At 49.6% G+C, this 72,089-nt stretch overlaps 1 protein-coding gene across 1 annotated transcript; it reads right to left on the bottom strand.

Moving 5' to 3' along the window:
• Positions 216-22,800, bottom strand: LOC106503571. Its single transcript, XM_018039862.1, has 11 exons — positions 22,761-22,800; positions 22,057-22,281; positions 21,026-21,181; positions 20,277-20,410; positions 18,917-19,075; positions 9,973-10,153; positions 4,399-4,610; positions 2,355-2,543; positions 1,791-1,930; positions 538-700; positions 216-290 (listed from the first exon to the last, which is right to left on the bottom strand). Exons 1-11 carry the CDS (start codon positions 22,798-22,800, stop codon positions 216-218), a joined length of 1,674 nt encoding a protein of 557 aa, XP_017895351.1.

Raw genomic sequence — 72,089 nt, forward strand, 5'->3', positions numbered from 1 at the left:
AGGCCAACAGCTATTCATTAAGCACTGACTGTGTGCCGGGCCTTGCGGCTCTCAGGATTACAAAGCAGACACGTCCCAATCACGGTCTCGGACTAGCACAGGGTCCAGGCTGGGGTCTTTCTCCCAAGAGAAGAGGTGAGGGTTTTTAAGTAAGGGGGTGACAATGACTATGCTGGCGTGTTGAAAAACTCCCTCGGGCTCTCAAGTAGATTGAATTAGGCAGACAGCAGAACAGAAAACTCGGGCCGGAATTCTCCGTTTGCTTCGTCCAGTTGAGAGAAGGTGGCAACCTGAACCGGGGACCACTGGGGTGAAAAGAGCTCTGGGATCTTCACTTACCACATGCCGATTCCACAAAACCACGCACCCATCCAAGCTCCTGGGGATGGTCCTGCCATCATATGGGTGGGTCAGGCCCGCACAGACCTGGGAGGGACAACCACACACATGCACACGTGTGCGCACACACACACACACACACAGATGGGTCAGAGGCAGATGGAAGCCCCTCCCCGTTGAACCCTGGAGCCTACTCACATAGGGGTGCCCGGCCTGGTAGCCGAGAACCACGGTCTGCAGGGTCTCCTCCTGGGCACCCAGGACCACCCTGCTCTCCAGGGAGTAACGCTGGTGCCGCCTGTCGGCCGTGAAGGTCTCCTGCAGGAGGATGCGCTGCGGGAGGGGCACAGTCCAGGGGTGCCTGGCATGTAGAGCGGGGAACAGGCTGAAGTCATTAAAGCAGCTGGCGGGGTCAGAGGACACCTGTGCCCCAGGGGCCTGTCACTGTCTTGCAGAGTTGAGACTTTGTTACAGGGGACTAGCCTGGTGGTCCAGTGGTTAGGAATCCACCTTCCAATGCATGGGATGTGGGTTTGATCCCTGGTCAGGGAACTAAGATCCCACACGCTGCGTAGCAACTAAGCCCTCACATTCCAACTACTGAGCCCGCGTGCCACAGCTAGAGAGGAGCTTGAGCAACGCAACTAGAGAAGCCTGAGCACCGCAACAAAGATCCTGTGTGCCTAGCTAAGACCTGATGCAGCCAAACACGTGTTTTTATAAAAGACTTTGTCTATGTGCGTGCATATGAAGGCCCTTCAGTCGTGTCTGACTCTTTGCAACCCTATGGACCATGGCCCACCAGGCTCCTCTGTCCATGGGATTCTCCAGGCGAGAATACTGGAGTGGGCTGCCATTCCCTTCTCCAGGGGATCTTCCAGACCCAGGGATGGAACCCAAGTCTCCTCCGTCTCCTGCACTGCAGGCAGATTCTTCACCATCTGAGCCACCAGGGAAACCCTGGAACACAGTAGGTGCTCAATAAATATAAATGTGATTAAAAAGTGGATGAGACCTTGGCAAATGCAGGGGCTGTTAGTTTTGGGTTACTGCTGCTGTTCTGACAGTAGATGGCTAAGGGTCCCCAGCTGGTCAGTGCACAGCCTGGACTTCAGGCTGGGTCTTCTGACTCCAACCCTGTGCTGTTCATCCCCCAGCAAAAAACAGGCTTTTCAACCAGCTGGGCCTCCAGGAACTGAAATGGTTCCCCCAGAGCAGCTTTCAGCCTGGGGTGATGAGACTGTGCCCACCTTGGCACACGAATGAAAGGGGGTGAAGGACATGGGGGCTTTCAGGGAGAGGGCTCGTCTCTGAGCTCTGGGTTCTGTCTGGGCCCCTCCAGGCAGCACAGCATACCCCACTCCCTGGTGACCCTCCATGCCGGAGAACAGGAGACCCGGGCAAGCACTACTCCTCGGGGGAAGCAGCCTGGGGGAAGGGGCCACACATACACAAGGAAGAAGGTTCCCTGCTTCCGGTACAAGCTCCTGTCTCGAACCAGCTCCTCCAGGCTGCCCTCCAGCTGCAGGCCCTCAGGATGGCCCCTGGCACCGGTCCCTAGAGCCGTCAGCGATACATGACTCTTCCATGGCTGCAATGAGGACCAGGCTGATGCAGAGGGATGCCCCGAGGGTCCAAGCTGCGAAACATCCTGCCCTGGGGGTCTCCAGGGGCAGTCCCCACTGCCCACTCATCATCCCAGGAATGACCACCAAGAAGGGCTGATCAAATGGGCTGCAGCCTTCATACCATCAGACCTCAAGGTTGCACAGGCACACTGCTATGGCCAGACCTCTCCAGGGGCCCAGCAGGAATGAAGCACTTGGATGTCCAGTACCAGGTGGCTGACCTTTGCTCTGCGGTCAGCGCTAGTATGGCTGGGTTCCATTTTATAGATAAAGAAACTGAGGCTTGGGGAGGCTTATAGGCCAAACTAGTAGCCTTCCCCATCCCAGATATGGGATTCAGGGTCTCTCGATGGCAAAGTCTCCAGCACAGGCCACATGGACCCTTACCTGCTCCGTGTGCCTGTAGGCTGCCGTTAGGTTCAGCTCCCGCTGTGGGCCCTTCAACCAGCAGTGCAGGATCTTACGGTCTCGGCTGTTCTCAGCATGAATCTTGCTCTGCACCGCTTCGCTCCAGGCTGATTCTATTTCACTCTGGCTGCTAAAGAGGCTCTGTGCCAAGGCTGTCACCGTGGAAACCTGCAATGAGGATGAAGAGGCTGACCAAAGCCTTTGCACACCCTATTTCCTCCTCTTGGGATTCCCTTTCTCTCAGTCCCACTTGGTGAACTCCTACTCATCCTTCAAAACCCCTCCAATGAAGGAGGACACACAAGAGAACAGAAGGGTAGCCTTCTCTCCCTGCATCATTGCATGGTTTTCAGAGCCATGGGAGGATCTAGGTGTTACTGGGGCTTGTACTGGAGCTGGGGGAAGTAGAACTCTTTAGCCTTGTGCTGGGCTGTATACCCAGCCCAGTACCCTTGGCACAAGCCCCTCTAGGAACAACAAGGCTCTGCCTTCTGCCCTGCTGGCCTCTGTCCCTTGTTCACACAGCTCCCTCAGGGGACTCATGAGGAGAGGTAATGGGGCCAAGATGGACTTTGGGAATTACCAAACCTCCTGCCAAATACTAGAACTAGCCAAGACCTTACCCCACGCATCACTGAACTCAGGTCACCCCCAGAACCCACGGGCCCCATTTCAGCAAATGGCACCTGCTCCTACATAACCTTGTTGTTGCTGTTTAGTCACTCAGTTGTGTCCGACTCTTTGTGACCCCACAGACTGCAGCACGTCAGGCTTCTCTGTCCTACACTATCTCCTAGAGCTTGCTCAAACTCATGTCCATTGAGTCGGTGATGCCATCCAGCCATCTCATCCTCTGTCATCCCCTTCTCCTCCTGCCTTCAATCCTTCCCAGCATCAGGGTCTTTTCCAATGAGTCAGCTCTTCGAATCAGGTGGCTAAAGGATCGGAGCTTCAGCTCCAGTCCTTCCAGTGAATACGCAGGGTTGATTTCCTTTAGGATGGACTGGTTTGATCTCCTTGCTGTCCAAAAGACTCTCAAAGAGTCTTCTCCAGCAAAAGAGTTTGAGAGCACTCAGAACTCAGCACTCAGCCTTCTTTATGGTTCAACTCTTACATCCGTACACGACTACTCAAAAAACCATAGCTACACAACTGCTTGAGCCAAACACTTGGGGTCATTTGTCTCTCCCTCACTTTCCCAAACCAATCCATAAGCAAGTCAGTCATTGACACCTTTAAGTAAGTTCTGCAATCTGACCACCTGCCTCTGCTGTCTTCTCCCAGGCCAGGTCACCATCACGCCCCTGAGCTGGGTCACCTGCAGGAACAGGCCAGCTGACCCCTCCTTGCATCCTGTCCTGGCTTTACCTGTCACATAGCTGCCCTCTCAAGGTCCCTAACCTTGCTGGGAGTCACTTGCTCCTCCTGAGTCCACCCTGGTGCCACCTGGCCCCTGCCTCAAGGGTACCGTGCTGTCCCCAGACATGCCCACCGAGCTGCCTCCTCCTGAGCCCAAGCCAGGCCTGGACCACCCCTCCCTCATGTCCACTCATCATCCCAACACAGGGGGAGGCTTGGTGTACCGGGTTCCCACACATGACACCAGGGAAGTCCTTCCCTTGTTGATTTCCTTTCAAACTCTGCTATGCTGCTTCACTCGGCAGGCAGTATAAAACTGACCTCCATCCTCAAAATTTCATTCTGCGTTTTGGTAAAAGCCTCCAATCTATTTGTTTCCAAGGTACCAGCTCAACCTACTTTCATATTTTACTCTATCAGCTGCTAAGCAAGAACATGAGACATTGAGGTTTATTTTGAGGTCCACTCTCCCAAATTCCCTCGGCAACTAACTCTGAAGAGTGTCAATACTGAGTGAGCTAGACCTCACGCATCGGGGACCCAGTATGGAAAACCCCTGAACCTCAGTTTTAACCCTTTTCTCAGAAGATTTAAGCCACAAGAAATCAGCCTCCCTGGCCACTGGTGAGGGGGCTGGGCAGGGGGCGTGGCTGAGCATGCGCACCCGAAGGTAGGTGGTAGCTGGGGTGTAGACGTGGATCTTGCCCTGCCTCTGGAGGCCCTGGCCCCTGCAGGCCACGTTCACCACCAAATTCTTCAGGGTCCAGGCCTTGCCCAGCGTCAGCTCCAACACAGCCTGGAACATGGCTCGATTAGGCCAGTACAGCCTGTGAGCCATGGAGACCATCAGCCAGGGACTATTCAGGTTCAAGGCTCCTGAGACAGGCAGAGAACAAGAAACTAGTTATCTCCAGGGCAAGAAGGGGGTTTCTGGCAGGCAGCAAGAGCCCCCTGTAGAGTCATTACGGTCACTGCAGGGCACATCTCATAACTGGGATAGAACATAAGGGAACCTTCTAGAATGACTCAAATGTTCTGAATTTTGACAGGAGCTTGGGTTTCACAGATCTGTGCACCTGTCAAAACTCATCAAATGGTACCTGGGAGATGTTGGCATTTCACCTTAGTGAATGATACCATACTGAAATGTTGAGGGGTGAGATGGACCATGGTTTACAACTTAATCTGACCTGTTACCAACAAATAAGACAGATGGCTAAGTGGACAGATAGGTGACAAGATAGGTGGAGTAAAATGTTCATAGTAGAATCCACACTGAGAATATGTAGGTGTTTCCTGCAGCACTCTTTGCACTTTTCTGTATGTTTGAAATGTTTTCAGGAAGATATGTTAGACAGAAGAAACGCTAGGAAGGTTGGAAAGGGGGCACTCCAGTGAGGTGATCAAGAGCATAGCCTTTACTCTTGCAAGCTATGTGACCTCTTTGAGCCTGTGCTTCCATCATCTGTAAAATGGGTACAATAGTACCAATCACTGTGTCTTGGAACAGAGGAAGCATCCACTCAGAAGAGTAAAGATCAATCATCACCATCATCAAAAAGTTGACATTCTACACAGCACATTGCCCTTCCACAAGGAACTAAAACCAGTCACTGGACCCCTCTCATACTTTGTAATAAATCTCCCACTCGCTCAAGGGCTAATTCAGTAAATACTGCTCCAGACTCTCAGAACTTGGCAGTGAACAGGAGGCATAGTTGCTGCCTTGATGGAACTCGTGGTCTGGGGGCAATGGTGGCGGAGAAATCTTGAATAAACATAATGAGACCTGTGCTGTGCTGTGCTTAGTTGCTCAGTCCTGTCCAGCTCTTTGCAACCCCATGGACTGTAGCCCGCCAGGCTCCTCTGTCCATGGGGATTCTCAGGCAAGAATACTGGAGGGGGTTGCCATGCCCTCCTCCAGGGGATCTTCCCAACCCAGGGGTCGAACCCGGGTCTCTCGCATTGCAGGCATATTGTTTACCGTCTGAGCCATCAGGGAAGACCTACCTAGGAGGAAAATGCTAAGTGCTAGGAAGGAAAAGAAAGAGGGAGCTAGACCAAGGTCAGGAGGATCAGTGAAGACTCCCATGAACAGGACCATTGAGCTCAACCCTGAATGAGAGGCAGTGGAGTCTGCCAAAGGGAGGGAGCACTCCCCCACCTCCTAGTGGAGATAGAAGATTCACTATGTGGGGAATCTGAGGCTGAGAGGCCAGGATTCAGGCGGACCCAGCACAGCAACGGTAGAGGGCGGGCTGCCAAGTTGAGAACAGGGAGATATTGAGTAGAGTGTGGTCAGGTGCCCTGAGGTGCCAGTTCCACAGGAAACAGGGAGTTTGCTCCACAGAAGAACAGAGTGACCGAAAAAAAATGGTCTACAGATATGGGGCCCAGAGTCCTCAGGGAGAGCCAGGACCCCACCCAACAGGGAAGTCCATCAGTCAACAAGAGCACCCCCACTCATACATACATATATATATGCAAGTGAAATACTGCTCAGCCACGAAAAAGAATGAAGTAATTCCATTTGCAGCTACATGACTGCAACTAGAGATTATTATCCTAAATGAAGCAAGTGAGAAAGATAAATACCATGTAATATTACTAGACATGGAATCTAAAACATGACGCAAATAAACTGATCTATGGAAAAGACTCGTAGACATAGAGAACAGACTTATAGTTAGCAAGGCGAGGGATGGATTGGGAGTTTGGGATTAAAAGATGGAAACTATTATATATGGAATGGATAAACAATAAGATACTACTGTATAGCACAAGGAATAATATTCAATATCCTTTGATAAGCCATAATGGAAAAGAATAGAAAAATGTGTGTATATATATATGCTGCTGCTGCTGCTAAATCGCTTCAGTCATGTCCAACTCTGTGCGACCCCAGAGATGGCAGCCCACCAGGCTCTCCCGTCCCTGGGATTCTCCAGGCAGGAACACTGGAGTGGGTTGCCATTTCCTTCTCCAATGCATGAAAGTGAAAAGTGAAAGTGAGTCACTCAGTCGTGTCTGACTCTTCGCAACCCCATGGACTGCAGCTCACCAGTCTCCTCCATCCATGGGATTTTCCAGGCAAGAGTACTGGAGTGGGGTGCCATTGCCTTCTCCAGTGTGTATATATATATAACGGGACCACTTTGCTGTACAGCAGGAATAGAACATTGTAACTCAACTATACTTCAACAAAATAATTTTTTTAAAGAGCACACACACCCTCCCCTTCCCATAGAGCCTCCTTCCAAGCAAGTTCCAAGTTACTGACTCTTAAACAAAAGCACATACCATGCTCTTACCTGGCATGTGGGAAAGCTACTAAAAGTAACTTCAGAAACATAAAGAAGAAAGAAACTCAGGGGGAACAGATCAAAGCACCCCGATTCTATAACTTATGTTCATAGAGAAGAGAAGATAACGGATCATGAAGAACTTGCAGGAACACAAAAGAGCTCTTGGGAATACAAGCTAAACAAAACTAAAAAGGTCAGCAGGAGGGCTGGTGGATGAAGCTGGGGAAATCAGCCCTCAAAACAGAACAAAAGGACAAAGAGACGGAACAAAGGAGAGAAAAGAGAAAATCAGAGGTTTAGTTTCTGAGGACCAACATCTATCTGACCAACAGGAATTCCAGAACACAGAAAGAAATTACCAAAGAAACTGTACAAGAAAACTACCAAGACCCAAATGGTGGGTCTCCACATTTGCAAGGTTATATGCCAAGTCCTTAGTACAGTGAATAAAGATAGATCCAAACCAAAGCTCATCATCATAAGATTTGAAGATATGAGGATTAAGGGCTTCCCTCATAGCTCAGGTGGTAAAGAATCTGCCTGCAATGCAGGAGACCCTGGTTCTATTCCTGGGTCAGGAAGACCCACTGGAGAAGGGAAAGGCTACCAGCTCTAGTATTCTGACCTGGAGAATTCCATGGACTGCATAGTCCATGGGGTGGCCAAGAGTCAGACATGACTGAGCGCCTTTCACTTTCAGGAATAAAGAGAAGCTCCTAAAAGCTTCCAGAGAGAGACAAAAGGGTCACAGACAAAGGATGATGGATCACAAATAGCACCAGACCTCTCAATTGATTCACATAGACAGTGGAGCGATGTCTTCAAAATTACAAAGGGAAATCATTTCCGACCTAGAGTTCTCTATTCAACCAAATCAAATGAAGACAGTTTAAACACTCAGGGTTTCAAAATGTTTACATCCTGTTACAGGTTGAATTGTCTCTCTTGAGAACAGATATGTAGTCTTAACCCCGGGTACCTCAAAATGTGACTTTATTTGGGAATGGGGTCATTGCAGATAGAATTAGTTAAGATGAGATCACACCAGAGTCCCAGGTGACTCAGTGATGGAAGATCCCCTAAAGGAGGAAACGGCACCCCACTGCAGTATCGCCTGAGAAATCCCACGGACAGAGGAGCCTGGTGGACTACAGTCCATAGGGTCACAAAGAGTTGGACACATTGAGCGTTCACGGACACTTAATGGCAAAGGGGAGGCCTGAAGTCTGACATGACTGGTACCTTTATATGAAGGGAGAAGTTTGGACACACACACACACAGAACCATGTGACAACAGAGGCAGGACTGTTGTTGTTGTTTAGTTACTAAGTCATGTCCGATCCTTTGCGACCCCGTGGACTGTAGCCCACCAGGCTCTCTGTCCATGGGGTTTTTCAGGCAAGAATAGTGCAGTGGGTTGCCATTTCCTTCTCCAGGGGATCTTCCCAACCCACAAATCGAACTTGTGTCTCCTGCAGGCAGAGATTAGAGCAATGTAACTCTAATGTAACTCAGTGTACCAACCAAGGAACGTCAAGCATTAATAGCCACCACCAGAAGCTAGGAAGAGGCAGGGAGGATTCTACCCAGGGTCACAGAGAGAACATGGCCCTGCTGATGCCTCACCTTCAGAATTCTAGTCTTGGAGACTGTAAGAGAATAAATTTGCTGTTTTAAGCCACCCAGCTTGTAGTAATTGGTTAACACAGCCCTAGCTAACGAATACACTTTCCATGTATCCTCTCTGAAGAAGCTACTGGAGGATGTGCTCCACTGGAACAAGAGTAAGGCAAGAAAGGACATGAACGCGAGAAGCAGGGACTGTGGCCCAGAGAAGTGGAAGGCACTCCCTGAATGATGGTGACGGGAGGCCCCAGGACACAGCAGGATACCCGGGAGCAGCAGTGGCTCCAGGAAGAGTGTCGACAAGAAAACTAGGGGAACTGATCAAAGCTGACACGTAATCGGAAGTGTGTGACCCTCTGGAGAAGAGTTTGGCACTGTTGCTAAAAATTCTAGGAATAATCATAGGAGGAAAATAGAAAATTAATCAAACAGGGGGGAAAAGCTATTATAGCTCCAGGAAAAACAAAAAGTTAGAATTCTAGTATACCACATGTCTCAGCTGTGAGGGACACAATTTTATCAACAGTGAATACTAACAAACTGTAACTGTTTGGGGGGAAGAGAGGGAAATACATATTTTAAAAGGGATGGTGCAAGTTAAATTCTCATCCTCTATAATAAGAAATACATGGAAAATAAAAATGCCTAAGAGAGAAAAAGCATGAAGTAAGTGTGATTAAAAGATGGAAGGTCTGGTAAGAAATAGTAAAAAGAATTTACAGTGATTGCCATTTCAAGCAAAATTTGGGATAGGAAGACATGAAACAGAAAATTACTGTGTTTGTTATAACTTTAACTTTTAAAACTTTAAAAAATTTTTCAAGTACATACATGAATACAGAGACTATGATGAGATTCCCATGTAACATTCACCCACCTTCAACAATTTCTATGTCATAGTCTAATTCACTTTTCAAACTATGTATTTCTTCACTAAAAATTAATTCAAAGATAAACTATGGTACATCCATCTTTTAAAATGGGAGACAGTGTTCCAAGGAGAAGAAACAGCAAGTGCAAAGGCCCTGAGCTATGTCTGGGGAACAGAAAAGAGGCCAGGAGGGCTGCAGGGTGATGGGCAATGGGGAGAGTAGGGTGAGATAAGGTCGGAGAAATAGGCAAGGCCCTGTAATGTAGAGTTCTGTTGGTGAGGGTAAGAAAGCAGGATGTGTTTGTGTGCTTCCTGCAACACATTTAAGGCCTGAGTCTGGAGATAGCCAGGTAGACCAAAGGGAAGGGTGTTGCAGACGGTGGGCATGACTGGAGTGAAGACCACTAGCCAGGCCACCCCATAGATGCCACTCACCTTCCCACCGCCACAGGGCAGCCCTGGACGTGTCCTTCCACCGCAAGCCCGCCACGAAGGGCAGCCGCCCGTTGTACTGCACCTTCAGGTGTGTGCTGGTCTCCACGTGCGGATGGCAGAGGCTCAGGTGGTGCAGCTGCATTCGGTAATCCAACTGCCTCTCCAGCACCTGCAGCACAAACTGGAGACCCACACCCACGATGCTAATCGGATCTGGTGCTAACTACGAGGCTGCTTCCAACACAGAACATTCCACTGGCTCTCCACTGCAGCCTGAGCCCCGTGGCTACCAGGAACTGCCCCAGTCCACCCCAAAAGAAAGCCTGCACCCATTAGCAGTCACTCCCCATTGCCTCCTTCCCATACACTCCAGAAACCTACCTTCTGTTTCTATTAATTTACCTCTTCTGGACATTTCTTACAAATAGAATCACATAGTATGTGGCCTTTGGTGCCAGGCTTCTTTAACATGGCATGATGCTTTCAAGGTTCATCCACGTTGTAGCATGTGTCAGAATTTCATCTTTTTCTTTTTAAATTCTACTTATTTTAATTGGAGGATAATTACAATGTTGTGTTGGTTTGTCATACATCAACATGAATCAGCCAGAGATATACATATGTCTTCTCTCCCTTGAACCTTCTTCCCACCTCCAAATCCATCCCACCCCAGAACTTCATTCTTATTACGGAATGATATTCTATTGTATGGATAAATATATGTGTCAACTTATTCACTGATGAACATTTGGGTTGTTTCTGCTTTGGGGTCATTATGAATAAAGCTGCTATAAATGTTCATGTACAAGTTTTGTGTGGACATAAGTTTTCAGTTCTCCTGAGTACCTAGGATTAGAATTGTTGGGTCATATGGTAACTCTGTTTAATATTTTAAAGAAACATAAAACTCTTTTTTCTAAACCATCACACCATTTTATGATGCCACCAATATGAGCCCTAATTTCCCTGCATCCTCACGAACCCTTGTTAGTTTCTTTCTTTCTTCATGTCAGCTATTCTAGTGGTGGGCTTCCAAGGTGATGCTAGTGGTCAAAGAATCCAGCTGCCAGTGCAAAAGACGCAGGAGATGTGGGTTCAATGCCTGGGTCGAGAAGATCCCCTGGAGTAGGAGACAGCACCCCACTCAGGTATTCTTCCCCGGAAAATTCCATGGACAGAGGAGCTACACTCCGTGGGGCTAAAGAGAGTCAGACACAACCGAGCAACTGAGTACCGCCTGCTGGTGGTAGCATCTCACTGCAGTTTCGATTTAAATTTCTCTAATGACTAATTAGCTTAAGCAACTTTTCACACATCTATTGGCCGCTTGTGCACCTTCTTTGGAGAAATATCTGTTCAAATCCTTTGTCGTTTTCATGCTGAGTTGTAAGCGTTCTTTATATATTCTGGAGACAAATCCTCTATCAGACATACGATTTGCAGATGTTTCCTTCCATTCTGTGGGTTGTTACTGCACTTTTGTGACGGTGTCCTTTGAAGACAAATTTGGGGTTTTTTTTCTGTTGTTTTTTAAATGTTTATTTACTTATTTTTGACTGCACTGGGTCTTCGCTATAGCCTGTGGGCCTCTCTAGTTGTGGCGTGTGGGCTTAGCTGCCCTGTGGCAAATCGGATCTTATTTCCCTGATCAGGGATTGAACCCCTATCCCCTGCATTGAAAGGTGGATTCTTAACCACTGGACCTTCAAGGAAGGGCCAGGTTTTTAAGTCTGATGAAATCCAGTGTATTTTTGTGGTTATACTGTCAGTGTCCTATCTTAGAAATCCAAGGGAATAAAGATTTCCTCTTATGTTTTTTTCTAAGAGTTTCATATCTCTTGTATTTAGGTCTATAGCCTATTTGAGTTAGTTTTTATATATGATCTGAAGTGTCCAGCTTCATATTCTTAAACATCAATGTTCAGATGCCCCACACCATTTGTTGAAAAGATTGTTCTTGACCCTCTACAGTTACCTTGGCGCCCTTGTCGAAGATCAACTAACTGTAAGTAGAAGGGCTTATTCCTCAGTTCCGGGTTCTATGCTGTTGGTCTGTATGTCTATCCTTATGCCGCTACCATAATACTCTTAATTACCGTAACTTTGTAGTAAGTTTTGAAATTGGGAAGAGTGAATCCTCCAAGTTTGTCCTTTTTCAAGATTGTCTTACCTACCCTGGGTCCCTTGAAATTCCATATGAATTTTAGGATCAGCTCTCAAAAAGACAGTGCAGATTTTGATAGGGAGATAGAGATTGTTGAATCTGCAGATCAATTTAGAAGGTCTTGTAAACTTCACATTAAATATTCCAATTCAAGAACATGAGATACTCTCCCATTTATTTGGGTTTTCTTTAGTTTATTTTTTTAAATTAATTTATTTTAATTAGAGGCTAATTACTTTACAATATTGTCGTGGTTCTTGCCATACATTCACATGAATCAGCCATTGGTGTACGTGTGTTCCCCATGCGGAACCCCCCTCCCACCTTCCTCCCCATTTCTTTAGTTTCTTTCAACAATGTTGTGTAGCTTTTGAGAGTATTCATTTTATATTCTTTTGTTAAATTTATTCCTAAGTATTATTCTTTTTATGCTAGTGTAAATGAAATTATTTTAATTTCTTTCTCAGGTTTTTCATTGCTAGTGTAGAGAAATACAACTAATTTTTGTATATTCATTCCGTATCCTGCAACTTTGATGAACTCATTTATGAGCTTTAATAGACTTTTTTTTTTTTTTTTGGTGAGTTCATTCAGTTCATTCACTCAGTTGTGTCCGACTCTGTGCGACCCCATGGACTGCAGCACACCAGGCGTCCCTGTCCATCACCAACTCCCAGAGCTTACTCAAACTCATGTCCATCAAGTCAGTGACACCATCCAACCATCCCATCCTCTGTTATCCCCTTCTCCTCCTGCCTTCAATCTTTCCCAGCATCAGGGTCTTTTCTAGTGAGTCAGTTCTTTGCATCTGGTGGCCAAAATATTGGAGTTTCAGCTTCAGCATCAGTCCTTCCAATGAATATTCAGGACTGATCTCCTTTAGGATAGACTGGTTTGATCTCCTTGTAAGGGACTCTCAAGAGTCTACTCCAACACCACAGTTCAAAAGCATCAATTCTTCGGTGCTCAGCTTTCTTTGTAGCCCAACTCTCCCATCCATACATGACTACTGGAAAAACCACAGCTTTGACTAGACGGACCTTTGTTGGCAAAGTAATGTCTCCGCTTTTTAATATGCTGTCTAAGTTGATCATAGCTTTCTTTCCAAGGAGCAAGGGTCTTTTAATTTCATGGCTGCAGTCACCATCTGCAGTCATTTTGGAGCCCCCCCCCCCATAACGTCTGTCACTGTTTCCATTGTTTCCCTTCTATTTGCCATGATGTGAGGGGACCGGATGCCATGATCTTAGTTTTCTGAATGTTGAGTTTTAAGCCAACTTTTTCACTCTCCTCTTTCACTTTCATCAAGAGGCTCTTTAGTTCTTCTTTGCTTTCTGCCATAAGGGTGGTGTCATCCGCATATCTGAGGTTATTGATATTTCTCCTGGCAATCGATTCCAGCTTGTGCTTCATCTAGCCCAGCATTTCGCATGATGTACTCTGCATAAAAGTTAAATAAGCAGGGTGACAATATGCAGGCTTGACGTACTCCTTTCCTAATTTGGAACCAGTCTGTTGTTCCATGTGCAGTCCTAACTGTTGCTTCTTGACCTGCATACAGATTTCTCAGGAGGCAGGTCAGGTGGTCTGGTATTCCCATCTCTTTAAGAATTTTACGCAGTTTGTTGTGATCCACACAGTCAAAGGCTTTGGTGTAGTCAATAAAGCAGAAATAGATGTTTCTCTGGAACTCTCTTGCTTTTTCTATGATCCAATGGAATTGGCAATTTGATTTCTGGTTCCTCTGCCTTTTCTAACAGAAGCAGGAGATATTAAGAAGAGGTGGCAAGAATACACAGAAGAACTGTACAAAAAAGATCTTCACAACCCAGATAATCATGATGGTGTGATCACTCACCTAGAGCCAGACATACTGGAATGAGAAGTCAAGTGGTCCTTAGGAAGCATCACTACGAACAAAGCTAGTGTTCTCTGCCAGCTTGAACATCTGGAAGTTCTCGGTTCAGGTACTGTTGAAGCCTGGCTTGGAGAATTTTGAGCATTACTTTACAAGTGTGTGAAATGAGTGCAATTGTGCAGTAGTTTGAACATTCTTTGGCATTGCCTTTCTTTGGGATTGGAATGAAAACTGACCTTTTCCTGTGGCCATCGCTGAGTTTTCCACATTTGCTGGTATATTGAGTGCAGCACTTTCACAGCATCATCTTTCAGGATCTGAAATAGCTCAACTGGAATTCCATCACCTCCACTAGCTTTGTTCATAGTGCTGTTTCCTAAGGACCACTTGACTTTGCATTCTAGGATGTCCGGCTCTAGGTGAATGATCACACCATCATGGTTATCTGGGTCGTGAAGATCTTTTTTGTACAGTTCTTCAGTGTATTCTTGCCACCTCTTCTTAATATCTTCTGATTCTGTTAGGTCCGTATCATTTCTGTTCTTTATTGTGCATGAAATGTTCCCTTGGTATCTCTAATTTTCTTGAAGAAATCGCTGGTGTTTCCCATTCTATTGTTTTCCTCTATTTCTTTGCATTGATTACTGAGGAAGGTGAGTTCATTAGGGTCTTCTATTGATATATACAAGATTGGGCTTCCAGGTGGCGCTAGTGATAAAGAATCCGCCTGCCAATGCAGGGGACACAAGAGACATGGGTTCGATCCCTGGATAGGGAAGATCCCCTGGAGAAGGAAATGGCAACCCACTGTAATATTCTTGCCTGGAAAATTCCATGGACAGAGGAGCCTGGTGGGCTACAGTCCACAGCGTTGCAGAGTCAGGCATTACTGAGCGACTGACTACAACGCATATACAAGATCATGTCATCTGTAAATAGAAGTAATTTTACTTATTCTCCAATCTAAATGGCTTTTCTTTACTCCTTCTTTCTGTTTTATTTCTTTTGGGGCTGAATGTCCTAGCTAGAACCTCCAGTATAATGTTAAATAGAAGTGGTGGAAAGCAGACATCTTGTCTTTTCCCTGATCTTAGGGGGAAAGCATTTAGCCTCTCACCATTGAGTATGACGTTAGCTGTGGGTTTGTCACAAACGGCCTTTATCAGGTTGAGGAAGTGCCCTTCCACTGCTAGACTGCTGTGGTGTTGTGCCAGATACTTTTCTGCATCTTTCGAAATGATGCGGCTTTTGTCCTTCATTCTATTACTATGATATATTACATTGATGGATATTCAAATGTTAAACCGATCTTGCATTCCTCGGATACATCTTACTTGGTCATACTGTGTAATTCTTTTTATAGACTGCTCAGTGGAGTTTTGGTAGTGTTTTCTTGAGGACTTTGCATCTGTATTTATAAGAGATAATGGTCTCTAGTTTTTCTTATGATGTTTTTGTCTTGTTTGGGCATCAGAATAATACTGGTTGCATAGAATGAACTGGGAAGTGTTTTCTCTTGACTGATCATTTAGTCAATTATTTTATAGTAAATTAGTTCTGCCACAATCCCGTCCAGTCAAGAGGCGAAAAGCCTGAGGCAGACTGGACTTTGAATCCCAGTTCTGCCATAAAGTAGCTGAGAGACCTCATACAAGTCTGTTTACACTATTTCTCTTCTATGCAGTGAGAACTGATAATACTTGCCGCACAAGGGTTAAATGAGATAATACAAACAAAGCACCTGACATGTGGTCTGGTGATCTTTATGACTCATCACTGACCGCTCTGCCTTTCCCTCTTCTACTCACTGTCAGCTTCTTAAAGATAAAGATTACCTTATTCATTCTTGCCTCCCCAGAACCTCACATGGCCTCTGCCACACTTTGGAAGGCTTGCAGAAATGCTGCCGTCAATCTCTTAATCACTTCACTAAAACCCTAGGGGCCAGATGTTTTCCAGAAATAAACTTCCCAATTCAGAACATTAATATGATGTATAAACTGCAATCACATGTAGAACTCCCACCAACCAAAAGCCAAGTATACTAATTTTTTCCAAATGTCAAACAATATGAAAAATCAGTTCACAGAAAGGGTAATGCAATAGTAGAATAAATACACAAAACAGTGTCTCCCAGCCTTAAGTCATCAGGAAATGCAAATTCAAACAACGGGATACCGTTTCCACCCACGTCAGCAGTATTTTTCAAGTGCTAAAAGTAGTGGGGAGAATACGGAACTTGCTCCTGTTGGGCATGGCTGGGAGGCAGGTGATGGGTCTAGACATTCTGGAGGGCAAATTGACATAAAGCCAGCAAATGAAAAATGCCCAAATTTCCAGAAATTCTACATTGCGACATCTGCCCCAGAGACCCCTGACACACCCCTTGCACCAGGGAGGCAAGCCCAAAGATGTTCAGGAATGCACTCTTAGAAACCACCAGGAGGGAGACGGCCTATAAAATGCAGGACAGAAGCATATGCAACATGATGCAGGTATTTAAAAAAAAGAGAGTAGACTTCTATAAGACAACAGGGATGTTCTCTAAGGTCCACTGCCAAAGGAAGCACAGCATGACGTCCCAAACAGAACTAAGTGCGCGTGACAGGGCCACAGAGCAAATATATAGAAAAAGGTCTCCTTTCAAGTGATGCAGACCATAATTATGGCTTTCTCCAGGCAGCTAAGGAGGGGACCAGGAATAGGGATGATAACTGTGAAAGGGACTTTGAGCCTTATTTTAAGTGTTTTTTTCCACAAGAATTTATTCATGGAGTATTGGTATCATTTAAAATCAGCTTAATACTTAGGAATGAAATTAAGCAGGAAGGCACTGAAAAGTACAAAACTGCTGAAAGAAGTTAGAAAAGACAAATAAATGGAAAGGCATCCTGTTTGTAGACTGAAGACTTAATATTGCTAAGATTCAATATTACCCAAACAATCTATAGACTTAATGCAAGCCTTATCAAAATCTCAATGGCTTTTTTTTTTTTGGTAGAAATAGAAAAGTCCATCTTAAAATCCATATTGAATCTCAAGGGAACTTCAAATAACCAAAACAATTTTGAAAAACAACACAATATGAGGTCTCATGAAGCTACAGTAATCAAAACAGTATTTTGTGACCTAAAAGACACATACAGCCCAATGGACTACAATAGATTGTCCAGAAATAAGCTCACACATTTATGGTTAGGGAAAGGACAGCTTTTCAACAAATGGTGCTGGAAAAACTGGGTATTCAATGCAGAAAAAAGAAGCTGGACCCTTATCTTATGCCATATACAGAATTTAACTCAAAATGGATCAAAGACCTAACTATAAAACTCTTAGAAGAAAACCTGTGATTGAAAAGCTTCATGAGACTGGATTTGGCAACTGATTTATTGAACATGACACCTAAAACACAGGCAACAAAAGTAACCATGCTGAACTATGTAAACATTAAACCCTTTTGTGCAACAAAGATTGCCATTCATAGAGTGAAAAGGCAACCCGTGGAATGAGAGAAAATATTTGTAAACCATACATCTGATAAGGGTTTATCCAGGATACATAAAGAACTACAGCAACAACAAAACCAAAAAAATGACCTGATTCAAAAGGACTAAAGGATTTAAATAGACCTTTCTCTAAAGATGGTAATTAAACAGCTAATACGCCCATGAAAAGATGCTCAACATCATCAATCACTAGGGAAATGCAAATCTAAACTATGAGATCCTCATACCCATTAAGATGACTACTGTTTAAAAAAAAAACGAAGCCCAGAAAGAAGTGTTGGTGAGGATGTGGAGGAACTGGGGCCCTTGCACACGGATGGTAGGGTGGTAAAATGGTGCAATGCTATGGAGATCAAAATATTAAAAGTAGGGTTATTGCATAATTCTACTTCAGGGTATATACCCCCAAAGACTGGAAAGCAGGGACTCAGACAGGTATTTGAAGCCAAGTGTCCGCTGATGGAATGAATGGATCAGCCAAATGAGGTCCACCCATACAATGGAATCTCATTCGGACTTACAAACCTTGAGGATGTCATGCTTAGTGAAACAGGCCAGTCATGGAAAGGCAGATACTATAGGATCCCACTTACTCGAGGTACCTAGTGTCGTGAAATTCAGAGACAGGAAATAGAATGGTAGTTGCCAGGGGCTGGGAGAGGGGAATGGAAAGATACTATTTAATGGGTCCAGAGTTTCAGTTCTACAAGATGAAAAAGATGGACCATGGTAACGGCCACACAACAATATGAGCTTAATGCTGCTGAACTGTACACCTAAAAATGGTGAAAATGGTCTGTTTCATGGTATGTGTGTGTGTGTTAGTCTCTCAGTTGTTTCCAACTCTTTGTAACCCCATGGACTGCAGCCCGCCAGGCGCCTCTGTCCATGGAATTCTCCAGACAAGAACACTGGAGTGGGTTGCCATTTTCTTGTCCAGGGGATCTTCCTGACCCAGGAATCGAACCAGGGTCTCCTGCACTACAGACAGATTCTTTACCGTTTGAGCCACCAGGGAAGCCTTGATGTGATGTATATTTGACCACAATTAAACATTAAAAAAAAAAATTGAAAAAGAAACTCAGAAAGATAACATGTGCCTTGTAGGAGCATGTTCAGAGGCTAGGCCCTCGAGTTACTCCTGATTTACCAAAAAAAGCGCACCTTCCAGGAAACCCTGCAAGTGAACCGTTTCCAAAATGCATTTTTACAGCTGGAAATCTGCATTTCCCAAGCTCCCTTGCAAACTGCCCCACGGCACACCAGCAAATGTTTAACTTCCTCAGGGACGTGGGGGCAGATGCCAAAAGGAAGATCTCTGGGCCTGAGTTTTAGCTCCTGCGTCCTTGTAACTGAGAACCTGCTGCCCCGTGCATGCTGAGCTCCAGGGACCGGTCGTGTGGGGGCGGGACTTACCTCCAGGAAGTGATTGCTCAGGGCCGGGCCCGAGTCATTCTGGAAGGTGTGGAGGAGGCGGAGGCGCCTCCTGTTGCGGCTGTCATCCCAGTGCTTCCCGTAGCTCGCCTCCAGCGCCCAGTGCAGGTGTCCAGAGCCTTCCTCGTGCCGCAGCTGGACCTGGGGACACACCCCCCCAGGGAGACCCCCGAGGAAGCCTTGTGTACCCAGTCCTGAGTCTCCTCGCTGCCACCCATCCCGAGATGCAAGGTTTGCTTATTTGGGGAGAGAATTCTGTAATAGGTATGGAGTTTTGTGTATTTTTTGCACTGATTTTGATTTTATAAAATTTTGCATTCAAATATGATTTACTTTCATGACTTTATTTCTAGCACCCTCTATCCTGAGGTGAGAAACTAGAAGGCCCCAACCCAAGCCTTATCCGTGCCCTGATAAGGAGTAGAAAGAGCCAGCCCACCATGGGAAGATAACTTCTGATCTTCATATAAGCCCAAGACCTCCCCCTGCTCCACTGTCCCACGGCAGCCTCTGGTTCCCTGGACTGAATCTACAAGGATCAGGGTTCCCCACCTGGGGGCTCCTGGCACCCTTCTGCTTCCTCCTGCCTCCGAACCACAGGTTGAAGCAACACAGCCTCATCCATTCATTCAATTATTGGACACATTTTCCCCCAGGTACCAGGTAAGCGCTTCACTGGGCACTAAATAGCCAGGAAGGAAGGAACCAGAAGCCCCGCCTTGGTGGAAGCAGTAGGTCAGAGGAAGAGGCAAACTGGAAACAAAGTAAATTAGCCGAGAAACAGCCACTTCTCCCTTCGGCTTGGCCCTCGTCACTCTGGTAAACTGCCCGTTCCTTAATCCCTCCATTCGCCCTTCAGTCCCAGCGTCTTTGCACTTACTGTCCCTTCTGGCTATAGCACACTTCCATGGGAACAGAACTATCTCCTTTTTTACTTTTCAGCTTAAAATAGCTTTCCACCGAAGAAGCCTTTCCTGCAGCCCCGTCCAAATGAGACTCCCCTGTGTTTGATCTGTCTCTGCCCTGTTTATCACCCATGGCATTTATAATTCACTCGATTTGGTCCATGTATCTCGCTCTCTGCCCCCCACTCAGCAATGAGACGATAGAGACAGGGGACTGCCCTCAGCACAGCTCTCCCCCAGGGTTGGGCATACAGCAGGTGTTCAATAAACGCCAGCTGAACAGAGGGGAGACGAGACCCAAGTTCCAATCCGTGATCTACCCCCATACCTGACCTTGAGCAACTGACCTCTCTGAGGATGGGTTCTGGGTGCTCACCCACCACTTCCCTGACCCTGGGGGCTCTCTCCAGACCCCCTCAACTGGCTCAGGCACCCACCTTGTGACTGAAAGCTGGGATCTGTGTGCAGTGGAGTTCGTGGTTCAGCTCCAGCTTGTAGGAGGCCTCTGAGCCGCTCTCTGTCCATAGCTTCTGGCTGGTGCTGCACTCCTGAGCCAGCTGCTTGGCCTGACCTGTGCAGGGCAACCCAGAGACCCTTGCCCTTCCTCTGCCAGGCAGCCCTCCATCCTTATTCTGAGCAGAGGAGCATCCGGCACAACCCTGCTTCAGTCAGCCCTCTGGAGCTGCCTCAACTAACGTCACTCATTGGAATCCGCCAACTGGGAGGTTTTAAGAGACTGATTTATGCCCAACCCCAACACATTCAGGGCTTCCCAGTGGCTCAGACGGTAAAGAATCCGCCTGCAATGTGGAGACCTGGGCTCTGTCCCTGGGTTGGGAAGATCCCCTGGAGAAGAGCATGGCAACCCACTCCCATATCCTTGCCTAGGGAATCTCCATGGAAAGAGGAGCCTGGTGGGATACACTTTATGGGGTCACAAAGAGTCGGACACGAATGAGCAACTAAGCAGTGCACCAATACACATACTTGGAGCTTCTCTTGTTTTAACAGGCAGGGACTCAGCTCCATTCAAAGCTAATAGAATGACTCTTTAGCTAAGGAGCTGTGCGGGAAGGCGAAAACACCCAAGGTGACATTGGCACCTAAGCCGTTGGAGCCACCACCCCAGGAAAGGGCACAAGTCCAGCCACTGCCCAGCTCGCCCCTCACCAGCATACGGGCATACCCCGGAGGCCGTACTTGATCCTCAGGTAGCTGGTCCAGAGGTGGCCCTGCCGCTGCAGCTGGCCCAGGACACGCAGCCCCACAAGCCCTGGCACAAAGAGCTCACCACCCAGGGACACCACCTGCAGCCCGTCCTTCACCTTCTTCTCCAGCAGCGCTGTGGGGAGAGCGGGTGGAGATAGGGCAGGTACAGTGCGGTCATGGGCCATGCCGCAGGACTGCCCCCCACCACCCTAGGGTGCCAGGTGAGGAAAGGATGGGGGAGCAGCCCAGGGGGTCCCGGTAGAACCAATGCCTGAGTCTCTACCAAGGGCCACTGACATCAGGGCCACTGACAGCATTTTCACTGTCCAGCTGGCAACCGCAAAAGTCGCTTTTATGGGTCCAGACCAAAAGGTTTTAAATAAAGTAGAATAAGACAAAACGGGATCAGATGGAAAAGAAATGACAGTGTGTCAAGGGTCATCAGGTAAATTTCACCTTCTGAAACTTGTTTCTGCTACACATTCAGCCTGATCACAGGAACAGCCATGATGTTTAAGACTATCACAAAGGCACAGGCCAGCTGGTCACCGGGGCCAGCCACTCACATCACTCCCTCGGAATTTCCCAGAACACCCCACAAGGAGCGCCGCTGGGAGGGCTCCACGCCAGCTCCAGCACCAGGGCCGGCGCCTGCTCAGGTGGGTGGGTATCCAGGCCAGGCTGTGTATTCAAGATCCAAACAGTGCCCTATGCAATTTGGGTCAAAAATGAAAAACTTGTTTCTTATACATCCTGTAACACGTAATGTGTGTCAGAACCCAGAGAGTCCAAAAGGTGCTGGTTTATGGTTCATGGGGCCAGTTGAGCGCACTGGGGACTGAGGCAGAGGCTGTAGGCAATATAAGGTCGGGGTTTTCCTTAAGTGGAATGTGAATATTGGGAGTTGGGGTGATGGGGACTACGAGCGGGGTACTCAGCCCTCCCCTCCTCTCCTGAAGTCTGGTCGCTAAGGAAAGGTGGCAGGAAGTGTCCCCACCCTCCTCCTACCTGACACGCGGGCCTCCTCACCCAACAGGTTGCTCAGTGACACAGAGAAGGCCAACCGGCTGCCCGCCTGCCGGCTGAGGTTTCCGGTGAGGACCACAGGGCTGCCCGATGTCACCAGTTTCACCTCCAGCTGGGCCTCAAACTGCTGGGCCTCACTGCCCACTGCTGGCCACAGGTTGCTCTGGCCCTGGAAAGGTCCTAGATCACTTGAGGGGACAGGTCCCACTAACAGGCCCCACCCTGACCATACACGCTGTCCTTAAAGCCCACAAACTCTCAGTAGACTTTAGCCCAGCCTTCCTGCTTTGTATTCCTGAGTTCCCCTGCCTTAGCTTCCTCATTTCCTGTGGGCTTACCAAGAGGACTAAATGAGAGACCCAGGGTCAAAGCCGTATGTGTCCCCTGCCCATCCTAGAAAAGGCTTTGGAAAGTTCTGAAGCTCCAGCTGTTACCAGGATCGTGATGAGTCTGAGGCAGCTAGAACTGGAGATTCTCTAAAGGCCAGTGCTTCCAGGCTGCAGACAGCCCTCTGGAGAGCCACAGGCAGGCCTGCAGGGAGGGGCAGGCAATTAGCACTAGTGTGCTTAGCAAAGCGGGATTGCTTCAAGGGCTCCTGGGAGCTCTGAAATGACACGTACTCTCAGCCAGCAGGCAGCTGGGGTCCTAAGAGGAATATGCTCTCCCCTGACACTTGGTCTTCGCACCCGGACAGGAAGCAGATTTGGGAGCTGAGAGTGTGTTCATGCTGCAAAAATTCCAACCCTGGCTCTAATTTTCAACTCGGAACTCTCAGAGAATCCACTGGAGACAGATACAGAACAACCAGACTCATGGCCAGAGGGGCCCAGAGGTCCTGCTTGGCAGGAACAAGTCTCCAGCTGCTCTTTTTATCCTTTTTGGAGTCACAGACCTGCTTGAGCATTGGCTGGAAGGTCTAAACCCTCTCCCCAGAAGGAGGACAGACACAAAACTTCTGCACAATTGCAGGGTCTCCAGAGGATCCACTGAGTCCCATTTAGCTCCTCCAGGTTGAAAACCTTAAAAAGTACCTATAGGGCTTCCTTGACGGCTCAGTGGTAAAGAATCCACCCGCCAATGCAAGGGACACAGGTTTGATTTCCAGTCTGGGAAGAACCCACATGTGGTGAAGCAACTCAGTAGCATGCCACAACTACCCAGCCTGTGCTCTAGCGCCTGGGAGCCACAAGAGAAGTCCCCGCACTGCAAATAGAGGGTAGTCCCTGCTCCCTGCAACTAGAGAAAAGATCACACAGCTACAGAGGGCCAGCACAGTCAAAAGTAAATAGATGTTTTTTAAAAATGGAAAGGTTTTTCAAATCTATAATATTATGAGCTGAACTGTGCTTCCCTCCAAAGCTAACCCCCAGGACATGTGAATGTGACCATATTTGTAAACAGGATGTTTGCAAAGGAAAGCAGGATGAGGTCATTTGTCTGGACCTTAATCCAGCCTGACTGGGAAACTTACAAAAACAGAGATTTGGGCATAGATACCTACAGAGGGCAGACAATGAGGAGACAAGGCGGAAGACAGCCACTTAAAAGCCAAGGAATCCCCAAGGCTACCAGAAACCAGGAGAGAAGCATGGATTAGAGCCTGAGCAGGAACCAACTCTGCCAGCACATTGATTTTCAACTTCTAGCCTCCAAACTATGAGAGAATTTCCATTGTTGAAGCCCCCTAAAATTCAGGGTACTTTGATAGAGCAGCCCTGGAAAACTCACACAGATTTCTCACTGTGTGCCTTGACATTTCTTCTGGAAATCTGGAGAAAAGCACTCTTTGACTTACTATTTTATACCTTTGTCTACTCTGAATTTTTTTAAGCATGCTCCTGTGTTATTCTTATTATCAATTTTTGACATCGATGGTGGTAAGATCTGAACCCATTTTTTCATTTTCATACTAGATGGTACTAGCAGGTGGATAGAGAAGAACAGCTAAAGCACCAGAGGAGGGACTTCCCTGGAGGTCCAGTGGTTAAGAATCTGCCTACCAATGCAGGGGATTGCAGTTCAATCCCTGGTCAGGAAACTAGATTCCACTTGCCTCAGGGCAACTGAACCAACACACTGCAACTGAAAGGTCCTACATGCCACAGTGAAGATCCCATGTGATGCAACTAAGCCCCAATAAATCAATAAATACTTTTTAAAAATCCACCTTCCAATGCAGGGGACTTGGGTTTGATCCCTGGTCAGGGAACTAAGATCCCACGTGCCATGGGGCAACTAAGCCCATGCCCCACAACTACTGAGGCCATGCGTCGCAGCAAAAGATCCCATACGCTGCAGCAAAGATCTCTCATGCCACAACTGAGACTCGATGCAATCAAACAAATTAATTAATAAATTTAAATAGAAACGAAAAACACCAAAGGAGGTGGTGATGAGTAAGCAGGGATTGGGACCGGAAGTGTCCTGGGAGGTGGCAGGTGTCAACACCGGGGGTTTGAGGACGGGGTGCAAACCTTGATGTAGTAGACGTCCCTTTCATCCAGGATCAGCTCCAGGTGACCCATGCGGGCCCTCTGGACAGTCTCGATCTTTCCTGGGAGACAAAATGAGAGTTTAGAGACCAGGGCTCAACATCCTGGATCCACCCCTGCCTTCGCTGGGGGATGTCCTCCTGGATTCCTAGTCTCTGAGCCCCAGGGTCCTCGTCCATTAAACGGGGCTCGATGTAGTGCCAACCTCAGACGGTGGCTGAGGAGTCCACAGTGAGCGGGCTGTATCTGGCCCACGGATCCAGCCTGTGACTGGGGGCAGAGTGACAGGGGGACCACTGTCTTTACCATCAAGCTCAATTCTCTTCTTGGGATGCAGAAGCTTGAGACGGAACTTCCCCTGAGGCCAGCTATAGCTGATGTCCACCCCGACGTCCCTGGGCACTTCCGATCCAGGCGTGCCCATGAAGATGTGAGCTGAGGCTTCTTGAGGGAGCCAGCAGTCCTTCTGGAAACACGGCAGAGTCCTCAAGACTGAGAACCCATCCAGGTCCCCCCACCTGAAAAAAGCCTGAGTTCCGGGCTTCCCCTCGTTGCTCAGTGGTAAAGAGTCCGCCTGCCAACATAGAAGACACAGGTTCCACGCCTGGTCCAGGAAGATCCCACGATCTGCGGAGCAACTACGCCCGTGCGCTGCAACTACCGAGCCTGTGCTCTGGGGCCTGGGAACTGCAGCTCCTGAGGCTACCTGCGGAAACCACTGAAGCCCAGACACTCCAGAGCCCATGATCCGAAACAAGAGAAGCCCCTGCAGTGAGAAGCCCAAGCTCTGCAGCTGGAGAACAGCTCTAGAGAAAAGCAGCGAAGGCCCCAAAATAAATAAATGTATGTTTCCAAAGAAACCCAAAGACCTGAGTTCTAACGGTCATTCTTGTCCTCGAAAGACAAGAACCCTAAAACCAGGAGTCTGTGGCTGTACACCCTGGAGGAGAGTCCTACAGGACAACTCAGGACCACAGGAACAGGCTCTCCGTTTGTTTGGCCAACAACCAGGGGAGCAGCCTCAACACACACCTGCCTGGACCCCCCTGGGCCCCTTCACCAGCCCAGCGTGCTCATCTCCCAGCTTTTGTGTGCTTTGCCTTTTTTTTTTAAAGTTTTATTTTGTATTGGGGTGTAACTGACTAACAATATTGTGACAGTATCAGGTGGAGAATGAAGGGGCTCAGCCATGCATCTACATGTATCCATTCTCCCCCAAACTCCTCTCCCATCAAGGCTGACACGTAACACTGAGCAGAGTTCCCTGTGCTATATGGCAGAGCCCTGTTGGGTGTCCATTTTAAATACAGCTGTTTGTACATGTCCATCCCTAACTCCCTAGCTCTCCCTTGCCCCTATCCTTCCCACTGGCAACCATAAGCTTGTTCTCGGTCTGTGAGTCTGTTTCTGTTTTGTAAGCAAGTTCATTTGTATAACGTCTTTTTGGAGTCCACAGATAAGGGATGTCACCTGATATTTCTCCTGCTTTGACTCACTTCACTCAGCATGACACGCTCTAGGTCCACCCACGTTGCTGCTAACGGCGTTACTTCATTCTTTTTAAATGGCTGAGTAACAGTCCATTATATATATGCACCACATCCTTATCCGCTCCTCTGCTGATGGACATTTAGGTTGCTTCCATGTCTCGGCTATCATAAACAGTGATGCCATGAACATTGGGGTCTGTGTACTTTGCTCCTAATGCCAGGCACCTGTGACCTCCAGAACATTCCCTCCAGCAAAGGAGGGAAAAACATCTAGCTTCTTAGTCCCCAGGGGACCAAACTCTGCTACCTAAGTCCTGCTCCAGGGCTGACCAGGGAACAGGCTGATGCTGCCACTTCATCTGCCATCACCCCTGCTCAGCTTCTCCACCCTCTTACTGGGTCCTCCTGGAGTCTTTTCTTCATCCATCACTTTTACCCAAATCCTTGGTTCTGGTGTGCTTCTGTGAAAATGCAGCTTAACACATGAGCCCTCTTTAATATCCTGCACCATCGTACATTCACTCAGAACCAATTAACCTCCACTGCTGTGTGCGAGGCACCGTTGCAGGCACAGGGGGTGCAGCCGAGTGTTATACACAAAGTCCTCCCTCCTGGCAGCCACACTCACAGAACCTCCAGACACAGAAGGAAGTTAGACGGCAGCTAGTGGCTGTGAGTGCTCTGCTGACAAACTCGGAGTCAGGGGTCATTGTTCTGGACCGGGTGGTCAGGGAAGGAAGTTGTTTCTGAGGAAAGGGCATTTGATGAGACCAGAAAGCAGCAAGGCACAAAGTCAAGTGGATGACTAGGAAAGAGTGTTCCAGGCAGAGGGAATCACCAGTGCAAAGGCCCTGGGGCAGCAACGTGCTTGGCATTTAATTAAAAGGAGGTCAGTGTGTCTGGAGAGCGGTGAACCTGGTCAAAAAGCAGGGAGACGGGGACGAGAGGCTGGCACGGCTGGATCATTGAAAGCCTGCCGGTCAGGGCGCTCAGCTCCTACGCAGAGAGAAAGGAGCCACCGCAGAGTCCTGAGCAGAGGACGGACACAATCCTTTAGGGATTTTGGAAGGTCTGTCTGGCTGCTGGTGGAAAACACATGGGAAGGAGACAAGAGTGGGAACTGGGAGGTCAGACACTCAGGAGGCTGCTGAGTGTCTGTTCTGTGCCAGCTGCTGGGGACCCAGGAGTGAGAAAGGCACTGGATCTGTTCCCAGGAACTGAGTGACTAGTGGGGAAGACAGATCCTAATTAACCTGCTTCAGTAATGAACACAAATGTGACTGAAAGGGAAGGAACACAGTCCCCTTAGAGTACACAGCAAATGAATATGGCCACTTCAGGGTAATCAGGGCAGGCTTCCCTGAGGAGGTGACCTCTTGAATGGAGCTATGAAGGTTGATTCAGAGTTAACAAGCCAACAAGCCAGAGACAGCATGTGCAAGGGTCCTCAGGCAGGAGGGGAACTACAAGCCCAGCCCAACAGCTCCAGGGAGGAGGCCCCCATCTTTATGAGTGATGCTCAAGGCTGACCCCTGAGTAGAAGACCTAGGGAACTCCTGAATCCGGTTGAGAAAGAAGTTTCCCTAGGGCCTACCTGGGGGTGGAGGGTGTAGGCAGCTTCCAACAGATACTGTTGGAGCCCCCGGTCCTGCTTCTCCAGCGTCACGGCCGCGGACACAGGCACCAAGAGCAGGAAGGGCTGGTCAGGGGCCGGCCAGTGCACCTCAGTGCAGAGCTGCCAGCCCCAGCTGCGGGATGCTGTGGGAAAGGAAGCAGGTACCACCAGTCAGGAGAGAGCTGAGGGCTCCGGGCGGGGCCACGGATGCTCCCATCAGCAAAGAAAGAGCATCTCCACATTCTTCGGAGAAACAGTGTCATTTAGTCATTAATCACAGCAGGTGGTGCTGTGTAGACCAGTGTTTCTCAGCTTTGGCACTCTCAACCCGTGGCCTGGATAATTCCTTGTTGTGGGGGACCTGGGCTCGACCCACGAGATGCCTTTAGCACCTCCCACACCAGTATGACAACCAATGATGTCAAAAGACATTGCCAACTGTCCCCCGGGCAAGGGTAGGGTCAAAATCACCCCTGGTTCAGGACCCCTCATGTAGACGATCAGAATATCCGGCAGTACAATGTAGGACACAGGCTCTGGAGCAAGAAAGCCTGGATCTGCATTCCCGTTCTGCCATTGCCCAGCTGTGTGACTTTGGGCAAGTGACCTGACATCTCTGTGCTTTGGTGTTTCTCATCTGTCCATGGGGACCAATAATAATCCAGCCCCATGCTGTAGCTGGGAGGATTCACAGCTCAGTGAGTGTTCAGGACACTGCTTAGCCTAAAGAAGTAACTTAAGTAGGCCCCTCCCCCACTTTACCCCCCAAATGATTGCAAGATCTGCAGCTGATCTACCTCCTTCTCTCCCTTCTCAATTTTGTTGCCTTTCACCTGATGTTATCACCAAAGAGTTTTCTTGTGCTACTAAAATATGAAGTTCAGGACTTCCCTGGTAGTCCAGTGGTCAAGAATCCACCTGCCAATGCAGCGGACACCGGTTTGATCCCTGGCTCGGGAGGATCCCACACGCCATGGGGCAACTAAGCCTGAATGCCACAACTACTGACCCCATGCGCTGCAACTACTGAGCCTCTGCTCCGGGGCCCTCACTCTGCAACAAGAGAAGCCGCCACAGTGAGAAGCCCATGCACCACAAGAGACAGTAGTCCCCACTCATCGCGACTGACAAAAGCCTGCGTACAGCAGTGAAGACCCAGCGCAGCCAAAAATACATACATATAAATATACATAAAAGAGGAAATGCGAAAAGAATCTACTAAAAAAATGCCCTTCTTTACAGACTTCAAAAGTTACGGGATATCTCAGTATTTTATGAAACCAGGAGTTGGCAAACATCTTCAGTAAATGGCCAGATGGTAAATACTTGAGGTTTTGCTGGTCACACAACCATGACCGCAGTTTGCTGTTACTCAGCTCTGCTGTTGTTGAAGAAAGGCCACAGACAACGGGAGTGGCTCTGCACCAATAAAACTTCATTTCTGGGCACTGAAATATGAATTTCACTAATTGCTCACATGTTCTGAAATCGTCTTCTTTTGACTATTTTTTCAGCGTTTGGAAATGTAAAAGTTTATTCTTAGCTCAAGGCCATCATAATAAGCCATTCTCCTACTGCTGGATATTTGAGTTGCCATCTTTTTTTTTTCTTGCTCTGTAAATAATGATGCAACAAACATCTCTGTGCATTCAGCCCTTTTAAAGCTATTTTGGCTTATTTTCATAAGGTATAGGGAGGGCTTCCCATGTGGTGCTAGTGGTAAGGAACCCACCTGCCAATGCAGGAGATACAAAAGACATGGGTTCAATCCCTCGGCAGGGAAGATCCCCCAGACAAGGAAATGGCAACCCACTCCAATATTCTTGCTTGGAAAATTCCATGGACAGAGGAGCCTGGCAGGCTACAGTCCGTGGGGCCACAAAGAGTTGGACATGACTGAGTAACTGGACACACAGAGTCTAGACACAGCATCACTGAGTTAAGGGGCATAAGTACTTTCAGGGCAGAAGATAACTCTGGAATTTGGAGCTGTTATCTTACCCCTCAGCCCCCAAGACGCCCATCCTGGGACAATGACACGGAGGGCCTGTTGGCACCCACCTTCCTTGCTGGTACAAGACTGGGCCTCGGAAGGGCTGGGAATGTGATTGAGGCTCCTCACACCATCCCCAGTGACGAGATACAGCTGAGAGCTGGGTGGGAAGCGAGGCAAGTGCCAGGTGAGCCACTGCATTCATCCATAAAACCACCAGGGCGAGGTGCCGGGGCAGGTCCCACCAGGAACCGGACAGGCCCTTGGGGCACCTGCACGCTGGTGGGGGAGTCAGTCCAGGAACACAGAGGGTGACATGCGCTACGAAACTCCTAAAACATGGGATGACGTGGGCATAGCATCCATCTTGGGGATACAGCAAGGCACTGGTTAGTTGTGGGGGGGTTGGAGGGGACGCTGCAGTACAGCAAGGCACTGGTTAGTTGCGGGGGGGTTGGAGGGGACACTGCAGAGGCAGTATTTGGTCAGAGAATCAAAGGATGAGAAGGAGCCGGCATCCCAGAGGGATGGTGCAAAGGCCCTGGGGTGAGAATAGAGGGCGCTCTTTAGGACCACCGACAAAAGGGTGGTGAGGAGGTCAGAATGGCGGGGAGGGAGTGGGGGGAAGTAGTGGCAGGAGACGGGTGAGGGAGTGGGCAAGGCCTCCATCGGGCAGGGCAAGCATGCTGGCTGGGTTATCCTGGATGCAAGCAAGGGATTTTAAATAGGGTAGGGGGAGCATGATAGGATTTAATTGACAAGTAAAAGGAGACCCCACTGGCTGCTGCCCGGAGAGGGTCGGGTGGGCAACAGTGGAGGTGGGGGCAGTCTGGCTTCTCCTGTTTTCTCTGAACTCACTGCTCTCTAAGTATCACCTCTCCAGGAGGCTGGGGCAGAGCAGACCCCAGGACGGACCCCCGGAAAGATCTGAGCACTGTGGGAGTCCCCACCTCCTGGTCTCCCTCAGCCCCTGTCACAGACACACCCGCCCTACCCTGACAGACACACCCCACACACCCCCCACACACCCCCCCACACACACACACCCCACACCCCCCCCTCACTGACATGGGCAAACTGTCTCACAAACACCCCCACAGACATGCAATCACATACACAGACTCACAGGCACACCCGTAGGGACACACTCTCAGACACAGGCATGTACACTCTCACAGACACCCACATGCACACCAGTGCTCACACACAGACATATTCATGGGCTCCCTCCCCAGGTTGGGGAACCCACCTGAAGCGGAACAGCTCCATGACCTCCTCTGGTGTGTTCAGATGCACCCTGAGGTCTTGGCCCTTCCTCGCCTGGATCCCACCATCCAGGCTGGCGGTGCCGTGGATACCAGTCACCCACCTCAGCCCGGCCTGCCCCAGGGCACCCACTGTGCCCATCTGTGCCGAGATCTGGAGCAGCGCGCTAAGGAAGAAGCACACGGCTGCAGCCTAGAGCCCCAGGCAACGGCCAAACCAGTGCCAACCCACGCACCACCCACGAACCCCCTGCCAGCTTCACTCCATGGTCCTGAGTCAGAGCGGCCCCTCCGCGGCGGCCATCACTGACCACACGCTCCATGTGGGCCAAGAACTCTATACCTTGCCATCGAACCCTCACCATCATTAGCCCCATTTAACAGACAGACAAACCGAGGCTCACAGAGGTGACACCACCTGCATGGGTTCCACAGTTGGGACATGGAACAGCCAGTCTGGAGCCCCAGTTGTCAGAGCCCAAGCCCAAGGTCTCTATGCCCAACAAAAGGCAGCACAGGACACCCACATTCCCCACACTGGACCCAGAAGTGAAAGGCAGGTCAGCTTAGTGACTGGGAGAGTCACCCAGCTGACCTGAGACCGGTGAGCATTGTTCTGCTCAAAATCCTTGCTGTGTGGCCCTGGGTCAGCTGTGCACTCATTGTGAGTCTCAATTTCCTTAACCCTTAATGGAAATAAGAAAAGTGTCCACCTTGTGTGTGGCCATGAGGGTTCCTGTGCCTTAAATGCTCCTCCTTCTCCCTCTGTTCCCACCCTCTCCCCCAAGAGGCAGAGGGGGCAGAGGGAAGAGCGGGGCTGAGACACAGGCTGTGAATCCCAGCTGCTGTGCTACCTTGGGCATGGAGGCTGTACCTTGCTGAGCCTCAGTCTCCTCATCTGTAAAGTGGGCACAACTGCCCAGGATCTCTTTAGTCTCTTGGCACAAAAAACACTCCATCTACAGTAGCTGGTATAAAGGTAGTCAGCAGAGCAGGGCTCCCCACTCAGCCCATGCTGATGCCCCAGCTCTCTGCAGGGGGAGGCTCTGATCTACCTATCTCCCCCAGATATGAGGGGCCAGTTACCTGGGCTTGATGTAACCATTCACAGAGAAATCTGAGCGCTGCTGGAAGTCGGCTGTCCCTCGGACCCGGATGCTGACGGCAGCCGAGATGTTGAGGGTCAACCGGGCTGGGAGACCAGACATGGTGGGAAAGGTGAGCTCTTGCATTGCTAGGTTCAGCCTCCGGTTCACCTGCACCTCCTGGCCCTGCAGTCAGAGAACCGCACAGTGCACGTGACCACCTCACTCGCCCCTCACAACCCTCAGACAGAACCTTATCATTGTCCCCAGTTTCCAGAAGAGAAAACAGAACCCCAAAACAGATAAAAATAACCCAGCTGAGCCCATGTAGCTAGAAACCGGCAGAACTGGGGTTTGAACCAAGACGGGTTACTGCAGGTCATAGTCAGAGGTCAGGCATCCAGGCCCATCCAGGGTGTGGGCCCTCCTTGCCCACCTGGTACAGGGCACTATTTTATCACGCCCATTTCACAGATGCAGAAACTGAGGCCACGGTAAATTCAACAATACGCCCAAGGCGGTAAGCAGTGCAGCCAATTTTTGACCTTGGGCAGTCTGATTCCAAATTTCATGCTCTTGAGTCTGAAAGTACTTTAGTATTCCCCCAAAGCATCAAAGGAAACATCATCAGGTCAGATGGCAGGGATGGGCCAAGCCCAGCCTGAGGTACCTTCAGGAGTTTGATGGCAAGCTCAGCCAGGTTCAGGGACTGGTGCGTCACGTGGCTCCCCATCACCCCACAGTTCACAAAGCTCAACTCATGCCCGAACACCTTCATGCTCAGCTGACATTTCAGCGCCTGCCGCTCCCCGCGCCTCCGGGCCACCTGTGACCAGGAACAGGTCTGGCTTAGCCAGGCAAGGCACCTGGACCTTGGGAGGGGGAAGGGGCAGCTGGAGAGTAAGGTCAAGGGCTTGTGGGGTTCAGCACAGGACCTGCAAAACTCATGGTCCACAGGCAGAACCTATGGACATATTTTCTTACACCTGCACAGTCTACCCAACACCCAGTGCAATGCGTGTGTATAAATAATAGAGGCTTTTAAAAATCCAGGCTGAATATGATCCAGCAGTATAGCCAGACAAAACTGCAATTCAAAAACATAGATGCACCCCAGTGTCCATCAGCAGAGTAATGGATAAAGATGTGGTACAATGGAATACTACTCAGCCATTAAAAAGAATGAAATAATGCCCTTTGCAGCAAACCCTAGGTTCATGCCCGAGATTGTTATACTGAGTGAAGTAGGTCAGACAGAGAAAGACAAATATCATATGATATCACTTACACGTGGAATCCAGAAAAATTATACTAAAGTGAACTTATTTACAAAGCAGAAATAGAGTCACAGATATAGAAAACAAACTTATGGTTACCAGAGGGGAAAGGGGGGCTGGATAAACTGGGAGACTGAGATTGACACATACATACTACTACATATAAAATAGATAATTAATAAGTAACTATATATAACACAGGAAACTCTACTCAATACTCTGTTAATACCTTATATGTGAAAAGAATCTAAAAAAGAGTAGATAGACATATATGGGGGTTTCCCTGGTGGCTCAGCTGGTAAAGAATCCGCCTGCAGTGTGGGAGACTGGCAATCCCTGGGTTGGGAAGATCCCCTGGAAGAGGGCATGGCAACCCACTCCAGTATTCTTGCCTGGAGAATCCCCACGGACAGAGAAGCTTGGAAGGTTACAGTCCATGGGGTCGCACAGAGAGTCAGACATGACTGAGCAACTAAGCACAGCACATTCATATATGGAAAGCTGAGTCACTGTGCTGTAAACCTGAAACTAACACTATATTGTAAATCAGCTATGAAAGTGAAAGTCGCTCAGTCGTGTCTGACTCTTTGCGAACCCATGAACTATATATAGTCCATGGAATTCTCCAGGCCAGAATATTGGAGTGGGTAGCCTTTCCCTTCTCCAGGGGATCTTTCCAACCCAGGGATCGAACCCATGTCTCCCACATGGCAGGCAGATTCGTTACCAGCTGAGCCACAACAATAAAAATTTTTGGAAAAAGTTGCAAAGCTACAGAGAGCTCCCATGCACCTCAGCCTGTTTCCTCCACTGTTAGCATCTTACATGACCAAGACGCACAGTGAAAACGAGGCAACCAACACCAGCATGTTATTAACTAAACTCCAGACTTTATTCGGGTTCCACCGGTTTTTCCATTCCATCCTCCTTCTGTTCCAGGATTCAATCCAGCACCACGTGGTGTTTAGTATCATGTCTCTTCACTCTCCTCTGGTGTGTGACAGTTTCTTGGTCTTTATATTTCAGGCAGTATGTATTTTTAAAAATTTATCTCTACTATTTAAAACCTGTGAAATTTTATATAAAATCCAGATACCCAGCTTCTCAAAAGAAGAGAAATATTGGCCTGTCTCCCACTGCCCCCCAGTCTCCCCCTCCCCAAAAGGGCAACAGGCATTCAGAACTGAGCGGTGGCTGCCAGTGAGCCAAGGCCTGAGCTGCAAGCCTGTCTACCACAGTCTCCACCATGCCCTGCCGTCTCTCCAGCACTCAGGCCAAGGACTACTGTCATTCATCACTGAAGAAGTGCCTGACTCTTTGCAACCCCATGGACAGTAGCCTGCACCAAGCTCCTCCGTCCATGAGATTTTCTAGGCAAGAGTACTGGAGTGGGTTGCCGTTTCCTTCTCCAGGGAATCTTCCCGACCCAGGGATCGAACCCAGGTCTCCCGCATTGCGGACAGATGCTTTACCATCTGAGCCACCGGGGAAGTCCCACTCATCACTGCACTTGTGCAAAATATATCTTGCAAAGTGAACATATATCAAGAGCGAGAAGACAGGACGTCCCTGGTGGCACAGTGGTTAGGAATCCGCCTGCCAAGGCAGGGAACACAAGTTCAGTCACTGGTCCAGGAACATTGCACACGTCACGGAGCCGCTAAGCTGATGCTCCACAACTACCGAGCCCATACGCCGCAGCTACTGAAGCTCGCGCACCTAGAACCTGTGCTCCGCAGCGAGAGAAGCCACTGCAGCGAGAAGCGAGCACCGCAGTGAAGAGCAGCCCCTGCTCGCCACAACCCGAGAAGGACCGCGCACGTAGCAAAGACCCAGAGCAGCCAAAAGTTAACTAACTGATTGAAAAAAAACCTAAACCAAAAAGAGCCTTACAAAAAGTGAGAAAGTAACAGGCCAATTGTGTTATTCTAAGAAACTGTGGGATTGTGACTCTAAGAAAAAACATTTATATCCAACCCACAGCCCTCATTCAAGTTACTTACTGGCTTCAGATTTAGTCCAAGAGGCTTTTGACGGCAGGGACCACACCCTGATCATCTTTGTGTTCCTGGGCTGTGTGGGGGTCATGGCTGATGGTTAGTGAGTGAACACATGAGGAAATGCCTCAGCCACCACCTTGATCACCCCCAGATGTACATGGAAATGACATTTATAACACCAAGAGGGGACTAACAACCTCAGTATCCATTGGTGGGGAAAAGGTTATGTAAAGTAAGGTCCCCACCCACAGAATGGGTATTAAAATGTTTGCATACAGTAAGTTTTCAGGAAGAAAAATACTCAAGTCCTAGTATCAAGTGGGAAACCAGAGGAAGCACGCATACACACAGCCCTTGCCCAGCAAGTCCACGACTGTGCACACATGGAACAAATGTATCCACAGACATTCACCAAAGGGACACGCGCAAGAACATGCTACCTGTACCAAGCCAGAAACTGGCTTCAACACTGGGTAAGGACATTGTCAACAGTAAATAGCTGTTATAAAGAAACTGTGGTGTGTTCACACCATGGAATGCTGCACAGCAAGGAAAATGAACAAGCTGTAAGCACACACAGCAACACAGATTGATCTCACAAACATACTTTCAGCAAAAGAAGTCAGACCCAAAAAAGAGGATGTGGACAGCATTATTCACAATCGTCATAAGATGGGAACAACCCGAAAGCCCATCACTGGGGAAAGGGACATGCAAAATGTGGTCCATCCATACAATGAATATTATCCAGCCTTAAGGAGGAATGAAGCACAAAATCAGACACATAGGTCAATGGCACAGGTAAACTCACACACCTAAGAGCAATTAGTCTATGATAAAAGACACAAGAATATACACTGGAGAAAAGACAGTCTCTTTAGCAAGTGGTGCTGGGAAAGCTGTACAGCCGCTTGTAAATCAATGAAGTCAGAACACATTCTCACATCATACACAAGAATAAACTCAAAATGGCTTAAACACTTAAACATAAGACATGACACCATAAAACTCCTGGAATATAGGCAAAACATTCTCTGACATAAATCGTAGCAATGTTTTCGTAGGTCAGTCTCCCAAGGCAAAAGAAATAAAAGGGAAAATAAACAGGACCTAACCAAACTTAGAAGCTTTTGCACAGCAAAAGAAACCATAAACAAAGAAAAAAAAGAAAGCCTATGGACTGAGAGAAAATATTTGCAGATGATGCAATCGACAAAAGATTAATTTCTAAAATATATAAATAGTTCACACAGCTCAGTATCAGAACAACCTAGTCATAAAACGGGCAGAAGACCTAAAGAGACATTTCTCCAAAGAAGACATACAGATGGCCGACAGGTGCATGAAAAGATGCTCAATATCACTAATTCTTCAGTCAGTTCAGTTCAGTTCAGTTCAGTTGCTCAGTCGTGTCCAACTCTTTGCGACCCCATGAATCGCAGCATGCCAGGCCTCCCTGTCCATCATCAACTCCTGGAGTTCACTCAGACTCACGTCCATCGAGTCAGTGATTCGGCCATCTCATCCTCTGTCGTCCCCTTCTCCTCCTGCCCCCAATCCCTCCCAGCATCAGAATCTTTTCCAATGAGTCAACTCTTCGCATGAGGTGGCCAAAGTACTGGAGTTTCAGCTTTAGCATCAGTCCTTCCAAAGAAATCCCAGGGCTGATCTCCTTCAGAATGGACTGGTTGGATCTCCTTGCAGTCCAAGGGACTCTCAGGAGTCTTTTCCAACACCGCAGTTCTAAAGCATCAATTCTTCGGCGCTCAGCTTTCTTCACAGTCCAACTCTCATATCCATACATGACCGCTGGAAAAACCATAGCCTTGACTAGACGGACCTTTGTTGGCAAAGTAATGTCTCTGCTTTTGAATATGCTATCTAGGTTGGTCATAACTTTTCTTCCAAGGAGTAAGCGTCTTTAATTATTTTTTTAGAGAAATGCAAATCAAAACCACTTCACACCATGCACCTTAATGTTTATAGCAGCAACAGCCAAGATATGGAAGTAATCGAAGTGTCTACTGAGAGATAAATGGATAAAGAAGATGTGAGATACACACACACACAATGGAATACTACTCGGCCATAAAAAAGAATGAAATAATGTCATCTGCAGCATTGTGAATGGACCTAGAGATTATGATACTAAGTAAAGTCAGACAAAGACAAACATCGTATGATATTACTTATATGTAGAATCTAAAAAATGATATAAATGAACTTATTTACAAAACAGAAAGAGACCCACAGACATAGAGAACAAACTTATGGTTACCAAAGGGCAAAGGGGATGGGGAGGGATAAATTAGGAGTTTGGGATTAACATATACTCAGTACTATATATAAAATAGATAAAAAAGAGGACTTACTGTACAAAGTGAAAGTGAAGTCACTCAGTCGTGTCTGACTCTTCGAGACCCCATGGACTATAGCCCACCAGGCTCTGCTGTCCATGGAATTCTCCAGGCAAGAATACTGGAGTGGGCTGCCATTTCCTTCTCCAGGGGATCTTCCTGAAACAGGGATCGAACCCAGGTCTCCTGCACTGCTAGCAGATTCTTTACCAGCTGAGCCAAGAGGGAAGCTCCTAAATTTTGTATTTTTTGGTTGCATCATGAAGCATGTGGAATCTTAGTTTCCTAACCAGGGATTGAACCCTCATCCCCTGCGGTGGAAACACAGAGTCTTAACCACTGTACCACTGCAGGGAAGTTCATGAAGTTCATTCAGGGAAGTTGCTGTATAGCACAGAGAAATATACTCAATATCTTGTCATTATCTATAATGGAAAAGAATCTGAAAAAGTGCATATGTATACACACACACACACACATACATATATATATAACTGAATCACTTCGCTGTACACCAGAAACTATCACATAACAAATCAACTATACTTCAATTAAGAAATGAATTATTTGTGCAATGGAAAAAAAGAATCAAGTACTGATCCATGCTATGACACAAATAAACCTCAAAAACATGCTCGGTGAGAGAAGCCAGACACAAAAGGCCACATATTGTGTGATTCTGTTTATAAGAAATGTCCAGAACAGATAAATCCATCGAGACAGAAAGCACATTCGTGGTTGGCAGGGCTGGGAAATGAGGGGACGGCACGTGACCACTAACGGAGGTGGGGTCTCCTTGGGGTGACGAAAATGTTTTGGAACTAGACAGATGTGGTCGTTGCACAACGCTGTGAATGTATCACGTGTCACTGAATTGTATATTTTTAAACGGCTAACTTTATGTTTCGTGAACATCACTTTTTTCCCAAAAGGGTACATGTAAATGATTCCATTTACATAAAGTTCACAAAAGGAACTAGATGTGACTTCTACTATCAACCAGATTGAAGTAACAGGGACTGAATTTACCTCCCCGTGTGGAGCAACTCGAAACTCAGATGAAACACATTAAACAAAAGTTCCCAAGACATTAGACATCACCAGGTAGTGCAAGATGGTGAACCCAAGAAACAGGAAATAGCAAGTGAGCCTCAGCTCCCCGCCTGGAGGGAGTTCAGGCTGAGGGGCTGGGAGGGGAACAGAGTGCGGCAGGGCAGACTCTTGGAGTTACGGATCTGGGAGCCTGGGGAGACCAAGGTGACTGGACATTGCAGGGCAGAGGACAAGAGGGGAAAGAGTTGCACAGAGAACTCTGGAAGTCTCCAGAGGGTTCCAAGAATCTCTGTAACACTGGTTTAGGCCAAGACTTCTTAGATGTTAACATTCAAAACACTACACATAAAAGAAATGGATAAACCTGACTTTATCCAAATCACGAATGTCTGCTCTTTAGAAGACACTGTTGGGACTTCCCTGCGGGTCCAGTGGTTAAGAGTCTGCCTTCCAACACAAGGGACGTGGGTTCGATCCCTGGTAGAGAAACTGAGATACCACATGCTGTGAGGTAACTAAGCACACACACCGCAACCAAGAAAAGCCCACTACAGCAGCTACCAAGCCCATGCACTCTATAGCCTGGGTGCCGGAACTAGGGAAGCCTGCACACCACAGTGGAGACCCAGCATGGCCAGAAAAAGACACTGCTAAGGGAATGGAAAGACCATCCACACCCTGGGAGAAAGCATTTGCAAGTCACACAGCTAACAAAAGCCTTGTGTTCCGAATAGATCAAGAATGTTCGAAACTTGCTCTTAAGAAACCAACCCAATTTTTTTTAACAAAGGACAAAATATTTGAACATACACTTCACCAAAGATGCATGGATGACAAATAAGCACATGAAAAGACGCTCAACATTAGCAGCATTAGGGAATAAAGCCACGAGATACTACCGCACACTATTAGAATGGCAAAAACTAAAAAGTCTAATCCTACCAAGTGTTGGCAAGGATGTGGAGGAATTAGACCTTTCCTACACTGCTGGTGGGGATGCAAAATAGTACAACCAGTTTGCAAAACAATTTAGCTATCTCTTAAAAAATTAAACATATGATCCAGCCATCCCATTCCTCAATATTTACCCCAAACCTGAAAACATATGTTTATATGAAGATTTGTAATGGTAAGTCAATCCAGTATCTTGCCTGGAAAATCCCATGGGCAGAGGAGCTTGGCAGGCCACAGTCCATGGGGTTGCAAGAGTTGGAGACATCTTAGCAACTAAAACCACCACCACGTACATAAATGTGCATAGCAGCCCTACTTGTAATAGCCCCAAAACCGGAAATAATGCAAACGTTCATCAACAGGTGAATACTTAAACGGACTGAGGTCCATCCCTACAACGGAACACTACCTGACCATAGGAAGAAATAAACTACTAGTATACCCTGCACGAGGATGAATCTCAAAATAATTACACTGAACAGAGGAAGTGAGGTCAGAAAGCAGCACGTGCTTTACAGACAAAAGTATGTGCTGCAAGATTCCATTTACGCAACATTCCAGAAAATGCAAACTCGTCCATCGTGACAGAAAAAGCATATCACAACAGGGGGGGCAGGGCTGGAGCAGGAAGAAGGGATTAAGGAGACTAAGAAGCCTTTGGGGGTGATGGATATGTTGATTTAGTTGATAGTGGTTTCATGGTGTATTGCTGTTGTCTCTCAGTCACAAAATCATGTCTAACTCTGCAAGCCATGGACTGTAGCCTGCCAGGATCTTCTGTCCATGGGATTTCCCAGGCAAGGACACTAGAGTGGGTCAGCATTCCCTCCTCCAGGGCATCTTCCTGACCCAGGGAAGGAGCCCTTGTCCCCTGCCCTGGCAGGCAGATTCTTTTCCATTGAGCCATCAGTGAAGTCCCTTCAGTGCTTACATATGTCCAAGCTTGTCAAACAGTATGTGTCAACACTCTAAACACATATCATTTATTGTAGGGCAATTATACCTCAACAAAGCTGATTTTTTTTTTTTAACAAAGCTGTTTTTTAAGGTTACTCAGTGCTATTAGGAGTCAGAACAGTGGTTGCTTACCTCTGGTTATGGGTGGGTAAACCAGAATAGGGAGGCAGAAGGGTACCTCTGGGGAGCTTATGAGGGTCTGGGTACTGGTTACAAGGATGTTTCACTGATGGAAACACACTTCCGAAGTGGGCACTTTTCTATATCAAACGGTTTTTCAAAAGATGATATATCAAATGGTTTTTCAAAAGAAGGCAGGCTAGCAGCTCCCTGCTGAGATCTGGACCAGCAGTTTGCTTCTGTAAGGGGGTAGGGGTGGGAGGGAAGGGTCAGAGTTCATGGACACCTGCGCCACCCAGTCCCAAAACCCACGCTGGCGTCTGACGGGGGGCAGGTGAAATGAGGTGGGCACAGGCGCTTCCCTTACCTTCTGCTGCAAGTCTCTCATCCTTCTGGACCTTTCTCCTGGACAGGCTGGGTCGGCCGCTGTGGGCCCTGGCTCTGCCTCCAGGGGCTTCTTCGCCTGGGCTTGTCTCTTCTCTTCCTGCCCCCAGAATGACTTCGGGCCAAAAAGCCTGTGGGCCATTTCCTCGGCATTTTCCAGCCGGAGCCCCAACTGGGAAGGAAAGTCAGGGGCTCAGGGAACAGTAACTTGGTTATAATAGTAACCAAGAGCTGTGGGGTTGGGAGCTTGAACAGGAGGCTCCAGGCTCCCTAGGGCCCATCCAGGCCCAAATGTCAAGAGATACAATCTCAGCTCCACATCTGCTTGGCAAATGACACACAGCAAGAATTCTGACCAATTCTTTGAGGCCTGGTTCAAATGTCACCATCTCTGGGACGCCTTCCCTGAATTCCCGTATCACCGGCTCCATACATCCCACCTCCCCACCCCCAACCAAATTTATTACCCCTTCCTCTGAGTGTCAAGCACAATACTCCAAAGTCACACTCAGACTAATTTATGTGTCTCCCTGCAAGATCTTGAGCTCCATGAGAGCAGGGACCTGTGTCTCATTCACCAAGGGCACTCAATGCCTGGTAAGATGGTTAATTCTGTCTCTACGTGACTGGGCAATGGAGTGCCCAGATATTCGGTCCAGTGTTATTACAGATGTTTCTGTGAGAGCATTTTTTAATGAGTTTAACATTTACATCAGTGGACTAAGTCAAGCAGATTGCCCTCCATAATGAGGGTGAGCCTCATCTAATCAGTTGAAGGCCTGAATCAAACAAAAGGCTTCCCTTCCTCCAAATAAGAGGGCATTTCTCCTCCGTGACTGCCTTCAGACTGGGACATTGGCTTTTCCTGTGTTCAGACAGGAACTACACCGTCAGTTCCCCTGGGTCTCCGGCTCTGCTGACTGTAGATCTGGGACCTGTCAGCCTCTATAACCCTATTGATTCTACTTTTCTGCAGAACCCTGACTAACAGATGACCTGACTGATTCTCAAAATCTGATGGATGAATGAATGAGTCCTTCCTTCATTCCATCTACCTATCCATCCACCCATGTGTTCACTCACTCTTACATCGTTTCCTTCCGACCTCTCATCTAGATGTCTATGAGAGCATTTGTAGAGAAACTACCAGAGGTTCAGCCCTTGGCAGATCTAAGCTCAGGTGCCCAGCAGGCAAAGTTTGGATGGTAAGTCCCCAGTTCTCCATAAATTAGAAAGTGCTGGGATAGGGCACAGAGCACCCTCCCTCAGACAGGCTCCAGGGACCTGGGAGGAAGAGATGGAAGGGCCCCAAGGTATTACATTACTTCAAAGCTTGCTGGGCACATGACCTCAGAGATCATCCCTCTTCCATTGCTGCCCCTTACAAATCATTTTCCACATTCAAACTGCGTGTCACTGCCCAACTTGAAACCCTTCCTCAACATGGTCCTGCTCCCTCCCTGAGTTCCCATCTTACTATTCTCCTCCTGTTCTCCAATCTATTTCTGTTCCTTAAACACACCAAGCCCTCTGTCATCTCAGGAACATTGCACACACTGCCCTCTTTCCCCCTGGAAGGTTCTTACGTCAGTTTTTCACACGGCTGCTCCCGCTCATCCTTCAGATCTCTAAACTCACTACTTAAAGTTGCCATTGTTTTATGGACGTGTCTACCCATTTCTTATCTGTCTATCTCTCTGGGCTGTGAGCACCAAGAAGGCAGGAATTGTATCTCTGCATTATCATCATATTCTCCAAGCCAAGCACACAGCATAGTACCTGGCACATGTTAGGTAGAAGATGGATACTGTGCAGTTGATGACAGGTTCACAGATGGATGCACAGATGGATAGCAGGGTGGATAGATCAGGAAGAACAGATGAAGAGAAAGGTGGGTGGGGAGACTGACAGATGTATGGATGGGCAGAAGGTAGATGAATAAGTAGTGGATGAGAGAGTAGACGAAGAGATAGTAGGGGTATGTGAGTGAATACATGGGTGAGGATAGAAGAATGGATGGAAAGATGGATGGATACAGATGTATAAACATACGGAAGAGTATGTGGACAGATGAGTAGGTACGTAGGTATTAATAAATAGGTGGATAGATGGGTGGATGACTGAAAGAATAAAGATGATCACATGAGAGTGTAGATGGAAAGATGGGTAGGAAGGTACATAAATGGATTGGTGGATGAGAAGGATGGATGGATGACTGTATGGATGGGGTGATGGATAGGCAATGGATAGGTGGATGGGTAGCTAAGTGGGTGCATAGATAGGTGGGTGGATGGGTGCATACTGGGAAGATAAATGAGTAGGTGAGAGGGTAGATGGAGAGAGATGGGAGGTACATAGATGGATGAGAGGGAGGGAGAGGAGGAGGGATGGGGGTCATAGATGTATGGATTTATGTATGGGTCAGTAGGCTGGATGAGTAGATGGGTGGACGGGCAGATAAATGGGTGGGTGGAGGCTGGGGGCTGGGAGTAGATCGATAGACACAAGAAGTGAGGGATGGAAAGATGGATGGATGGGATGATTTCTGGCCCCAAGCCCAGGACACACCCTGTAGAGACTGAAATAAGGACCCCTCTTACCTCCAGGAGGTTGAAGGCATGACCAAGAGCGTGGATGGTCAGGTTGGCTGTGGCAGAACGGGGGAGGAAGGAGGCTGGAGAGAAGAGAAGGGTCCCCTCCAGGTTGGCTCCCAGGCTGCCTGATGCTGGAAGAGAGAGAAAGGATCAGTGCCCACCACGCCACTCACAGGGCAGGAGTGGACAGCCGAGGGGCTGGAGACAGGGCTAGACACACACTGCATCCTCTCAGCCAGGACAGGAAGCTCAGAAGTAAGCCTTACCAAGGGCAGAGGGAAGGTCACGAATGTACCCACATCTGCTTATAGGTGGGGGGCAGCCAGAGCACCCCAACCCTGTCCCCCAGCTTTCCAAGTAGCTGAGGGGGGTTGGATACTTAACCTAGAATGGGGTCTCTTTTTGATTCTGTTTAATTACAAGGAAGCAGTTGTCTCTGGTTGATGCTAATCTCCCTTTTTAACCCAGGGAAAAGCAGTTCTCAAACTCGCCGCCCTCAGCAGGCGAGAGCCCGTGAGAATTCAGCAACAGTGATTCACGGTCACTGCGTCTCTTTTTAGGACAACCCTGTTTTCAGAATTAAACTGATCTTCTGCTAACAGTAGCAATAAGAGGTTTTCCTTTAGCATAACAGTAAATCTAAAAGAACCAGTTTAGAGAAAAGATGGAAGTACTATTTCATTGAATGCTATGAGGTGGCTCATATTTAACTATTTTCTACCTCTTCCGACAAAAATGGCAGGTTGCTATGAGGATACAGAAAAAAAAAAAAATCAAGCAGATGGCATGTGACTATCTGGGCATTTAGCAACAGACATGGCCTCAGCCTCATCCACATGTCCTCTGGAGTCAGAACTCCCGGGTCCCCCAGCCTTTGTGGTCCCCGAGGAGGACAGTGCTGGTCAGAGATGCCCATACCTGAGTGGAAGGTGACGTCAGAGTAGGACGAGTGTTTCCACACCTCTGGATGGAACTCCCGGCTGACAATATCTTCAGGGACGGCCTCCCGAAGGCTCTGTTTCAAGGGGTCGTCGGTCTCCAACAGCTGCAGGAGGTGACTCCACACAAAGGAGCCCACTGGCGTCCAGTCGCAGCCGGAGGGGAGGGGAGGGGAGGGCGATGAGGGAGGGCCCACAGCTGACACAGTACAGAGAAAAGACCCCCAGCCTCCCGCTCCAGGTCCTGCTATTTCTACCCACCAGGGGCTTCTCAGGAGCCTAGCTACTGGGAACCACGTCCTCTTTGTAGATAAACAGCAAACAGAAGTGCCTTAATGAAACTTGGAAATCTAGGCTGCACACGGCATTCTGATGCACTTTCCTGAAGGAAAAGGGAGCCCACTGGACTGGTTTGAGAGTGTGGGAAAGCCCTGGTTTGAAAGTCAGACCTGAGCCCACTGGACTGGTTTGAGAGTGTGGGAAAGCCCTGGTTTGAAAGTCAGACCTGAGCCTGAAACCCAGCTCATGAGCTGTGTGACCTTGGGCTGGTCACTCCACTTCTCTGAGCCTTAGTTTCCTCATCAGTAAAATGAACTATAATGACCCATCTCCCAGGGGAGTTTGCACAGATCAGTCAACAGCAGAGTCTGGACCTAAAGGACTGAGTATCTTTTAGGGTTGGGAAAGGGTAAACATGCAGTCTGTGATGGGGACCCTCTGAGGCTCTCCGGAGAGTTAAAAATGAAATGAATGTACCAAGGGAAAGGAGTCCAACAGAGGATATTATTCTAATTGGGAACACCAACCCCCTTGCTCATCCCAGGCTCTCAGAATGCCCATCAGGGAGCTTCTAGAACAATCCACCATGAAACAGAGATGAGAATGTTTTTGCTCCCATCAGGCAACATACAAGCCTGATACCGCAGGGTATCTATTAAGGCTGCCCCTTGGCTGACCCCCTCTGAGGGGCTTGGCCCAGTGGTCTATTGATGTAGAACAGCCCCACCCATCCCATCCCACCCTAGAAACTGCCAACAACAAACTGCGGCTTCGAGTAGCACCATTTCTTTCCCTCTGGGGGCTGGGGAGGTGTCATTTCTTTAGAAAGTGGTTTAGCAGCATCACATCAGACTTTCAAACGTGTGTGCACACCTTTATGCTGGCTGAGTGTGTGTGCGCTAAGTCATTTCCGTCATGTCCAACTCTTTAAGACCCTATGAACTGTAGCTTGACAGGCTCCTCTGTCCTTGTGGATTCTCCAAGCAAGAACATTGGAGTGGGTTGCATTTCCTCTTCCACAGGATCTTCCCAACCCAGAGATCAAACCCACATCTCTTAACGTCTCCTGCATTGGCAGGTCGGTTCTTTACCACTAGCACCACCTGGGAAGCCTCTTGTTGGCTATTTCTGGGAAATTATCCTCCGGCTAGATTAGCAAAAGGGTCTGAAGGGGGATGGACAGAGAGATTCATTTTGGTTGCTGTTTCTCATGGCAAAAGACTAGAAAAAAAAAAAATCTAAATGCCCATCACTGGGGACTGGTAAAGTGGACTATGGTTTAAGCTCCTAGTGGAGCATCCCGCAGCTGCTGCTAAGAACCCAAGTACCCTGATGTGGAAAGAGCTCCCGGACACACTGAAGGCAGAGGCAAAGGGCACAACCAGTGTGTACACCATGATCCTGAGTCGCTGCTGTTGTCACGGTGATAACACATCCATGTTCATACATGCACTACATGTTCTGATGGGACACAGAAGAGAATGGTCAAAGTCAGTGCCTTCAGAAAACAGGACTTAGGGATCAGGAGGCAAGGAAGGCGTCCTTTAACTTTCCATTTATATCTTGCCGTCTGCTTTGAAATTTTGGCTGCATAATCATAGCAGAGAATGAGACAGTTGCATGGCATAACTGACTCGATGGACATGAGTTTGAGCAAACTCCAGGAGATGGTGAAGGACAGGGAGGCCTGGCACGCTGCTGTCCACAGGGTCGCAAAGAGTGGGACACGACTGAATGACTAGAGAACAACAACAATAACAGCAGCAGTGATAATCACATGGACAGTGAACAGCTATGCATACAGCACTCACAATGCTCTAAATGCCTTCCTGTATTAATTCATTTTATGCTTCCTTTATGAGGAAGGTACTGTTATTACCCCCATTTCACGGATGGAGAAACTGAGGCTCACAAAGGTTTGGTCATTTGCCCAAAGGCACAGAGGTAGGAAGTGGCTGAGCTGGGACCTGAACCCAGTAAGGCAGTCCCCAGACTCAACTCACTGCGAATTATGTCAGATCACTGTGCACTAGGAAAAAAAAAACTTTTCAAAAGTTAGCTGAGCTTATCTTTTGAAGTTCTACCTGTTCAAAAGGAACTCTCTGACCCCTCAAGGGGTCTGAGATTCGCAGACACTGTCCCTGGCCTCAAGTCTCTCCTCTCCTCTCTCCTTTAGGTGGTATGCCATGACCTGGCCAAAGCTAGAAAGGAGCTCAGCGACTGTCACCCCATTGTACAGATGAGGAAACTGAGGACCAGAGGGAAGCAACTTCTCCTGGGTTGTTCAATTGCCACCGGAGTGAGGGGAGTGTGTGAGGTTATTTGTCCAGATGGCGTGGCAAAAGAAGGGGAACAGAAAGGGATGGGAAGACACCTGAGGGATGGAGGCAGAGTGCTCTGGAAACCCCCGCACCCATCTGGTGGCACCCAGGCCAGCCCCTGCCCCCCACCTGCAGCTGCTCACCCTGGGTGGACTGCTCTTCGGCCTGGGTATGCCGCACCTGGGCAAACACCTCCTCGCCCGGGCACCTCATCAGGGCCAGGTAGGCATTGATGCGGATCTCAGAATCCTCCTTGGCGTTTTGGTACAGGCTGGAGAGCACGGATCGCTGCCTCGGGCAAAGGGAAAGCCATCACCCAGAGCCCACTCACCCCCACCCGAGAGCGCCACGTCCCCTTGTCTGCTCTGGCTCCAGCAGGGGTCCGGCTGCCTTGACCCGGCTCTCCCAAAGTCTCCGCTGCTCCCAGACACTCTCACCTGTGGCCCGACTGTGGGACGTGGGAGTTTGCCCAGTCACTGCCAATACCTAACTCCCCAGAGCCCCAGCCCAGAGCCTTATCAACTTCCACAAGTAACAATGGTAAGGGCTTCCCAGGTGGGGCCAGTGGTAAAGAATCAGCCTGCCAATGCAAGAGATGACACATAGGTTCGATCCCTGGGTTAGGAAGATCCTCTGGACAAGGAAATGGCAACCCACTCTAGTATTCTTGTCTGGGAAATCCCATGGACAGAGGAGCCTGGTGGGCTACAGTCCATGGCGTCACAGAGTCAGACATGACTTAGCGACTGAGCACCATGCAAACAATGGATGCGGCTACATTCCAAGAAAACATCATCTGTGAAACATCCATGAAAACACCATAGCAACAGACGCACAGGAGGTATTCCCTCTAAAGATACTCCCCATGCCCCCCTTCCTAAGCAAGCCACTTCCCATACCCCGTGACTCTCTCCCTCAGCACCTGCTGGTTCCCTTCACAGCACAGCCATCCGCCCATCCACTCATGCAGCAACATTAACTGAGCACCTATCACGTGCCCAGCGAGGTGCAAGGAAACAACTGTGAGCAAGACAAACCCCTCTCTGTCCATCTGAAGCTTACATTCTAGTGCAGAGAGGCGGAGAGTAAACCAGGTGAATATATAGTACGTTGCTGCATGTTAAGTCACTTCAGTAGTGTCTGACTCTTTGCAATCCTATAGGCTGTATCCCTCCAGGCTCCTCTCTCCATGGGATTTTCCAGGCAAGAATACTAGAGCAGGTTGTCATGCCCACTTCCAGGAGATCTTCCTGACTCAGAGATAGAACCCATGTTTCTTGCATCTCCTGCACTGGCAGAAGGGTTTTTTACCACTAGTGCCACCTGGTAAGCCCATAACCACTAAAAAGGGAAAAATAAAATAGGGCAGCCAGATGCCTGGGGGAGCTTGAAAAGGTCAGCTGTAAGTGAAAGGAAGCCAAGGAAGATCCCCCACAGTAAAAAGTAAAAGGAGAAGAGCATGTGTAAATGCCCTGAGGCAGAAGTGAGCCCTGGAGGCAGCGTGGCTGGGCAGGAGTAGCGGGGGTGAGGGAAGCAGGAAATGAAGCCAAGAGGTGCTCCTGGATCAGTGGTCAGATCACAGGAAGGACTCTGACTAAATGAGGCAGGAGCCGCTAGTCCAGGGTCAGCAAACTTCCTACAAAGGGAAAGATGGTCAATTTTTTGCCTTTGCAGACCATACAGTCACTGTTGCAACTACTCAATTCCACAGTCATAGCAAGAAAGCAGCCCAGACCACACATCAATGAACAGGCAGAGCTGTATTTCCACAACACTTCACCTACAAGAACAGGCAATAAGCTGGATGTCGACCATGGACCTTGCTGACCCCTGAACCAGCGGGTTTGCAGCACAGATGGCTTATGAGTGGTGTGTTAGTAATCACTCGCTTACTTGGGTATTCGATGAATACAGGACCCCCTACCCCAGATACAGGCTCTATGAGAGCAGAGACCTGGGCACCTGTTCACGCCAGTGCCCGGCAAATAGCAGGTGCTCAGTAAATGCAATGAACAAATGAGCAAGTGAAGACGTGCATTAACAGTGGTTCAAGACCCACTCCTGCCCAATGCCAACCCCGGTGAAATAACTCCCAGGAGCTCACGTCCGCAGAGCAGGGAACCCTCCGGAAGGCCTGGATGGCCCCCAGCCGGATCTCAGGAGGGCAGCTCCTCAGGGAGGCACAAGTGCTCAGCTTGTGGGTGAGAGCTGTGGCTGCCCGGCCAGCGTTGCCAATGGCCTTCAGCACGAACAGGAGCTGAAACAAGATGACGGTGGGGCCTTGAGGCTGGTGGTGGTGTCCAGCCCACCCGCCCAGTCTACAGCTCGCCTGCTTGGCAGGGACCCCCTCAAGCGCCCATGCCCAGGGTGTGGGCTGTCCTCACCTGATCAGCGTCTGAGGGCTCCCGGAAGGTGCAGTTGGCATCCACAGCATCTCCCAGGAATCTCACAAGGGAGCTGACACCAGAGAGCTGCTCACAGGGCCCGTCCAGAGACACACACAGGTTGTGCACAAGAGCCGAGATGCCCAGGAAGGCGCTGGAGCTGGCCCCCGGGGTCTGCAGCAGAGGCTGGGGACAGAAACCAGCCCCCACCCCAGCCAAGAAGCCTGGTAAGGGGTCTTTCACAGGCCTCCCCATGGGATGCTTCCTAAAAATACAGATGCCCCTGCCCCCACTCCGCCACTCCTGAGGGTCTGAATAAATTGCCTGTGGTGCGACCTGCAGGGAGCATTTATTAAAATGCCCCCAGAGACCTTTCTGGTGGCTCAAGGGTAAAGAATTTGCCTGCCAATGCAGGAGACCCCGGTTCGATCCCTGGTCCAGGGAGATTCCACATGCCACGGGACAACTAAGCCCAAGCGCCACAACGGCTGAGCCTGTGCTCTAGAGCCTGGGAACTGCAACTGCTGAAGCCTGTGCACCCTAGAGGCCGTGCTCCACAATAAGAGCAGCCACGGCAATGAGACCACGCGCCACAACTAGAGAGGAGCCCCGGCTCGCCGCACCTAGAGAAATGCCACGTAGCAGTGAAGACCCAGCACAGCCAAAATTAAATAAACCAATAAAATTATTTGTTTAATGCCCCAGAAGACCTTTTCTGTGCATCCAGAATGGACAACAGTATCTCAGGCTGACGGGACATTTGGCAAGGCTGGAGACAGCGTAAGTTGTGACAACTGGGGGTCGGTGCATTCTTGTGATGGGATGAGAGAACAGATACAGTCCAGAGAGGCACAAGCTCTGGGCTAGCAGGATGAGAAACGGCAGGAGACAGGCGAGCGAAGAGCCTGGACTCCAACAGCCCAGGGACCCACCTGCTCTGCTCCCTGTGTCCCTGGCAAGTGGCCACAGCCGCGACACCAGTGTATACATAACACTCAGCGCACATCAGAACGACTATCAGTCCGCCCCATCCCAAGGCAGAGAAAGCACCTTGCCTGAGGTCGTGCTGGTAAGGGACTAGGCTGGGTTCTAAAGCGGGGTGGGGGTGGTATCGTGCACCAGAGTCTGCGCCTTAAGTCCCCCACCTCCCACACTTCTGCACTTCTGCTGAGCAAACAAAGGAGGGAGAGAAAGGAAAGAAGGGGACGCCCAACCCCGCCTGGCACTGGCTGAGTCCCCACGGACCCTGCAGGGCACTGATGTCTGTGTGGCCACCATGTCACCTGTTAGGCTGTGAGCAATGCCCCCTGGGCCCAGTCCTAGCCTGGCTCTGACTCAGTGCCCAGTTCCCTGTTGAACGGAGCCAACCACACAGCCTGCATGGGCTGGCCCTACTGTAAACGCAGGCATCAGGGGCGGCGGGGACAGGGGTGAGTGCTCCCTACACTCCACCTGGACAGTTAGTCAAGAGTCTGACCAGCATGAGGGCCTGAGAGATCCTGTTGGAGACCCCTCCCTGCCATCAGCCAGCCCAGGGGTCTCCCATACACTCCCCACTGGTGGCCTCTGAATCCTGGCCCCCTGTCAATCTGGGAGGGCAGTGAGGAGTGATGTTAACCCTCCCCGTGGTGGGTGAGGACACGCCCCCCAAGTGAGTGAGGACACGCCCCCAGGTGAATGAGGACATGCCCCCCAAGTGAGTGAGGGTAGGGCCATGGTCCAAGAAAAAGGCACAGCAGCTGCATCACCTGGGCCAGCTGCCCAGCCTCCTTGGGCCTCAGTTTCCTCATCTGTAAAATGGGAGGGATAAGAGCACCTACATCATAGAGGCATCATGGGGGTTAAATAGGACCTCCTTGGGTTGTTAAAAATTGCTAGCCTAGTTTCACATGCTTTCTTAATCCTGAGATTCATTAAATACGCTTGATTACAAGAACAACAGCAGCTCTAAACCACTGGGTCTCCCCACGAGGCATCCAGAGACATGCTTTACATTCAGCATCTCATTTCTCACCACGAGCCCAAGAGGCAAATACTGTTCGGTCTCCATCTTACAGAGCAGAAAAACGGGCTCAGATAGGTCAGGATCACGCAGCTGGCTGGGATACTGCTGAGAGTCAAACCCCGTTTCTCTGATCTGCCTCCACTGGCCCCACCAGGCAGAGGCACAAAGCCTGGAGGACAGCAGATCCCCCGTCCCTCCCTGCTGCGTCCAACCAGCAGCGGAGCAGGGGCAGGGCCACATGAGTGGGGGCAGGGCACAGGGCTCACCAGCAGCGCGCGGACCATAGCATCTGTGGGCCCTGGGACGAAGGCCAGCGACCAGAGCCACGCCTCTGTCTCGTCTGCCTCCACCTCCCCGGACATGATGAGCTCTGCCATGAGGCCCACGCAGGCCTCGGTGCCACAGGAGGGCAGGGCATCCACCAGCGGCTGCCTGACATGGAGAGAGGCCCAGGGAACGTCAGGATGGCGGCCTACACACCCAAATGTCCTCCAGGACGCCTCCCTCATGTAGCCTCTGGTCATCTGGGAGCAAACAGAGGCTCAGAGAGGTAAGGCAGGGATGCACCCATGCTTATACACCCAGAAAGGGGCTGAGCCAGACCCAGGCAGCCTGGCCGGGATTCTGTGCTCTTAGGGCCCCAGAGACACCAGCAGCCCTGAATGAAAGTTAGTTGGTCAGTTGTATCTGACTCTGTACAACCCCACGGACGGTAGCCCACCAGGCTCCTCTGTCCATGGCATTCTCCAGGCAAGAACACTGGAGTGGGTTGCCATTTACCTTCTCCAGGGGATCTTCACAACCCAAGGATTGAACCCGAATCTCCTGCATTGCAGGTAGATTCTTTACCCTCTGACCTGCCAAGGAAGCCCAGTCTAAACCCTGGCAATTCAGCCCACTCTGGAGACACAGCAGTTTAGGGCGATGTGAGTCCTCTGCTCTCCCCAAACCAACCACACTCACCTCATAGGATAAGAATCCCTTGCGTAGAACAGGAGTCAACAACTGGCAGGTGGCCCCACATTAAACAGAAGCCCCTCATTAAACCTCTAATGCTCTCAGCCCAACATCACAATCTTTCCTTTTTCTTTTTTGAAATTACAGAAAGGTTGGTATGTTCAGGAAAGGTTTTGAACCTTTGCACAGTGATGAGTCTAAATGGGGAGATGATGGCTGAATGGGGGAGGGTGCCTCAATTACAGTAGGGATGCGAGGCTCCCAGGGCTGGGGTCACACAGGCAGCAGGGTACACAGGGTGGAGCGGATTGGCCCCCCCACCTTATCAACCCTGATGAGCAACATCCATGGCCACAGAGGGCATCCCACCCACCCTCGACTCGCACACACCATCTGCCCGTAAACAGTCTCTGGCCTCAATTTATTCATCTGTAAAATGGGAATGCTCATGACTGGGCCAGCTCCAAGATGATCATGAGGCCTCAGGACCACAAGCCTCTTCATCTGGAGATATCCCACCTGCACTTCCCATCTCTTGCCCTTGTATTTCCTTTCTTTCCCTTAGAGATTTGGGCCCAGGAAAACCAGACTCTGGGCAGAAATGGAGGAGGAGGTGAGGGCAAGAGAAATCTCTCAAGAGTATCAGTCGTCTTGGAAACTTCTAGATTTGGGGATAATCTCCCCACCTCCCTGACTCCTAACATCTAGGTAGACAAGCGAGACACAGGGACTTGTGGGAATATCCCCAGTGACAAGTAGGGTGAGTCACCAGGGGAGTAGGGAACTCCACATGGAGACTCAGAGGCCCCTCCCTACAGCAAAGACAGCTAAAATGTGCCCAAGTCAAGTATCACTTTTATTTAAGACTCTAAGAATTTGATGGATAAGCACAGACCACCTGGATTCCAATCTAAACTCTTCTGTGTGACTTTGGGCAAGTTTCCTAACTGCTCTGTGCCTTGGTTTCCTCTTACACCTGTTACATAGGAATAAAACCACCTACCTCATGGGGTCATTGTGAGGATTAAACGAGTGAATACAGATAAAAGGCTTGGAAGGTATCTGCGTTATTAGCTATTAAGTCTGGTAGTCATTCAAATAGACGTGATAATGTTGATTCACGGGCTTCCCTGGTGGCTCAGACTGTCTGAAGAATCTGCCTGCAATGCAGGAGACCTGAGTTTGATCCCTGGATTTGGAAGATCCCCTGAAGAAGGGAATGGCTACCTACTCCAGTATTTTTGCCTGCAGAATCCCCATGGACAGAGGAGCCTGGTGGGCTACAATCCATGGGGTCACAGAGAGTCAGACACGACTGAGCGATTAACACACTGGTGGCTCAGTGGTAAAGAATCTGCCCGTAATGCAGGTTCAATCCCTGGGTCAGGAAGACCTCCTGGACAGAGAAACGGCAACCCACTCCAGCATTCTTGCCTGGGAAATCCCACGGACAGAGAAGCCTGGTGGGCTAAGATGGGGTCGCAAAGAATCAGACACTACTTGGCAACTAAACAACAATGTTGATATGGTGGGCGGCAGGGGGTTGGGGGGGATTTCTTTCTTATTTCTGAGTCAATAAAATATTTTTCAGGTCTCAAGATCTGAGAGCCTTTGAAAAGCTCACAGACCTGAAATCTGGATCTAGTGAATAGCTGAACTTGGGAAAGGAGCTACAGGTTTCCCCCCTCGACCCTCTACAGTCCTCTGCCCCTAGAGGCAGGACCTCAGAACTTCCCCTCCACCCTTGGGGTCTCTCTACACCCCTTGCTGGCCCCACATCAGCAAGGTGTGGGGGTGGATCCCAGCCCTGCCCAGCACCCCCCACTCCCAGCAGAAGGGAAGCCAAGGCGCATTGGAATGCTAATTCCAGCTCCCTGCCAGAGGGACCCTGTGTCGGAAGGGAACAATGCCTGTCTTTATCCCACCAGGCCCTGCAGCCTCCAGTCTCCAGCCCCCGTGGGAACCTCCAAGCTCCCTGCTTAATCGTCTTCTTGGCAGATGTCCCCAGACTGAAGGACAAGTCAGGAATGAGATAACATATCACAGGGTTGAGCTGAAATATCACTATCCATCTCTCGATGGCAACCTAGGACAGCAGCAAGCTTATCCAGCCCCACCAGGACCCCTCAGCCAACTCCTGGCCCAGCCCCCAATTCAGGGACAGGCCCTTACCAGTTGTCTCGGCATTTAAAAGAAAGTCCCCAGAGTTCCATGAGCTCATCCACAGAGAGGCCTCGGAGCTCAGACACCAGCGTCAGGAACAGTTCTGTGGCCTGGAAATCAGAGGGCGCAGCGTGAGAGACTCGAACCCCAAAGGTCACCTCATCCATCCCCCCGTCTCCAGATGTGCTTGGTCGCTCAGTTGTGTCCGACTCTTTGCAACACCATGGACTGTAGCCCCCCCAGGCTCCTCTGTCCACGAGACTCTCTGGGTGAGAATCCTGGAGTGGTCGCCATTCCCTTCTCCAGGGGATCTTCCCGACACAGGGATCGAACCCATGTCTCCTGCATTGCAGGCAGATTCTTTACCAGCTGAGCCATCAACATGGCTGCAGAGAAGGTGGGAACTCCAGTATCTCCCACAGCTTCACAGACCCAAAGAGATGAGGCTGCTTATATGGGCTTCTTTCCACTGAATCCCAAGTGCCTGGCACACAGGCTGGCCCATTTTAATTTTTTAGTTTAACAAGCATTTATTGGGCACCTACTATGTGCCAGGGACAAGGGGGTGAAAAGGAGAGATGGCGTGTATATTCGTGGACTTTATGCTCTAATAAAAGCTCAGTGACTTAGTGGGAAAGAATCCACCTGCAATTCCGGAGACTTGTAGGAGATGGGGTTTCGATCGCTGGGTCAGGAAGATCCCCTGGAGAAGCATACGACAACCCACTCCAGTATTCCTGCCTGGGAAATCCCATGGACAGAGATGCCTGACAGTCTACAGTCAACAGGGTTGCAAGAGAGTCAGACACAACTGAGCAACCAAATAACGTTACAATGATCGTAATTATTATAATGAGTCCTACCATATTTCACAAAGTTTCTGATATTTCCAACTAAAAAAATATGTGAATGTTTTTCAGAATTATGAACAGTGATGATGGCTAATCGGCAGGGGTTTGCAGCTTTTACCCCTTGTCTACAGGTCTGACCAGCACAGTCACCAAGTCTCCAAACACTCGAGGAAATAAAGGACTCTATTCAGAGCCCAACCTCTCAGGAGTTTCAGGAGATAGTGGGTTTGGGATGCTGGCCCCACATCCTGTCTTCCCTCCTCCATGCCCCCTCAGTCTCAGATTTGTTGCCTCAGCCCAAACCCAAAGCCACAGAAAGAGTGATGAGGTTCCTGGCTTCCTGCTGGGTTTGGGCAAGGCCAAGAGTGAGTCTTCACCCCACCCAGCCGGGGGTCCACGGCTGCAGGGATGGGCTTGCGTCACTCAGGCCTCCTCTGCTCTCAGCGGCTGGGACTGAGTTCCATGTACACAGCTTGACTACAGCCGGATGCAAACGGGAAACAGGCCTCATGGGCCAACCCTCCCACCAGAGTGTCTGCCCCCAGGGTAGGCAGCATCCCGACTATGTGACTTTTGCTGGTGGAGCAGGTTGTGGGTGTGTGGATGTGGGCACTTCAGTCACGTCCAACTCTTTGTGACTCTATGGACTGTAGCCCGCCAGGCTTCTCTGTCCATGGGATTCTCCAGGCAAGAATGCTGGAGTGGGTTGCCATGCCCTCCTCAGCAACATCGATGCACAACAGTACTAACAACAACAATGGTTGCTTTGCGTGGAGCCTCCACTGTGGGCCAGGCACTGTTCAGGCACGTTACAGGCACCACTTCATCTGACCTTGACCCTACAAGGGGCCGTAACTCTCCTCACTTAACAGAGCACTTAAGGCAGGTGACAGCAGCCACAGGGCTACGAAGTGGCAGAGCTGAGACTTGAACCCACGCTCTTAACCAGCATCCTGTAGTCAAGGCCCTGGAGAGGGGAGATAAAAAGCCCCGATTGACAGCTCCCGTGGTAACAGTACCCCCACTGTGGCCGTTACCAGCAGCCCAGGTGCCATCACTGAAGGCGGACGTGCAGTCACTGCACAGAAGCAAGCCACAGTGGATGCCAGTGACCACCAGCGCAAAGATTAAAATGCAGAGAAATAACTAGCAGACGATGATACTGAGTACTCATTACCTTCATTTTGAATATGATTCATTTTCACTGTAAATGGGTATAACAGTCCTTTGTTGTTGTTGTTTTAACTTTTTTCTAATATTTTTATTTATTTCACTACATCAGGTCTTAGCTGCAGCATGCGGGATCTTTGATCTTCACTGTGACATGCTGGTTCTTTAGTTACAGCATGTGGGATCTAGTCCCCTGATCAGGGATCGAACCCTGGTCCCCTGCATTGGGAGTGCCTGTCTTAGCCACTGGACCACAAGGGAAGTCCCCAGTCCTTTGTTTAATTGGAGTATTGTTGCTTCCCAGGTGGCTCAGAGGGTAAAGAATCCACCTGCAATGCAGGAGACCTGGGTTCAATCCCTGGGTTGGGAAGATTCCCCTGGAGGAGGGCATGGCAATCCCCTCCAGGATTCTTGCCTGGAGAATCCCCATGGAAAGAAGAGCCTGGTGGGCTACAGTTCATGGGGGTCACAGAGTCAGACACGACTGAAGCGAGTTAGCTCCAGCAGCCGTCTAGGTCTCCAGAGACCACCGATAAAGTTCCCCATGCTATACAGTAGGCTCTCATTAGAGTATAACTGTATCTTTGGTGATGTCTGCTTAGCAACCAACCTGCAGGATGTCCAGAGGCTAACCATCAGCTCTGGCAAGTCTGTACAAGCCAGCCTGGCATACCACCGTCCACACTTGGCTGTACACAGTCGGTGCTGAGTCAGTGTCTGTGATGTGGGTGCTCTAGTCTAAGTACCCCAGATGGTGGTCAGGAGCTGTACCCTCCTCAGGCGTCCTCCCTGGCAGCCTGGGGGCGCAGGGGCACTGACCTGCCCACCTTCTCTCCCCACCCTCTCCTTCACTCCACCAGGCTCTTGGCCACCCCAGGCCTCTGCCCCCCACATCGAAATCCCCGGGGCCTCTGCAGAGGGTCAGGCTGGGGAATTTGCTCTCTATTGAGTCCCAAGCCCAGGTTTTGTTTCCAAACCGAAAAACCCATCTTGTCTCCTGCCCACCAACAATGGCGTGGGGCAGAGGCATTCCCAGCCGAAGCCCACGGGCCATCCCCCTGGTAACCGGTGGGCCCTCTCCCGGGGAGAGGGGTGCGAAGCACTGCTGATGTGCACTCAGGCATCCCCAAGGAGCTGTGTTCAGGAACAAAGTCCTCAGCAACTCACCCCAGCCCAGAGGACCTCCCTGGTGGGAACAACTTGCTTCCTTGTTAGCGCTATAAAGACAGGACAGCCGCCCCGCGCCCTCTGGGGCCAGCACTGCCAGGCTGCAGGAGGGAGACAGGCCCGCGACATGCCTGGCCCTGAGCTGCCTCTGCTGGGGAAATGCCCGGTCAGGGGGCCGGGGGTGAGGCTCTGGGGCCAGACGGAAGGAGGCAGGTTGGAACACAGGAGGCAGAGCAGTGGTTCTCAGTGGGGGTGAGCATGCTCCCCAGCGGACCCAGGTAACATTTGGAGACACTGGGTTACTGTGACAGGATTGGAGGTGATGCTGACACTGGTGGGCAGAGGTCAGGGAGGGGGCTAAGCATCCGACAGTGCGTGGGGCGCCCCAAGGGGTCAGGAGGCCAGGATGCCTGGGCGAACAGCCAGTTGTCACCCTCTAGCCACAGGCATGGAGCACCACCTCGCGGGGCTGAGGGCCCTCTCCTTTGGGCTGCTCTCTGACCCCCACAGAGCCCCCCAGGTCAGGGGTTCTAGAGAGCAATGAGCTGGGGCCTTGGCTCCCGGTCCCTGAAACAGTAAAAACAGCTGCAAGCGTGTCTCTGCTAGGTACACGCAAAACGTACAATGTGTGCGTGTATCCGTGAGTCTTCAATACATACATACATATAGTCTATATTTACTGACTACATGTTCAATATAGTTTATACAAATTCAATGTATTCCGGTCTTTTGGCCACCGTGCAGCTTGTGGAATCTTAGTTCCCCAATCAGGGATCGAATTCAGGTCCTCAGCAGTGAAAGCGCAGAGTCTTAACGGCTGGACTGCCAGGGAAGTCTCAATACATTGTGTGTGTGTATTCGTTGTTGCTTAGCACTAAGTCATGTCTGATTCTTTTGTGACCCCATGGACTACAGCCCACCAGACTCTCCTCTCCGTGGGATTATCCTGGCAAGAATACTGGAGTGGGTTGCCATTTTTCCCTCCAGACTGTGTGTGGGGTGGGATGGGTATGTGGGGGGTGTGTGTGTGTTGCCACTTCATCCTCCAGAGTGTGTGTCTGTGTGTGTCTGTGTCTGTGTGTGTCTGTGTGTGTCTGTGTGTGTGTCTGTGTGTGTGTCTGTGTGTGTGTGTGTGTGTGTGTCTGTGTGTGTGTCTGTGTGTGTGTCCCCTGAGAGATCTCTAGGACAGGCCAGGTCCAGAAGGTTAGTCTGGGGCCTAAAAGGCCCATGTGCCCACAGACAGACCGATGAGAAGGAGGCCTCCTCAGGCTCTTACCCAATCAGCACTAGGTCAGGTTTGCACACACCTGCTAGAGTTCTTCCTCTTGCTTTCCCAACCAGGCACAGCTGTGCAGTGCATAACCTGCCCAACAGCACACAGCAGCACTAATATTGAGTATTCTACCAAGTAAACCTTAAAGGATCTGGTAGGAAGAGGAGGCTGTCCCAGGGCCCCAGGGCTGGAGAAGCCACTTACCTCAAAGCTTGTGGCCCGAGCCAGGCACAGCCTCCTCACTGATGCAGCCCCTGTGGCCACCGTAGCTTGGGACGGGGTCTCCTCCCACTCGTACAACAAGCTGCTCGGGGCTAAGTCTCCACCATGTGAATCTGAGGTGAGAAGGTCTTGGCAGGGATGACCGCATTGGGGGAAATGTCAGAGTGAGTGGAAGGAGGCCTGGGAGCCACACCCACACTGGCCAAGGCTTCCTCCAGTATGTTTCTGGCAACAGGGGAGGGGAACACATCCAAAAAAATCATGCCAGCATTACTGCTGACAGCGAAAGACGGTCCATGTGCCCATCAGTAAGCAATGGGCCCAATAAGGGAACCCCCAAAACCCTCTGGGGATTGCCAGAGGACACATGGAAACCTCCTCCAGCAAGAGAAAGAAATGAAACTGATACATGCTACAACACGGATGAACCTTGGGAAGACAGGTTCATCCCACAGGAAAAACCTACGGGAAGTGAAAGAAGCCAGTTATAAAAAAAGGTCACACACTATCTCATTCTATTTATACAAACTGTCCAGGATGGGAAAATCTAGAGGTAGAAAGTAGATTCGTGGTTGCCAGGAATTGGGGGAACAGGAGGTGATGGCCAAAGGGTGCAAGGTTTCTTCTGGGGTGACGAAAATGTCATAAAGTTGACTCTGATGATGGATGGACAACTCTGACCCTTAGAAGCCACTGAATTATTTACTTTAAATGCATGAACTACACAGTATGTGAATTACATCTCAATGACACCTGTTTAAAAAAAAAATGAAAAGCTCATTCAACTCAATGGTCAACCTACAGGCAGGTCCCGAAACTAGATGCCCCAGTCATGGCCAGCGTCTGTGTTTGAGGGAGCCTTGGGGGGCAGATCGGCCTAGGAGCTCAGCCTGTGCTCCACGGAACCAAACGGAATGCTGGGAAGACCCAGGGCTTCAGTCCCCATCTGCTGGTTTCTCCCTGGGCTGGTGCAGGCAGAGAGTCTGTTCTCTGAGACAAACCTGATTATCCACCAGGGCTGTAGAAAAGACCCCACAGGCCCAAGTCCCAGCTCTGCCTCTCATTAGCTGTGACTTCAGACACGTCATTTTTACCTCTTGGCCTTCAGTGAAAAAAATATAACTAAAACAACAGTAACTTCCTAATGGGGTCATGATGAGAATTAAATTAAATAATCCATATAAAGCACTCAGCACAGATACTGGCCCACAGTAAATCCTTCCAAACTGTCAGCAGTAAGAATTAACCATCCTTATTTCCTGATTCAGGGAGACAGCCATTTTTTTCACCGTAGAAAAAATATGTATCTCTTTCCCTCAGATGCATGCCTTGCTTTGTTTCTCTCTGTACAAAGCTCATAGAAGGGAACCATGCACCAGGGGATGCTCTATGTTGTCAGGAACTTTCCAGAAAATCAGGAAACCTGAGTCAGCTCGCCCCCAAAATGGTCAAGTCGTAGGGTCATCAGGGGTAAGGTAGATTCTCCCACAAAAGTTGGGAACCAGAAGATGCCATCTCCCCTGAGAACAGCCCAGAGAGGAAGCCAAGACCAAGCCTGAGAGCCATGTGAGCCGACAGAAACTTCTAGAAAAAGAGGCCAACCCTGACAATGGCCACTTTCAGAAGGTGTTCAAGGGTGTCCAGACAGGGACACAGCAGTGGAGCCTCTGCTTGCTGGAGCCCCTCTGGTCAGAGGAGACTGGGAGGCTCACCTAAGGGTCCAGGGGCCACCCCCCTACCCCTACCCCCATCACCTGTGACAGCCGGGTCCTGGGGTACCTCCTGCCGCAGGGAGAGTGAGGAAAAGGTCCACATCAGCACAGCACTTGCCTCCCTGGAGAGGGGCCCCGCAGTGTCCAGCTGCGTGCAGGAGGCTTCCCGCAGCACACCAGCCTGCAAATTCTGGACGCAGGTCAGATGGGAGGCCAGGCCAGACTGCTGGACCATGTGGGAAAGAGGCAGAGGCTCAGGCAGGACTTGGGAGTAAGGGAACCCCCCGTAACCCTCAAATTGGTAGCAACAGGCAAGGCTGGGGGAAGCCCACTGGGGACTACCTTGGAGCTTCAGGATCCCCCTCCCCATAGACAGAGGTGGGAGACTACGGGAGGCAAGAAAGAGCAGTCACAGGTCACCCCAAGGGGAGGAAGGATAAAGCCTCAATTGGAAAATGAAGAAAGCCGGCGCCTGCAGCCGCTTCTAGATGCTGAGATTCTGTATTAGTCATGTTAACAGTGATCACCTCCTATCCTTATATAGAGGCCTACTGTTTACACTGTGGTGTTGGAGAATACTCTTGAGAGCCCCTTGGACTGCAAGGAGATCCAACCAGTCCATTCTGTAGGAAATCAGTCCTGACTGTTCATTGGAAGGACTGAGGCTAAAGCTGAAACTCCAATACTTTGGCCATCTGATGCGAAGAGTTGACTCATTTGAAAAGACCCTGATGCTAGGAAAGATTGAAGGCAGGAGGAGAAGGGGACGACAGAGGATGAGATGGTTGGGTGGCATCACCAACTCAATGGACATTAGTTTGAGCAAACTCTAGAGTTGGTAATGGACAGGGAGGCCTGGTGTGCTCCATGGGGTGTGGTCCATGGGGTTCCAAAGAGTTGGACACGACTGAGCGACTGAACTGTTTACACAACACTTTCATCTGCAGGGAACCATGGAGGAGAAAGAAGGAGAAGGGAGAGAGAAGGAGAGGGGAAGAGGAGGGACGGGGAAGTGGCGGAGCCTTAGGGGGTGGGGGAGAGGAGGATGAGAGATGAGGAAGTGGGGGAGGGGAAGGACAGAGCCCGGCTCTTACCTCCTCGGCAGCGGCGGGCAGGGCCTGCGAGCGCAGGGAGGCGCGCACCCTGCGCAGGGAGCACCGCGCCAGGGCCTTGGTCTTGTGCAGCCTGCTTCCGAGTTGCTGGTACGTGGTGGGACACCTGCCCAGGATGTCCACCTGGGCGAGTGGGACCCAGTCAGCGCCCTGCTCCCCATCACTCCATCACCCACCCGGCTCTCAAGACTCAAAACTCACCTCCTCCACGGTGTGGGGGTCGCGGACACCCGGATGACCCTGCAGGAGGCTCAGCACCGCCCGCTTCACGTTCAGGGCCCAGCGCGGCTCGGCTCGGGCAGGGCACAGGCGGACCACGCGCCCCGCCTGCAGGACGAAGCGCAGTGGCGCCCGGCCCAGGACAGCGCTGCGTGGGGGCGAGCGTCAGGGAGGCCCATCTAAGGCCCCAGGCCACCTCTTCTCTGCCACCACAACCTTGCCCCTCCAGCGTGGGCCGCTCCCATAGGTCAGTCCCTTAGGAAGCACCCAGCTATCCCCAAACCCCGCTCAAATGGCCTGGCTTCCTAACTCAGCTCAGCTCTCCAGCCAGGTCTCAACGAAACCTCACAAAAGACAGCCAAGTCCATGCTTGAAGCTACTCCCAGCCTTGCTGCCACCTGAATAAAATGGGTGAACCCATCTTGAAAAAAAAGAAAAAGCTTAGCTTCCCAGGGCGTCCTGCATTGCAAAACTTCTCATTTTCCCAGCCCATTCACATTATATACTCAGGAAGGAACCTGAGGCTCTGAGCGATAAGGTGACTTGTTCAGGGCCACAGCTGGGATTCGAACCCAGGCAGGATGGCTCTGGGGTCACCGGTCTCAGACACCCTGAGCTGGAAGTTGTGGAGCCCTGCACCAAGGTCAGAGAAAGCGGTGGCAACCCACTCCAGTACTCTTGCCTGGAAAATCCCATGGACAGAGGAGCCTGGTAGGCTGCAGTCCATGCGGTCGCTAAGAGTCAGACACGACTGAGTGACTTCACTTTCACTTTTCACTTCCATGCATTGGAGAAGGAAATGGCAACCCACTCCAATGTTCTTGCCTGGAGAATCCCAGGGACGGGGGAGCCTGGTGGGCTGCCGTCTATGGGGTTGCACTCAGTCGGACACGACTGAAGCGACTTAGCAGCAGCAGCAGCAGCACCACGGTCACAGGTTTAAAATCTCTGGAACTGACCAAACCCCATAGCAATTGTTGCCATGAGCCTCCAGATCTAACCCTGACCCCCTATTAGGTAAAATACCAACCTTATTACCCACCCTATAGCATCCTAACCAATCACATAATGCCACCCTTCCAGTAGGAATTTTCTGTCTTGAGGCTCTAAAAAAGTGGCTGCTCGCCTGCAAAAAGGTTCAGCTCTCCCTTGAGCCAGCCTGCTGTTCTATCAGGGTCTCCCACTCTGCTAAACTTTATTCTCCTCTCACTCTGCCTGGTGTCTGGAAATTCTTTTCCAACCCGCGCACGGACCACGGCAGAAGCGACTTAGGCTCCAGCACTGTAGAAAGGAGGAAACAAGGCCCAGAGAGGGAGAGCGACCGGAGAGGATCACACAGCAAGTCTGGGAGGAGCTGGGTCCAGAATTGAGCCCAGTGCTCTTCCCGTCGCCCCTCACCTGACCCAGACCAGGAGCCTGTGTCTGGTATGGCCTGGTGAGGGAGAGGATAGGGCAGGTTGGGGGTGAGGGCTTGGGGAGTACTCCTCTTTGTGTGGGGAGCGTTGAAGAGGGAGGTGCCCTGTGATGAAGGGGAAACTGGCAAAGCCCCAAACCCCACCAGCCAGCCAGTAAGCAGAACTTTGGGGGACACAAGTGTCCCTACTGAACTTCCCCAGGGAGGTCACTGACCCCTCCCCAGCTCCACGTAGAGTCTGCCCCCGCCCCCCACCCACCGTGGAAGCCCCCAGGGCCTCAGGCCTCAAGAGAAATGCTAATGGCTCCCGCCCCTTCTAGAATAACTATTGTCAGTCTGGTCTCTCCAGGAGCTGACAGCCCTGCGCACTGACTTAGCATTTCTGATGAGACTCCCCAGGGACAATAGCCCTCCCTGCCCCCTCGGAGAGGACCCCTCTAAGCTTTTCAGTGGGGATCCATTTGCCCCTGGCAGCTCCCCCATCCCTGTATCCCTGCACAAAGGCTTTATTATTTTTTTTTAACAAATGAATTTGCAATCAAAAAGGAAGAGGAATCTGCAGAGATGGGCTCGTCTTCAGACTGGGGGCTGGACTGAGCTTTGTGGCCAGGAAGCCACTGTCAGGAGTCCCTGGGTAACACGCCAAGGGAGAATTCCAGGCTTGGCTGGGTCACCAAGGGGAGCTTGGCTGGGGAAGGGAGAAAGAAGCTATGGGTCTCCAGGAAAATCCCCCATCTCAGCATGGGGGAGGACGAGAAGGGCAGGCCTCAATGGGTGCCCAGTGTCTTCCAGAATGTTCTTTAGGATGAAGCCCAGAGGGTGCTGTGCAAACATAAAATCTGGACATGCTGAGCGTGACAGCCAGGTAAATATGGGGCAAGAGTTCTTCGTCCAGATAAGGGAAGGCCATCCGAAGCTCTTTGGAGCCACTCAAGGCTCCCACATCACAACAACGCCTAGTGGTCCTCATCAATGGCCTGGGTGTTTACAAGGTCAAAACAAAGATGGAATCTTCTTTGAACTTCAATCCAAAATGGCCTTTCTCTGCTGTAAAGGGGTTACCCTAATTGGATTCTTTCAATACAGTCTGGTGCACCCAGTGCCCAGTGGCCATCGGAAAAGGGAGCTGGGCTCACATATGCAGCCCCAGGGGGAGCAAGGCCCAGTGTCTTACCTCAGACTCTCTGACTGCTTCAGAACTTCCACCTTGGACCCCAGGGTGGACGTCAGCTGGAAGTGCTGGAGCTGAAGCAGGAGGCGCTGAGTTGGTGACCTCTCCTGGGATATTCCAGGACCACACCAGCACCCCCTCCCCCATCTAAAGTAGTTCTGGGCCCCCTCGTGATTCATGCTGGTGAGGGAGGGGTAGGCAGGGAGATCCGCCCCTTGAGCAGAAGGTTCTAATGTCAGGTGGTAGCTGTTGAATATCTCCAGGGTAAATAATTTAAACAGTCAGGCCCCTCCGCTCCCCACTCACTGTACAGAAAGTTCTCATTAGCTTCTTCCGCATTGCAGGTGGATTCTCCCAAGAATACTGGAGTGGGTAGCCTATCCCTTTCTCCAGGGAATCTTCCCGACCCAGGGCCCGAACCTGGGTGTCCTGCATTGCAGGCAGATTCTTTACCAGCTGAGCTACCAGGGAAGCCCCATTAGCTTCTCATTTTTCCCCCAAAGGCCCTGGAAGTTTGACTGAGAGATTCATATGGCTACGCAGTATAAACAAAAATAAACTAGGATTGCAAAGCAAACAAAAAATGCTTTGTCATCATGAATAAAATACTTGGATGTCCCCAAATCACCATGGTTTCACACATGTGTGTACTTATTGCTAAAGAAGATGGACTCTCTAAAGATGGAAAATAAAATCACCCCTAACACCTGCATCCCGGGCTTCCCTGGTAGCTTAGTGCTAAGGAATCTGCCTGCCAATGCAGGAGATGTGGGTTGATCCCTAGGTCAGGAAGATTCCACAATCTACGGAGCTACTAAGCCTGCGCACCACAACTATTGGGCCTGTGCTCTAGAGCCCGGGAGCGGCAACTGCTGAGGCCCGAGCACCCTCGAGCCCGTGCTTCGCAACAAGAGAAGCCACCGAAATGAGAAGCCTGCACACCGCAACTGGACCTTAGCCCTTCAGTCACAACGGAAAAAGAGCCCAGGCAGCAGCAAAGAACCAGAAGAGCCAAAAACAAAAAAGTTTCTAAAACCCTGCATCCCTAAGCTGACTGATTTCACTTTTATTATTATTATTATCAGCGCAGTTTTAGGTCCATAGCAATACTGAGAGGAAGGTACAGAAATTTCCCATGTACCCCCTGACTTCCGCATTATCAACATCCCCCACCAGAGTGGGACATTAGTCACAACTGCTGATCCTATACTAATGCATAACCACCACCCGAAGCCCCTGATAAAAATGAGGGTCCCTAGGTGTCGTACATTCTATGGGTTTAGACAAACGTATGACGACATGTGTCTGTCATTATAGTATCACATAGTTTCACTGCCCCGTGACTTCACGTTTTCAGAGTAACTAATCCTGGCCTTCCCTGGTGGTCCAGAGAGTGTGAATCCACCTTGCAATGCAGGGGACACCGGTTTGATCCCTGGTCTGGGAAGATCACACGTGTCGTGGAGCAACTAAGCCCGTGTGCCACAACTACTGAGCCCAGAGCCCATGCTTAGACTCCGAGAGCAGCAACTGCTGACATCGCCGTGCCTTAGAGCCCGTGCTCTGAAGCGAGAGAAGCCGTGGCAATGAGAAACCCAAGCACCGCAGCTAGAGAGAGCCCACTCACGACGACAAAGACCCAGCGTAGCCAATAAATGAACTATATATACGTCATTTAAGGGGCACAGTGCTTCTGCTTAGGATGATGAAAACATTCCAGGGGTGGAGGGTGGTGATGGTTACACAACAGGAGCATACATATCGCTATTGAATTGTACACTTGAAATGGTTACGATGATAAATTTTATATTATGTATATTTTACCATGATCAAAAAAAATCAAAATAAAAAATAAGAAGAAACCGGGCACAAAAGAGAACATCCTGCATGATTCCATTAAAGAGAGGTTCAAAGATGAACAAAACTAATCCATGGTGCTGGAACTCAGGGGAGCCTTTGGGAGAAGGGACCAGAAGAGAGAAAGAGGGAGGTTATGGGAGTTTCTTGATCTGGAGGTGGCTACACAGGAGTGTTCAATCTGTGAAATTCATTGTCCTGAATACTTACATTCACCCTTTTCCTACAAAAATATACTTAATGGATTGCCTAAATGGCTGTAAATTTTCCATTTATGACACAATTTTTTTTTTTTTTTGCCACACTGTGTGGCTTTGGGGATCTTAGTTCCCCGACAAGGGATGAAACCTGTGCCCCCCTGCAGTGGAAGCATGGCATCCTAAATACTGGACTACCAGGGAATTCACTATGCCACGAGTCTCTGAAATGAGCCCCTTCTTTCTACCCTTGCCAACATTCAACAGTATCCATTTTTTTTAATGCTAAAACAAAGTAAACAAACAAAATTGCGCAGTACACAATTTGCCTTGTGAAGACTGTAGAAAAAACAACCCCTACAGTTTTGATGGGCATGAAAGGACAGCAAAGTGACAATTCTGACCAAAACCAATATTTTGGATAGTTTAAGAAGTCAGAGGCAGCTCAGAGCCACCTCACAAAAGACTCCATCCTGTGGTCTACATGAAAACATAACAAAGCAGTTTTGAGAAACTCTCATCAGCAAGCACGCCAGTCAGTTCAAAAACCCCTTACAAATGACAAATGGGACATAAGACTTTAGTGGAAACTAGGCAGCCATCTATGCAGAGTAGGAAGGTTTGTCCAGGAAACACATGAGCGTCATCAGAAAGAGACCAGAGAAGAGTCAGGCATTTCTGCTTGCAAGAACATGACAAAGCTTCAGGAAAATCTTGATGAAAAAGAAACCTACAACCACCAAGAGAATCTAGCTCATAATTCCACGTTGACCTAACCCAGTGCCACCACTGTCCACTAAGGCAGACCTCATTCTACAATGCTCCACTTAATTGCGCTTCCCAGATACTGCTTTTTTTTTTTTTTTGCAAATTGAATGTTTGTGGCAACACTGCATTGAGCAAGTCTATCAGTTTTTCCAAGAGCATTTGTTCATTTCATGTCTGTGTTACATTTTAGTGGTTTTAACAATATTTCAAACTTTTTCATTATATTTGTTAGCATGGTCTATGATCAGTGATCTTTAATTTTACTACTACAACTCCCTGAATGCTCAGATGATAACTAGCTTTTTTCAACAATAATTTTTAATTATGTATTTTTTATAGACATCATGCTATTGCACACTTAATAAACTACAATTTAGTATAAACATAACTTTGATATACACTGGGAAACCAAAAAATTAGTGTGATTCACTTTATTTCAATATTTGTTTTATTTCAGTGACCTGGAATCAAAATTGCAATATTTCTGTGGTATGCCTGTACAGAGATGCCCAGGGCAGGCCTGGAGTCCCCAACTGGGTCTGGGCTGTCCATCATAGTCTGCTCCTTTGCCTACAAAGCCTTGATTTGGTTTGATTTTGCGCACCCCTGGGACCTACAATTTCCCAATTGTGACCCTCCATTTATGATTTTTCCAGTAGTCATGTATGGATGTGAGAGTTGGGCCATAAAGAAAGCTGAATGCCAAAGAATTGATGCTTTTGAACTGTGGTGTTGGAGAAGACTCTTGAGAGTCCCTTGGACTGCAAGGAGATCCAACCAGTCATCCTAAAGGAAATTAGTCCTGAATATTCATTGGAAGGACTGATGCTGAAGCTGAAGCTCCAATACTTCAGCTGACTCATTAGAAAAGAATTGACTCATTAGAAAAGACCCTGATGCTTGGAAAGATTGAAGGCAGGAGGAGAAGGGGACGACAGAGGATGAGATGGTTGGCGGCATCACCGACTCGATGGACATGAGTTTGAGTAAGTTCTGAGAGTTGGTGATGGACAGGGAAGCCTGGTGTGCTGTAGTCCATGGGTCACAAAGAGTTGGACACAACTTAGCAACTCAACTGAACTGATTCTCCCAAGGACATAGCTTGATCCCATCCTGTGGCTATACCTGCTCCAAGGAATACCCTTCACTCCTTTAATCTCCACTCCTCCCCACATTGGATCTACCCTGGCACCCTCTACAACCAAAATGGTGCCACATTCTGATATTACTCTAGAGCCCTCACTTGAATTTGGTTTCAGGGGTTATGGCTTCCCCATGGCCCTCCCCCATGTCACCGTGACCCCCTGGTTACTCAGTGATACTCACCCGTAAGGCCATCTGGCAAGGGCCAAGCACATCGAGGGTAACCAAGCCTTGCAGACCAAGGCCACTCCCCTCCACCTGGGCCCCCTGCAGGCTGGTGCTGGTGTTAGTGGAAAAGTGATAGATGTATCTGGTGCCCACGGGGAGGTGAGGATCAGCTGACCCTGGAGGGCAGAGAGAGGGCACACGGTGTCACCTTGACAATCTGACACCTTCTGAGACTCAGCTCCACCTGGACTACTTAGGCATCCTAACTGTCACCTTCGCTTCTCATCTGGCCAGTGAGCTTCCTGCTCCCAGCTCAGGGGAAGGCTGCAGACCCCAAGAGAGTGAAGAGGAAAATGAAGATAATCACAAGGAGTGCTTAATCAGCGTTACCTAGTGTTTCGCATGCTTGGCCTTCTGCTAAACACTCCAGAGTTTCTCAGCTTCCGTGGTATCAATATTTTGATATCATATAATTCTGTTGTGGGGGCTATTCTGTGCATTATAGGATGCTCAACAGCATCTCCAGACGCCAGTGGCACGCCCCAGTTGGGACAAGCAAAAATGTCCCTAGACTTTGCAAAATGTCCCTGGTAGATACAGTCATCCTGGTTGAGAACCACTGATCTATTTTATATTAGCTTTTGGAAGCCTCATAACAACTTTGAAGTGGGTACTCTTATTTTCTCCATCTTACAGAGTTGGAAACCAAGGCTCAGAGAGGTTAACTAACTTACCCAAGGTTGCAGAGCAGGAATCCAAACCTTGGCTGTCTAGTGATTCCTCACCTCGCCTTGGTAGATATCAGCAGGGACAGGGTGGGTGGACTGGATAAAGTTCCCTGATCTTTTCAGAACACAACGCTGAAGAACTGGCTAGTCTGGAGGTATGGAGATAGTGGGGAGGTGGGGGAGGTACTCTGGGGTAGATCGGATCTAGAGAGCAGAGAGTCTGTGATTCCCGAACCTTCTATTTAGACCACAGACCAATTGCAAAACACCATTAAAGTATTAATTATGACAGCTCATCCTTCTCCTGGGCTTTGAAATTGAATGAACACATTCATGTTCATTTCTTTGTGCTCAAAATATAACCACATCTCACATTCCAAAAATGCCTCCTTCTAAGCCATTGGCCCCCAGTTTCTCTCATCTACTCCACCCCAAGATGCAAATAGAATCACTTGGCTGGAGATTTTACTCCACCTGGGGACCACAGAGTATGAGGGAAAGCCCCAGGGCTTCAGGGCTGGGATGGTTTAAGGACATTTTAACCTGAGTGTGTGATTTGCTTCTCTAAATGCTGACGACTGGTTGGCCTTTGCAGAACCAGTCTTGCTCTTCCCCACTGGTCTCCCTGGGAATGTGGCTGAGGCCCTCAGGGGTTGTCCCTAATTAGACCTGGCCAAGATCAGCTTCGCCTCCTCAAACCCCTGCCCCGCCCTGTCTTGAGTCCACCAGAAGTGTGATAAGGTCTCCAGAGAGACTCACCTGTGCAGGAAGTCATGCAGGAGGCCGCCTGCCCCACCAGCGAGTCTGGCATTTCTGAAATCACAAATCGGATGGAACCAGGGCAAGGCCAGGAGGAGACGTGCAACAGCCCCCTCCCGTGAGCCGCTGACCTGCTCTGGAAAGAGGACATTAAAGGGGCCAGGGGGACAAAAAGAGATAATCCCCGCTCTCCTCTCTCGCGCAGAGCTGGAAGTAACCTCCATGCACCCTCCAGCCGCCCCACTCTTCCCCATCTTGGGTACTAATACCACTGCCCTCCCACTGCTCGAGCTGGTAACCTGGAAGCCGTGCTTCCCCTTCTCTCTCATCATCACCCCAAGCCCCACGTGTCGGCAAGTGCTGCCAATTCCATCAGGTCTCCATCCCCGCTCCCTCCATCAGCTCATCCCTCCTTCCCTCCAGTCACCTCTCTGTGGACCCCTCCCTCCCTCCAGCCATCTGTCTGTCTCTCTCTGCCTCTATCCACCCATCCGTCTCTCCTTTCATTCATCTGTCTGTCTCTCTCTGTCCATCTTTCTATCCATCTATCCATCCCTCTCTCCCTTACTCCATCCTTCTCTCTCCATTCATGTCTCCACCCCCACAGCCATCGCTCCAGGCAAAGCCTCATCTTCTCTCACCTAGACCACTGCAGCAGCCTTCCAACTGTTCCCTGTGTCCACAGTTCATTCCCAACAGTTACAGTCATGTTTTAAAACCCTTAATCTAATCGCATCACTCCCTGAGTAAGAGCTCCTAAGTCTCTCCCCAACCACCCCAACCCACGTGCATTCATAATAAAATCCTTCCCAAGCCAGCCAGCCTCTGTCTGCCCCTTTGGCCGTATCTCACCCCACTTGACCTCCAGCCATGCTGGTCCTTCTCCAGCTCAAGGCCTTTACACACACTGCGCCCTCTGGTCTCAACACTCTTCCTCCAGTTCTCATGTCCTACGCTCCTTCAGACCCCAGCGTAAGCGTGTCTCCCTGTCCAGAGTAAACCCCCCTTTGTCAGTCCCTATCTTAACATCCTGTTCTCTTTACAATGCTTATAAAAATGTTAATGATTTCACTATCTTGGTCATCGTCATCAAAATTGTATCCCCGAGTGCCTGGTTCCCAGTCAATACTGGAATGAATAAATGAATGTATACAAGTAGCATAAAGCACTTATCATGTGCCAAGCGCTGTTCCAAACAAGTTATGTATTCAGCGCCTTCAATCCTGACAGTTCCCTGTCGTGAGTGCGATTATTACTCCCATTTCACGGAGGCCCAGAGACTCAGACACAGTGAGCAGAGGAGCCAGGGTTTGGACCCAGGCATCCTGAGTCCACAGCCTCAACCACTACATTGTCACGAAGGAATAAGTGAGTGAATAAAGGGATGGGTGAACCAACAAA

The sequence above is a fragment of the Capra hircus genome, chromosome 25 (assembly GCF_001704415.2).
Source record: "Capra hircus breed San Clemente chromosome 25, ASM170441v1, whole genome shotgun sequence".
NCBI classification, from domain to species: domain Eukaryota; kingdom Metazoa; phylum Chordata; class Mammalia; order Artiodactyla; family Bovidae; genus Capra; species Capra hircus.

Coding starts and splice junctions, on each gene's coding strand:
- LOC106503571 (XM_018039862.1), bottom strand. CDS start 22,800: ATGAACACACTCTCAGCTCCCAAATCTGCTTCCTGTCCGG. Junction 21,182..22,056: donor TGAGGAGGCCCGCGTGTCAG/GTAGGAGGAGGG, acceptor CTCTCCCCACAG/CGCTGCTGGAGAAGAAGGTG. Junction 4,611..9,972: donor TGCCCTGTGGCGGTGGGAAG/GTGAGTGGCATC, acceptor TGCCTGTCTCAG/GAGCCTTGAACCTGAATAGT.